We start from the raw sequence: 72,089 nt of genomic DNA, 5'->3' as shown, positions 1-72,089 counted from the left end.
AAAAAAATATATTTTTTTTCCAAAAACTAAATTATATTTTGGGTTATTAGGTGACTCTAAAAAGAGCCCTTGAGTTTATTGGGAGAAATTTCATACTTTACAAATTATGCCGAAGTCGCGACCCCAGCGTGACTTTTCAAAATGGCTACCGGAATGCGCAGATCCATCGTGTGGGGTGCGCGAAGGTTGCGCAACTTCTGTATAATATTTAAAAAAAAAAAAAAATGAATATAGTTTTCCTAACTAAAAATTATTCAATTTTTTTAAAATACATATATATGTATATTTATAGAAAATAAAAAATACATAGGATTGAGGTACCATTAGAGTTACAAATTTTCATTTAAAAAACCTTTGTAATTCACTGAAAAAATCATAGGTTTCAGGCACGTTATAGTTAGAAATTAGTATTTAAAAAATCCATAGAAATTCACTGAAAAAAGCATAGGTTTCAGGCACGTTATAGTTAGAAATTAGCATTAAAAAAAACATAGAAATTCACTGAAAAAAAAATAGGTTTTAGGCACGTTATATGTAGAAATTAGCATTTAAAAAACTATGGAAATTCACTGAAAAAACCATAGGTTTCAGGAACGTTATAGTTAGTTGGACATTTCACTCGTACAAAACCATAGAAATTCCAGCTTTATAGTTAGTTCAGCTAACTATAACTCGCGCCCCTGCAATGCACTGCTGATGCTGTCACATATTACATCATTCATGACATGGTTAGTGACATCACTGATGACATCTCAAATGACATCACTGATGACATCATCTACATGAAAATCTGATGCACCTCCTCACACTTGAATATAACCTTTGATATACCCACTCTAAAAACAGACTACCATTTTCGAAACAATAGAGACATAAATACCAGTTACTAAATACGCACTGACTGATTTCTAGGTCTACACACACATCCACTCATTCACCCATACAGTCACTCATGCATGCAGTCACTCATCAATACAACACTATCATATGCACGTATACACCTATACAGACACTCACACACTGCCACATAGTCAGAGTTACTCACACACCTAGTCAGTCATGCAAAGAATCAATCATACTTCTCTTTACTCACCTATACAGTTATACAGACACCACCTCACTTATTCATACAGATACTAACACATAATTACTCTCTTATAGAATCACTAATACAAATACACACTCATCCATGCAGCCACTCCCACAATTACTGACTCTCATATATAGTTATTTATATACACCATCACTCACATATATTGCCTTTTACATATGTAGTTACTTGCACATGTAGCACTGAGACATCCATTCACTCACCAGCACACCCATACCCACACTCACCGACCCATACAGCTGTTTCCACATGCACTCTTGAACCCATACACCCAGTGAATCAACCACTCACACATCTATGCACAGAGTCACACACCTCTCACCCACCCACACACACACACTCAGGCAGCCATACAAATACTCAGGCAATCAATCAATAATCCATATAGACACTCATACAACTACTCATCAACCCATGCAACAGCTTACACAACAGACAGACTGATACAGACTTTCACAGTTTAGTCACTAACCAATGCATTCAGTTAGACACATTTAATCACTCACTTATACAGTCACGCACCTACTAAATCATCCATTCAGACACTTACACACCCACTCATTCTTCAATACAGCTTGGCATATATATAAAACAAATTTAAATTGTACTGAAACAAACAGTCACTGGATGATGTTATCAGTGATGTCATCAGTGATGTCATTTGAGATGTCATCAGTGATGTCATCAGTGATGTCACTGACCATGTCATTAATTATGTAATATGTGACGTCATCAGCATTGCATTGTGGGGGCGCGAGATATAGTTAGCTGAACTAACTATAACGCCGGAATTTCCATGGTTTTGTACGAGTGAAATGTTCAACTAACTATAATGTTCCTGAAACCTATGGTTTTTTCAGTGAATTTCCATGGTTTTTAAATGCTAATTTCTAACTATAACGTGCCTGAAACCTATGTTTTTTTCAGTGAACTTCTATGTTTTTTTAAATGCTAATTTCTAACTGTAACATGACTGAAACCTATGTTTTTTCAGTGAAAAAAAAAAGATATATATATATATATATATATATATATATATATATATAAATAATGCCATGGATGGTGCTAAAGACTAGGGAGAATAATCTTTGCTAGAACCATTTGTGAAAACTGAGAGACTGGAAAGCTGATCCTTGAATGGCCTCAAAGCTGCAGGAGCGTAGATCAAGAGCATGTGAGTATTATATTTAAATACATTCTGGAGCACAATGAAGAAATATTGGTAGAGGCAAATGAGGAGGCTATTGCAGTAGTTTGGTTTTCTTGAAGCAACAGTGCTAATCAAGATGGAAGATGTTAAGAAGGTGGAGTAGGGTGAAAAACAACTGCCCAGGGCTGTTGAAGTGGACCTCAAAGTCTTTGTTCAGGATGATGGACTTATGGGTTGAAAGTGGAAAACAGAGAATAAAAGAGACGGTTTGCTAGCATCTGAGATAACCCCTGCCGCTCACTCTCAATTCGATGGATCTTTGCCATTGTTTTAGAAAAGAAGAGGATTTAAACAATGCATCAAATAATAATCACAATGACTATTATAATATTCATAGTCAATAACGAGAGTTGGTAAAGATTTAAAGGTTTTCTTAATCAAATCTTTTAGTAGATCATCTTTATTGAAAATCACAAGTTAATATCAGATTAATCTAAATGGTCAATATATGACAGAAATATAAAATAAATATTGGTTAATCAAATCAATCAGTAAATGCATCAAATTATGTTCCATAAAGGAAAGTTGCCATATTCTAAGAATCAGGGGAAAATTGGAGTTATACATAACTTTAAAATGGTTCTAGTCCGAGAGAGAGAGAGTGAGAAAAGCATGAAACTTTACATTTAAATCAACTCAATAAGATCAAATTTATCAAAGCTAAGAACTTTTTGTAAAGAGAGGTTCAGGAAACTTAGTAGAGTCTTAAAGCATGATATAAAGTCTGGATCTGAGCAAAATGGAAAAGAGTGTGGGAAATGTTCTGAGCCTACTCTAGGAACACACACTATTATAGACATCACACTTCATGACGATTTTGCAACATGTTGCTCTCCTCGTCTCCATCAGTTAATTATCATCCAATGCTCTCCTGGGACCAGGATCACTCCTCATCTTCTCATACAAATACAATAGTCCTCAGACAGCAATGTTAAGTTTGCAACTAAATGACTATGCTTTCACATGGAGTCCGCCACCTTCATGCTTGTTTTCTCACATATATACGAATTTCTTAACTTTCTAATATATGTTTTCGAACCAGTAAACTATGTAAAAGTTGAAACATGTATTAATGAAAAAAAGTTTCTGCAAGATCCTTATTAAGTCGAAAAACAAGTGGGTTAGAAAGTCAAATTCACATTTTAACCCCTTGAGTGCCCATGACGAGATGGTCTCGTCATGGGCCGCGGTTGCGCTGTGCCCATGACGAGACTATCTCGTCATGAGCCCCGCCCGCTAATGAAACGCCCGGCACAGGGCGTGGAAAGGGCGGGGCACTCAAGGGGTTAAACCGTGCACTTCAATGAATGAACTCTTCATTAACTCATTAAACTATAAAAAGTAGTTATGTGCAACAATGGTCTTTGAAAAAATAGTAACATTTTGTCAGAATACTTAAAACTATATGAGCAACATATTAATCATTATGAAAACAGGTTCATGTAGTGGTCAAGAATCATACTTTATATTTGATTTCACAGTGGTATATTTGTAAAAAATTAAGTGCAAAGGTACTTCTAGGAAGACCACTGCAGCAAGCACCACACATTGCCCCAGCCAGCGCTGCCAATGACAGTACCAACAAAACACACATAACCATCGCACTTCTACAACTGAGCAATTCAGACAATTTTAGGTCACACAAAGGTATAAAATGGCATGAGAGGCTGGTATTGTTCATTTTCAATGCAAATTGACTCAATAAACATGGATGTTGTGCTCATCTCAAAATTAAACTGACAGCACCACCATGTGGTGGACTGTCACTAGAGCTGGTGCTGACAAGTGCAGATGTTGAGCATGGGAAACCACCGTGAGTAAATAGAACAGTTTACAGTTTTATCTCTTCTGAGCATTATTTTTTATCAAAGCATGCACATTAATTCTGCACATCGAATAAAACCAGCATTATTTTCTTGCAAACTTTAAAATCTCTTTTACAATGCTCCATCTAATGGTTATATTAACCATCACACTTTCATCTCAATGAATCTTCAGAGTTCATTCTCACTCTCAGTTGAGTCTTTTCTCTTTTTTTCAAACTCTGATATTGTTTTGTCTACCTGTATTCATTACAAAGGTGATCATTTATGCTGAATCTCTTTCTATTCATCTGTCTCTTTCTCCTATTGTTCTTCTTTTAATGCAAAATGTAGAAAGTTTGTAAATTACAAAAAATCCAGTATGCACATTCCCTACAACTAATATCGGTACAATATTGCTCCAATAATCCATTTTGAAGCTGTTGTAAACCAATTTCCAATAACAGGATCTCCTTTGCCTAAATTTAAAAAAAACAACACCAGACTTTTCTAATGGTTCTTATTCATGTTTCAGATCAGAAATGTTGTTTGTGAATTCTAACATTTTCTTAATTTCTACAAGTATGTATGAGCAGCAAAGATGAACTTCCAGCATCTTGCAGATGCCGCCTTTTTCTGTGAATAAAATGTCTAAAGGCTAGGCTATTTGGTAAAACCATGGATCTAATAGCCACTAATTCTATATTTACAACTAATAAAGCTCCAGAAGTACTGGTACGGGTCACCATCTTGTCAACAACTGTTGAAAGGTCTTTAATCTTTCCCTCATTCAGTATGACTCCTATCTGTGGTATGATTGCACCAAAAATGTCTCCAACTAGTTGCGGTCCATTACCTACACTACAAGTATGTCTATGTGATATGATGTCTAAGTGATGGTGTCATTGTTATAGCATCTGCACTATATACATGATACATCTTAGGAAGCAATATAGCTAAAAAAGCAAATACCCTCCCAATCAGCTGGAAATAAGCATCCCGTTCAAAAACAAATTAAACTCCAGAAATAACTGTCTCTTCTCCTTGTAAAATATGTCATGTACGTCCCATAATTATAAATGTGTGTTCACAACTACTGAGCCCTATGTATCTACTTCTACTTTGAGTTCTTCTCTTGTTAATGCAAATGTTCCCTCTTTATCTTCTACCTAGCTTAAATTTTGGATAAATTACTTTCTTTTTAAATTCATCTTCTTCCTTCTTCCAAACGTTCTTCGAAACATCTTACTCTTTGTTTTTGCTGTGTGAAATGTTTGTGTTTCTTCCCTCTAATGACATGATATATATATACTGTCTCTAGGGGTCTCTTTTAGCATGTTAGATTATTTTCATAGGCTTTAAAGCTATCTACAGGCATGGATGGTCTAAAGTAATTAATACCACACAAAGAGTCTCAAGGTGAGCATCTACACCACCAACCATGTACTGCTCCCAGATCTATACAGTTTCACACACTATTGTACATCTGGTAACAAGAGTATAAAAACAGACCACCTACTATGGTAATCAAAGACAGGGAAGGAGCACTATGCTGTTATGACAAGAACCCTCACTCACCCAAAAGTGACATGAGTCATCATTGGGTTCCCTCCTCACACAAGGACTGCAAGGTACCTTGTGTGGGCTGCAACTCCCGGGCATCAGAACGGGAGGAGAGGAGGTGTGTTATTGAGAGATGAGCAAAGATGTTCTTGAGTGAGGGGCAGAGTGCAAAAAGAATATAAGGTGTCAGTAAAACTATCTCATGGGCTGAAAAAGACCTTTATTCTGGTGCCCCCATTGGTTAGGATAGAAAAGGTATGAGGACAGAGCTTGATGTGTTTAAAACAGAAAAAGACAGTCATGACATTAGATTAACGCCCTCAGTCTTTGCTGGTCACCTTCACCTTTCAAATCCGGCTCATTATTAGAGAGGTGTTATTTAGATATACTTTAAAATGCCATCTATCAGTCAGTCAAAACCACTTTATTCGGTTAATAAAAACCATAAAAGTTCCATATATATTACAATACATTGCACAGTAAAACATCAAAAATCCAGGTTATCAATATATATGGGCGACCTAAAAAGATAAAGATAATATAAATCCAAAATTCATTAAATCACATAAAATTCCAGACTGCCATTAGAACATACATAGCAATACATCACCACAGTAAAAATAGTTAAGTTTAAAAATACTAGTATAAAAAGAATAATAACATAAAATTGATGGATGTTTATTAGGATGTCATAGTGTACCGTTTTTTCTTAAGTCTCACAGCTGCGACTAAAAAAATCGCATTGTTAAATATTTCCCATGGATCATTCCACAACTGAAGATGAATTAAAGCAGGTTTCACCTGTATAAACCCTTTTCCCTTGAAATTGGAAATTAAAACCTCCTACGGATAGCACTGTAAAAATCGCAGAACATTATAAAGTGCATGGTGTCCTGAGTCGAGAAATTGTCAAAGGTACAAGGACCTGAGTCACACACACTACTCCAGCCTTGCAAGTTACCCAGGAAAAAGTGAATTAGATTAAAACTAAACCTGGTTAAAAGCAGGCGATGGAAGGGCTTCGTGACTATTCTCAGATAAAGTTCAGTCTCGGGGGAGGTTTTCAACAAATAGTAAGCTTTTACTGAAGGTTTCATTAACTCGATTTCCTCCCGCTCAGCCGACATCAGATTCAGAAAATGTGTTTTTACTCAAGCCAGGTCCTTTTTCCTGATTTTATCAGAGAAATCAAATAGTTCTTGGTGCCTGTTGGAAGTGGGGGTCCTTATTCCTTACCGCCGACACCAAATGCTGGAGGCGGGAGTCCCCGACCCCTCACTTCAACGTTAGGCTAAGTAAGGACACCGTCTGAGATAGCCCTGCTCACCCCCTTAGTAGCTTGACACGAGCAGCCAGGCTTATCTCCAAGGCACGAGTATACAGTATGTGCAACCATGCTCACAGCAACCCAACGATGTCACCACAAATAGACTCCACACGAGTTTTTATAAAATGAGTATAATCTTTATATAAGAAATTATACGATACGACCACACGATACAAAATCAACATATAAGAATGGGTAGTATTCTTTCCGGTGGGTTGGTAGGTTTTGATCCCAACCACCAATTCTAACCAACAGTTAAGCTCACTTCTAACCGTTTCCAAAAGGTTTGGCAAGTCGTATTGCTAGAATCACACACGTTGCAAAAGAAATCAAATACTGCAATGTGTAACGATATTCTCTTGTACTGTGCAACAGAGAAACAATGCCATACCTTGCGTCACAGTCATGTACTTTGCAATTGAAGGAATAATGCAATGCGTATAACCACCAGCATGCCCTGTACCAGGAAGAAACAAAGCAATGCATCACACTACAATCCTGTACGGTGCAATGAAGAAATAATGCACTGCGCCACATTATAATCATATACTGTGCACTGAAGAAATAATGCAATGCGCCACGTTACAATCATGTAATCTGCAAGGGAAAAATAACGTGGTGCGTAGCGCACCAAGAATGTAGTTCGTCAGGCAGAAATGAGGTCAGGCGTCATACGACAGTTCGATAGTTCGTTAGCAGCAATAATGCAAAGTGTAATACAACAGTTTTAGGTGCTCTGTTAACAGTGCCCCCGTATGGATCAAATGATGACACAAAAGTACTGCTTCCCACTCTGGCCCCAGTACTGCCCCTCCTTGTGTCAGTGCAGGCCGAGATCTGAGCCGAAACAACAGGCTCGCGCAGCTGACAGAAGCAAGAGGCTGAGAGAGTGTCCCTCCGGGCCCGCAGCCCACCCCAGGTGGTGATCCACGTTACCTGGGGGGGGCGCGATACCCCTGTCCTCTCCGACTTCAGCGACTTGGGCCTTGATCCAGACCTCCGTCACGGGGTGCAGCGAGCTCGGGCTGGTGACTCAGCTCTTCCGGGGCTGCCGGTCCAGGCCAGTGCTGTGTTACTCCAAGGTCCCAATGACTTGGCACTTCCTTCGGCGGTCTCAGTCAACATCGAGATCCACCCTCAGCACAGTGGGAACTTTACTTAAAATTCGGTGCACATCCTACCCAGGCACTCCTCACCAGCGCAAAAGCAAAGGGGATGATGGATGGAGTGTTGAACATTGCAAGCACTTACCCCCAGTCAACTGATCTGGGTTTAATTCATCATCATTCTTTAGCTCACTCCGCCACCCCAGTTCAGACATGGCCATATGCAAAGCAGTCTGACCCTGTGCCTTATGGGAACAGTCCAGCCCGAACTGCCAAGCCATGTCTTCCCTGGACCGGAAACAAGCATCCTCGGACCGGTTTCTGGCTAATCAGCCATCATCAGCCAGGCTAGCTTGAATCCAGTGGCAAAGTAAGCGAGGGACCCACGTCTGGGCATACCCTGCCAACTTAGGGTGAACAAAGCAAAACCAAAGGGGATGATGGACGGAGTGTTGAACATTGCAAGCACTCACCCCCAGTCAACTGATCTGGGTTTAATCCATCATCTTCTTTAGCTCACTCCGCCACCCCAGTTCAGACATGGCCATATGCAAAGCAGTCTGACCCTGTGCCTTATGGGAACAGTCCAGCCCGAACTGCCAAGCCATGTCTTCCCTGGACCGGAAACAAGCATCCTGGGACCGGTTTCTGACTAATCAGCCATCATCAGCCGGGCTAGCTTGAATCCAGTGGCAAAGTTGTACCTCGACACGCACACTGTGTGTCCGAGACTCGCCTCTTCTCTGGTGCTCACGATGACCCGGCGCTCTTCAACAATGTGTCGCTTGCACCTCGACATGCACCCTGCGCATCCAAGTCTCTCTTCTTCTTTTGGTGCACGCGATGTCCAGGTGCTCCTCACCAACACCCTGGCTGCACCACGACACGCACGCTGCACGTCTGAGACTCAGTTCTACTTTTGGTGCACACGATGTCCAGGTGCTTTTCACCAAGGCCCTGGCTGCATCACGATACGCACTCTGCGCATCCGAGTCTCACCTCTTCTCCCGGTGCACATGATGACCAGGCGCTCCTCACCAATGGCCTGGCTGCACCACAACATGCATGCAGTGCATCCGAGACTCACTTCTTCTTTTGGTGCAGACAACGACCAGGCGCTCCTCACCAACGCCCTGGCCTGCACCACGACATGCACCCAGGGCGTCCGAGTGTCACTTCGTCTCCCCATGCACACAACGACCAGGCACTCCTCACCAATGCCTTGGCCTGCACCATGACACACACCCAGCGCGTCCGAGACTCAGCTTACTCCTGTGTGTCCACGATCACAAGGCACAACTTCTGAGGGTCTCAAGCTGCAAAAGCACACGCACACCGTGTTGCTTGGGACTTCTCCGGAAACGTTTATGATCCTGTATTTCCAAACAGGGAGCCAGCTCACCTCGGGTCCTTGGGGTTACAAGACACAGCACAAAGCACAGCCTTCTTCAAGCATGGGGACCCAGCACCTCCAAGCCCAGTCCCAACAGCCTCCCCCTTAGTTAGAACAGCAAACTGCAGACCAGCCCCGGATCACGAAGCAAGGATTGGTCTTTCCACAGCAGTCTCTTCAGTTGCTCCTTCTTTAGCAGAGGTTCCTCTTGACCATAGAATGGGTCCAAGCCTTTTCAGTCTCAATCCATATCTGTTTCATTCCAACGTTCAGGGGTTTCAGCTCTCATAGTAATACCCCTTACTGTCTTTGAAGTTGGTTTGTGTTCAGGGGTCCCTGACCCTTCCCTAAATCAGTCCTGGGTGTCTCCCTCCCAGTGTCACCTCTCTCCCTTTGATACTGGGGGGTCTGGATCCTTAATCACTCAGCAGGAGATGGGTCAGTTGGTTTATAGCACCAGCCCAGGCCTTTTCACCTCCCAGGCATCTCCTCCCCCTACTCTCCAGATGGAGGGCAGCCTGGTGCCATCTCAACCCCTATCTGGGTCAAGACCTCTCCCAGCTCCTCTCACCTTTCAGTTCCAGACAGACAATCCACATTTCAGCAGAGACACACAGAAATGCCTAGAGCACAAAACTTAGCCACTTTCTAAAAGAGTGGTTTCTGAACACACAGTGACAAAGCCACCTTCACAGAAAGATGTGTTATGACACTGTGATACATACTAAACTTCACCTCTCCATTATAAACTGACAGGAAACTAGGCAAATTAACACAACGCCCGGCCTCTCCCATTCTGTCCTATGGGCAGGATGGCCTTTCAGCAGGGAAAAACGAAATGGAGTGTTTTTCACTGTCAGGACATAACAAACCTTAGCATATGTCCTGCCTTTTATCTACACTGCACCCTGCCCAGGGATTACCCGGGACCTACCACAGGGGTGCCCAATGTGTATATAAAAGGGAAAGTCAGGCATTATAAGTGGTTGTACTTATCAGGACAACATGCTAACTTAGCACTCTGCGTGCAGTCCCTACACTGCAGGCCTGAGTTCCCTTTGCATTATTAGCCCTGGCACACACAGTGCACATCACTAGGGACTTTATTAGTAAGGGAAATATACCAATCATGGCCAACCAATCACCATTACATTTTACATAGAGAACACTTGTACTTTGACCCTGATCATCAGTGGTGAAGTACCCAAAGCATCTAAATTGGCATCTCTATATCAGGAAAATGGTCTAGGTGGAAAGCAAAAAGTTTAGGGAACTTTAGCCAAAAAGGCCAAGTCCTACAGCACCCAAGTTTGTTTAAGATCTACTTGACATAGTAAAGCCATGGAATATTGTTAACTCGTTCCAGGGCGACACAGCCCTTATAATCTTATGGTTCAGCCAGCATTAATTCTGGGATAAGCCAACTCGTGAGCCAGCATACCACTGGGGCCAGCCTCAACCAGTCTGCCACATAACCAACACCCAGCTCTTGGTGTATTATAAAAGTTGGGGTGGATTGGGGGACCAACAAGAGGGTATGTAGGAACTTATTTTCGCCTATCTGAACCCCCTCCATTGGCATGTAGCCCCAGATAGCCTAACTATATAGAGCAGTGGCTATACATTTAGACCTATAAATGTTGAGCATGGCATCAATTGGTTTGGCCCCCAGTCACTGGGCAAATCCATGCACAGCAGCCATTGACTTTGCCAACACATTTGTTTTTACTTTCTGTTGGGGTACCCATGAGCCCCTCTCGTCAAAAGTACTCCTAAATAGGTAAAAGAGGTCTCCCTGGTCAGCTCTACGCCTTCACAGTAAAAAGATTTTGATTTTTTTTGTTTCCGGCCCATGGTCATTACATGTGATTTTGCTATATTAACAACTAGGTCCACTGACTTCATATAGGCCCCAAAGGAATTCAAAAGCCTCTGAAGCCCTACAGCAGTACGGGCTAATAAAACTGCATCATCCGCGTATAGGAGCACAGGAATAACCCTGTCTCCTACTCGCGGTATATCCAAACTAGCCGAATCTAAAACTTTATCTAAATTATTTATATATAGAGTAAAAAGTAATGGGGCTAAAATACATCCTTGGCGTACACCTCTACCAGATTTAAAGTGCCTTGTGCATTTCCCTTCTTGATTGACCCTCACCCTTGCAGAGAGATCCCTGTGTAGGTCCACCAAGAAGTGGACTACACTTGGGTCTATGCCTGTGTCTAGCGGGATAAGCCAAAGCTTGGATCTATTTACCAGGTCGAAAGCCGACAAAAGATTCATAAAAACCAGCTGTAGTATCCGTAGTATCCCTGCTTTAGCTATGGTGTATTTACCCGCTAATAAATGTAAATTTAGACACTGGTCCAGAGTACCCCTTCCACTTCTAAAACCATATTGAAGATTAGTTAAAACCTCGTTCTCTTCTAGCCAATCCATTAACATAGTTAAAATCACTTTCCCTAAAACTTTTACTGCAGAGTCTATCAGTGATATTGGCCTATAACAGCGTGGCTCCCCTCTCTGACCTTTTTTAAAGACTGGGGGCCCGATTCACAGAACTAACTTACGATAAAATCCTAAACTTGCTACTTTTGGTATTCACAGAATGCTCTTACTACTTTTGGTATTCACAGAATGCACTTACTACTTTTGGTATTCACAGAATGGATTTACAACTACTAATTTTACGGCCGCACTCGGGCCGGAGATTCTGGCCCAGAGGTGGAGATTTTGGCCCGGAAGTGGGACTTCCGGCCCGTAGGTGGGGATTCCAGCCCGGAGGTGGAGATTTCGGCCAAGGCTAAATCCCCACCACCGGCTGGAATCCCCACCTCCGGTCCTGAATCCCCATCTCCGGGCCAGATCCCAACTCCAGGCTGGAAGTCTCTTCTGCGGGCCGGAATCTCCGGCCCGAGTGTGGACATAAAGTTAGTAGTTGTAAATCCATTCTGTAAATACCAAAAGAAGTAAGTGCATTCTGTGAATACCAAAAGTAGTAAGTTTAGGATTTTGTCTTAAGTTAATTCTGTGAATCGGGCCCTGGAATAATGGTAGACGATGACCAGGATAGCAGAAATCCCTGACAGCTTGCCACATTGTAAACATTTATCAAAAGTTTGGCCCAAAAAGTTGGGTTTTGTTTATATAGGTCAGCTGGGACACCGTCAGGGCCAGGGGCCTTCTACCTAGCCATTTCCATAATTGCCAATTCCACTTCACCTTCAAAAAAGACAATTTTGGGGGAAACCCTACTGATTTCCAAGCTATTTCTAAGCTAACGGGTAAATCCGGGCTCGAGGTGGCCTCATATATGGCTTCAAAGTGGGAAAGCCATTGAGCTTCTGTAATATTACATTCAACAGGGGCATTCTCTATCCCAGAAAAGAAAGGTTTATTTACAATGGCCCAGAATCTAGAGCTATCTTTTAAAACGTTCACTGATGATACAGCATTCCACGCTTCTTCTTTAATTTCCTTTTTGCGAGTGGATAGAGCGAGCTTGTACACCTTTCCTAACCTGGCTAGATGGTCTTTATACCATGGGACCATTTTCAGTGCTGCTATCAAATTTTGATGTGCTTCAGAGCAGTTGCTGTCAAACCATCTCTCTCCTTTAATTTTCCTAGATCTATTAGGTAAGGAGAGGTCTGACGCTACCTGCGCACAAATGCCTTAAAGGTCTGGGATTACTTTAGCTCATTTTAGTCTCCGTCCCTGATCAGATGTTTTCAGACAGATATCACCCCCTAACTTTTCCGATTTCCCATTTAGGCCACAACCCCTGTCCAGAACAAAAATGACTGGGTTATGATCACTGAAATGAGTTCACTTTGTGTTATAAAAAATTACTTGTGGTAAGATGGTAGGGGAGATAAATATAAAATCTATAATGGTATCCCGCCCTCGTGCTTTAAAAGTGGGAATCCTCTCATCAATATCAATAAAACTTGGTTCTGAAAGGTCTAGTGCAGCCAAACATTCCCCATACTGTGTGTGTTCAAAATGGGGAATTGGGGAATTCACCGGCCCTAGAAAACCTTCTACCTGACAGTTCAGCTCACAGACATGAATGTTAAAATCACCCATAATTATAATCAAATAATAAGTGGTTTGCTTCGATCAATATTCCTATAAAAAACATTTTAAACTAAACAAACGTTCATTTAAAAAACTACTCTCTCCTGAGTTATAAAAGTTGACAAACAACAATTTAGTCGAATTATGAGCAGTAATTTCATTGCCAAACAGTTGTGGGACCCCACATTCACCCTCCTCTGAGCCCCTGATAGTTTAATTGAAAATAACATTAAGAGGCTCCCTTTTGCTCTGCCTAACGGGGAAGGTTGTGCCGGGTGCTATATGATTTAAACCTATCCATCCAGAAGTTGTTTTCCATGTTGTCTCCTGTAGACTTACTATATCTTAGTCTTTTAGCAAATTAATCCACCTGGGATCCTCTTTTCTGCTTCTCAGACCCGCAATATTCCAACTAATAATATTGAAGTTGAGAGTTTCACTCTTATCTAATCCCTGCCCCTTAATACATTCAGAGGTATGGCTCTGTGGACAGCAAAACGGCTCCAGTCAATCATTTTCATCTAAATAGGACAATGGGAGAAATCTATTTTTACAAGCTAATTCATTACCTTCATCACTCTTCTAAGGGATCATGGTTGGTGGCTTCAGTGCACTTGCTAAACTCCGATTTGACATAGCAGGGTGAATTTTGTCTCTAGGGTTCAAGCGGGGGGTGGGACGGCCTTGTCTTTCCATTAAGGGTTGAAGCCCCCGAGAAGTTCCACCCAATGGCTGTACCCTATTGGGTGATGGATAAAAGAAGCCCAATGGCAGAGCCCTGATGACCCCCTGACCCTCCTTGGGGCCATCCCTAAATAATGTCCCGGCTATATCTGCAAGGTCAGAATCAACGACAATGCAGTCACCTGCAGTCTGTTTAGGTCTGTGACCCACCCACCCCACTCGTCTAGCCATTATAATAATTGAAGAAACCTTAATCCTGCTATTGGAATATTGATCACACCAATGTTTGGGTTTGAGTAGCAACTCCATAGTAGATTCAGTGCTGTGCTCTTTCAGTGGAGGAACCCCTATAAGTATGGCAACTAGGGGAGTGGCTTCTGGGCGCAAATGAAGCCTAATACTATTTTTCAAATGTTTATCCCCTTGGCTACCAATGCTCCTGTTCTGATCTCGAGCCTTGTGGGTTGGCAAAAGGCTTGGGAGGATCTCAGTATGACAGCGAGTGGTGCCCCCTGCCTGTCTCTCAAGTGTTGCGTATGGATTAATTATAGAGGTGGGCTCAGACCTTTTCCATGGTGGTGTTTGATTAACGGGACCCTCCTCCCTATTATCAACTTTAGGCCGCATTTGTAACCAGGGGATGGAGTTATGATTAGAGTTTTCGCATCCTTTATTTGGGCCCCCTAGCTGGATTTCAAGGCGCTCCAATTTTGCCATAATCCCCTCTACAGAAGTGTTCAATGAGGTAACAATATCCTTAGCAATGTTAGAAAAAATTTGCTCCGGCCGTGAGATGAAAAATTTCGCCATCACTTTCCGAACAGCAGACTGAACACATGAGTCTAAGTCTCCAGCCTGGCTGTAGGTCAACTCGGAAAATAAGTGGCCGGGTTTGCTTGATCTTTTTTTCTCCTTCTTTTTCCCTGGGCAAATCGAGTGGGCCTTCTGTAAGGATGCATCCTCTCTGAGAGTCTTATTGTTTTTCCTCTCCCTCGATGCCCCTTGCCAGTCTATCAATGTGTAAGGTGCCTTCCCCCCCTGTTCCCTGCTGGATTATCAGCACTCTCGGTTCAATGGGGACCGGATTTTTAGGTGGGCTATCTGGTACAATTGTACTCTAGGGAGGGTCAGAACTTAAACCCAGCTCAACCTCCACAATTTGGATTTCTTTATTCAGGGCCCCCTCCGCCGAAGTCAGATAAGACATGATGGAGGCAGAGTTCCTGAGCACCTTCACTCTTGCACTCCCCTGATCCTGGCTGCATGGTTGTTTGCGCTTACCCATTGTTGCTGGTGGTTACGTCGATGTTAAGGGTGTGGCCCAGCCCAGCCTCCTGACGGGCGCAGACGAGCCTGCCCTTGGCCCAGGCTTCGCCCGTGCGCGGCAGGGGCACGCCCGTGCCTGTTCCATGCTGCAGGAGCCCTCTGGAGCTTTTATCAGCACCGCCAGGCGTGTGGTGCGGGCGTCAGTGGCAGCGCAAAGGAGCCTGGGACCTGTAGTCCTGTCCCATTCCACTGCCGAGCACAGAAGAGTGGAGGCGAGTGGAAGCAAATTGCAAGGGCGTCCCGCGCTGCGGGAGCCCTCAGGAGCTGTTATCAGCGCCTCCAGGTGCATGGTGCGGGCGTCAGTGAAAGCGCGAAGGAGCCTGGGACCTGTAGTCCTGTCCCGCTGCCCAGCACAGAAGAGTAGAGGCAAGTAGCGGCAAATTGTCAGTATTTGATGGAGAGCAGAACAGATTCAGACGAGGGCAGATTAGATGCAGGCTGTGTTCCATTTTGAATTTTTATTAAAAACCCTAAGCTTTATGATTTGACTAACTGGCTTTGCCAAGGCTTACTTGCTCTATGCTTTATTTATCTTTATGAGCGATTCTGCATTTATTAATTCTTGATTTAGCTTCATGCTAATCTCACTCTTACCTTTATTTTTTAACTCTTCATGGGTTCCGACGGACATCATTTGCGCCTCATTCTTAGAATAGGGATTCTTTAATTTATGGAATGAGCTGCATGCACATTATGATATGCTCTGCACTAACTTCATTTTTCTATTATCAGCTCTGTAACCTGATTGATAAATGACCAATGAATGAAGAGTCAGAGAATCTTAAACTTAAATTCGAAAATAAAATCCTTTAAAACTACTCACAAACTCTCATTATTGACTAAACTAGCTATTTGTATTTGAATACATGCCTGTGTTTATGAAGGAGGTCTTTTGTTCAAAATACGGTGGCCAAGATTCATCACCTCAAGAATAGATCTTATCGTAGAAAAAGGGTAATGGTAATTAAAGATAACCGTGCCAAATTTTCCAAAGAGAGATAACCATGAGATTTCCGTGCTAGCAGAAGATTGGAATTTCTTGAGTGTAAATCAGTTTAAATGCACTTGGTTTACCATCACATGCAGGGCTGATCCCCTCTGTGCTGCAGCCCAACACGTCAACGGACTTGGGCTGATGTAGTTGGGTAGAACAGGAGCAAATCATCATATAAATAGTAATCACAAATTCTATCTAAACTTTATTCAATAATGAGATTCTATATTCAGAATCATAAGTTTATTCATATTAGTTTCAAATAATCAATCTTTTGCAGACTTGATAAAGAATAATCGTTCACTCAATTAAAATAAAAGGGATTAAGTATGTTCGAGTAAAGGAAGAAAAATCCTATTCTAAGAATGGGATGAAAGGTTTCAGTAGGAACCAATAAAAAGTTCAAATTCAAAAGAGAGTGAGATCAAGCATAAAGCTCAAAATATCCAAAAGTCAATATTGAATCTAACCAGAACTTCCCATAAAGAGAAGTTCATGAAACTCAGTAGCGTCTCAAAGCAATAGGGAATAAGGCAGGGTAAATGTGCATTAGCAGCAGAAACCACAATAAATGGCAAAGGTGGAATGGGGTGGAAAAATGGCAGGGAGGGATGTTACCCTGCTCTAAGTACATGTACTATTATAAAAAGCTGAAATATTAATGTTGCAGTTAGTGATTCAGGGCTCATACTGGGAACAGGTTCACTTCTCTTCTTCTCACACAAACACAATTGGTTCAAAGACAGTAATCTCTAAGCGTGCAACTTTGTTATTTTCGTCTAAACTACACATGAAGCTTTTTCATTGTAAAAATTATTTCCAACAAATAGGACTACATCTCTAACCTTCTAATAAAACAAAATGGAAGTTAGCTAACAATGGACTATGTGGAAATCAAAAAATCTGCAGTAACTAAAGAACATTATTTTCAGGAATTAATCTTTTGGAAATATGTTAAAAGAGGTGAAGTTCAGTTTATGTGCTGCATTATATGTGTGGTTATTCTTTATAACTCTAGAAAAATATTTCAACTTTTCCTTGCTTCAGTAGAAACAGGAGGAAAGGAGACAACTGGAGATTACGATGTCGGTTGGAAAGGCTCCGCATTGCATTCGGTTCATCCAAATCTGTGTCGGAAGCCCAGTTTTCGAACGACCCGGAAACATTTCCGTCTGACCGATAGTGATGGTTGGAAACCTTTCAGGCTGTCCGACTCACTTCCAACTCACGTCCGAACGGCATTCGGAGACTCCGAGTCAGTCAGAGTCTTTACGGACCCCGTTTCCGACTGAGCGATTACGATGTCAGATTCGGACAACCTTTCCAAATGGGTCTGTCTGACACAGATCGACTGTTGGAAACCGACTTTTGGGGCCCGGCGCAGCCCCCCTTCTTCCCGTGGCCTCCGGTTGGGGCCCTAGGGAGTACCATGGGGCCCTAGGGTGTACCATGGGTCCCCTCTTTCCAACCATGTGCAACGTGGCAGGCACCATGGGGTGCCCACCACAGGGTGCAGGGTTTTCCGGAACCACCCCTTTCTTCAATGGGAGACTGTGTTGTCGGTCGGAACACAGGCTCCCATTGAAGTCAATGGGAGTCCGACCGAACGGTGTTTGAAACATCATAATCGGTCTGTCGGACTCCCCAAACTCGAGTCGGACGAAAACCATTCCGAAACTGAGTCGGTCTAAGCACTTTCTGACTGACATCATAATCGGCCCCTCAGTGTTAGTTTTATGTGCAAATGCACAAGGCAATACCATACTGTGCTTTAAATGCACATACCCATCAGTTATATTTACACTGTCATACATTGGCATGCTAAATTGTTAGATAGTGAGGTATGTGCAATGATCTGCAAAGTCATTTTATACAAGTTTGCATTTTCCCTAGACTTCTCTGAACACTACCTGATGCCTACTGTCTTGCATCAATAGGCCATTAAGTATCTCCAGTTCTGAAGCCAGTGGTGTAACAATGGCCTCCGTAGTACGGGGGCCCGCATTCCAGGGGGCACAGGCTACAGGCCCCTAGCATGAGTGTTTCTCACTGGGTCTGGAGTGTGGGGGGCCCCCTTCAAGTACTTTTCAGGGGGGCCTCTTAGAGTTTCATATGCCGCTGTCTAGAGCCCACTAGGTGATCCACTGTGAAAACCGCATTATGTCTTTTAATTTGTCTTTTGCACAGAAACAGCAGTAGTGGGTAGTTTCAGTGCCAAAGAGGATTCCTAGAAAAAGCCTTGGAGGATTACTCTAACACATTAACCATTGTCATTGGGAACCTTACAGATGATGACTAGTGTAACCTACTGTCTCTGGGGTATGTTATTAAACTGCAGCAGCAAGCCCACAGGGCTGGCCATAACCCAGTGAATGGCAGCCCACCTCTAACTGACAGAGGCCTTATTTACACTACAACAGGAGGTGTGGCTGGTTCATAGGACAGGGATCACATTGGAGTAAAACAATGTCTCTGCAAGGGATATACTCTGGGTCTTGTGACCACTTACTAGCTACTTAATACCCCAGTCATACTTCCAAGAGGCTGCACACACTTTTAAGTGTGGAACAGACAAACCTCGATCCTATTCATGCCTTTTAATCATATTTAAATACATTACCTCATCACAGAACAAACATGGCCAAAGACAATATGTTTCACCTTTCCAAAACTTTTAGATTCGCAGATGCTTGTTGCATCAGCAAAACAAAAAGCCAAAATGGTTGCCATAGGGTGAGGATGTATGTGCAAGAAAGTGTCCCCAGATATGCACATGTATACGTCACATGCTGTAGTGGGCATATTGTTTTTTTTAATTCAAGATGCCAAAATGGAGGATGCCCATATTTGAGCTGTAAATTAAAACACAAGACAAAATGTGTGCAAAAGCTTAATATAAAAAAAGGAGCAGCCAGGTAGCAAAGTGCATCTTCCAGGCCATCCAAAAAGGAAAAATATAAAAAATTGGACAGACAACGGAATCATGGAGGACCAGATGAAGGCAGGCGAGTAACCAAACGCCGCTGACTGTTGGGGAGCAAGAACACTGAGCAGAGAGGTGTGGTGGAGCAAAGAAAGTGTGCGGGGAAAGATTAGAAAAAAGCAACAAAAAAAGCCAAACAGACCTGGGAGAAAAGAATGGACTAGCTGGGGAAGTGGAGAGAGCAACACAGAGAGCACAGGTGCATGATGGCATAAGCAGCACATTACAAGAGAGCCTAAAAACACATGAATGCTCCTGAAGGGCTGAAAAAAGAGAAAATAAGCATTGCCCAAGCAAATTGTTTGCTCTTAACTGATGCTTTTGGGTGGCAGCTATTGACTTTACCAACGCTTTAAAATTGAGCCTGCATTGGAAAAAAAACTGCAATTGACCATCTTGAAAGTGAATTTCCGTTACTTTCAAGAAGGCCGCCAAGTTCCTTGATGTAATATGGTGTGATGCAATGTGGTAGTCATCTTGAATGTATTGGAAATAAAGGCTTTATACTTTCAAGATGGCTACCACTTTGTATCACACCATGCTACATTGTGCAATGGGATAGTCAGATTGAAAGGATCACAAGTAGACTTTCAAGATGGTCGGGCATCACTATTGAGCTTGCCTGTGCTGGAGAAATTCCATAGTAAAAAAAAAAATCCCAGTAACCCCTTGCGATATTAGGTATCAAGTAGAATAAATGCTTGCATGCAGGTAGGGCACAATAAACAGATGGCTCATTGTGCCCAAAATGAATTACGTGTCCAAATAGTGTCAGATAGAATTAGACCAATGATTTTAACATACATCAAAATATAAGATTGATAAATCTGAAAACAAATTATGTAAACAGGCATAGAAAATATTCAAATTAAGAAACAACCCCTGTATTTCATAGATGTAATGAAGGGGCTCTAAACAAAAATAATCCAAAACACACAACCTTGCCCATATCAATCAAATTGAAAATCAGTATTGAAAACAGATAGGTCAGTGCATGTAAAGTCCACTCTCTTTTAAATTAGAGAATGTCCACTAACTTACCAATGATTCCCTTGTTGGCCATTTACCTTTATTCTGAGTAATTCCAACGGCATCCAGTATTGGCAAAGCCAATAGCAGTGACTTACACAGAGCAGAAGACAGGCAGCAGGAGAGGATACAAGCCAAGTGAAGGACAGAGAGGTGAAAAAGGTGTGAGAGAAGCAGAAGAAAGAGAGTGTAATATTGAACAGCAACAGTCCAGCAATGTCCAAAATGCATGTTGTGCATTTCACTGCACTATGTGGCAGGCACCACATGGTGCCTGCCACTTGGTGCAGTGAAATGTAGGGGGGTACCATAGGTCCCCCCCGTGCACCCACACCTCCCCCCAACACAAGGGGAGCTGGCAACCGGCCCCCGAAACCAACCCCCACCAGCCTTTCCATGGTGGTTTTGCCACCATGGAAAGGCTGGCTGAAGACAGCATCCTAATTTGGCGTACGGTCCCTGCTAGGCACCGCCACCATTTTATAGATGCAGACCGCTCCGCCAGACAATCGTAACAATTGCCTTTGGCGGTTCCATGGTGGACGGTCTTTGCGTCCCCCACGGTCACAGTCTGGATCCCTCTGCCAACGCAATGTGGTGGAAGGAAAATCGCGGTCCGATGGTGGAAGGCCCGCCACCGCTCGGCTGGCGGTGGCAGTCCTTCCGCCATAGTAATGACCCCCTAATATTGGAAGAAAATGATTCCAATCAAGAGCAAGGAACTGCAATTTACAAGAAAGTCATCCAGTCATGAGCAATGGCCTGACTCTAACCCCACACAATTTAGTAGGTAAGCTGTCTGTTGCGTGGCCACAAAGAGTAGTGCTCTAAATGTAAGCAGAGGAAGGACACAAGTAATTCAGTCAAAACGATGTTATATTGGCTATGCTCCAGAACAGGGACAAGCACAAAAAGGAACCAAAGCTTTCGAAAAGGAGATAGTCAAGAAAGCCAACAAATCACAAGCATTTGACTGACCCAAAGCACACTCTAACTACGGGTATTGTACACAATAGATCTTTTGATAACAGATGGCTAACACTGCCTGCAGGATAGAGATAAAACATATCTCTCAATTCTTCCCCCTTTGAAGCTGCTGGGTCTGACCTATTACATGCTATTTACTGTTTCAAATTGTTTTACAGTTCTTTTATTATACATTTGGTAGTTCCACCTATAAAATTCAGCCTTGCATGCTTGTAGGGTACAATTAGCATTGACAATAAACAGATGGCTCGTTTTGCCCAACCTTCCAAAACATCAGGGTAGATTGGGGTGCCTTTATCTTTAGCAACGAATGCCAAATGAAAAACCTTTGACAGATTGCCGACTAATCAAGAAGTTTCTCTTGCTATGTTTTCCAAGATCTGTCAGTGTCCTTTTTTGGGTCTTGTATGAAGTCAACCAAGAGGTGTTCAATTTGGGGTCTATGTCAGGAGTTGAGCTACTTGTCTCAGTAGAATAGGCATTGGACATTCATCTCAAAGTTTAGTTTGAACTTATTTTGGGAAGAATTTTCTTAAACTGTTTTGTTTGTATACACCTGCTTTTGGGAATCGGTTTCTGCACAAAATAAGGTGGCCTGATTTTTAGAACCAAAAACCTGGGACAGTACTAAGCATAAAAATGGGACTAAATTTGGCACCTACCAAAGACAAAGTATCACAATGACAACACAAGAGACTTAGGAATGCACAGGCGTAAATACAAATATAAGACACTTGCCACATATAATCAAATAAATAAATTATTCAAAGGTTGTGAAACTTGATCAATTTCAAAAACGTAATACTAGCTCAAATTCAGTCTAATCTTTTTGCATTTCTGGACATGTACTCCTACATTTATATATAAACAAAAAGAACTGGATAAGCTTCAATCTGTGTTTCTGTAAGGGCTTGGTGGTGGAGAAGTAAACAGTTCTTTCTAGATCCCCGTGACCTAAGATTCCCCCTGCTCTACGTCACCCACAGCCCCACCAACTAACTGAGCCACTCAGACTGCCCCAACCTATGCCATTTACAACTTTGCAATTTTGAAATGAACCTCAGGAGCAGAATGCAGTGTTTGCAGGAACCTCGGATTTTGCCATTTTGCACAGGCCTGTCGGGTTTTGATCTATGATACCCATCCTACTATTGTTTTTGCCGTATCTCGTTTTTTACTTAGTATGTGGCGCAGAAGACAAATCTTTTTGTAAATATGTGATAGATAAAGTTTTTCTCTTTCAAATTTGACTTTTGATAACCTCTGAATTTAATGTTTTTTTAACACTCTATTTTTATCTTGTTCTTATTCCTTCGTGCTTTGTATGTATTTTATCTGCACTTTTATGGTCCTTGACCGAAATAAAGTTATCAAATGAATGCTTATCAGCTATCTTCTGCAGCATGACTGAGGCAAGGTCACTTTCTTATAGATACATGTATTATTTGCTCACCGTATTCACCTGGAGGCTGTCAGACCTACTCTACACACTGAATAAGTACAATATTGACATGAAAACATTTTTCAATGCTGGACTTCGTTTCCCATCCACCACTGAGTAGAGTGCTGGTGCAATTCTGGTCCTCCATCAGCACACTTCAGGATAAAGAAGGTAGAAGGAGAAGACAAAGGAAGGTGGGAGTGAGGGAAAATGAACAAGCATTTACAAATGTATTTGCCCTCAACAGTTCCTCTCTGCAAAGCCCTAGCTGTCTGGCTTTCGTAGACAGGGTTTGCTGAGCGTGTTCATTGGAGAACATGTTACATACAGTCTCCCGCACCAGTCTCTTACTTCTCTGAGTATGTAACAGTGCTGGACTGGCCCTGGCGGGCATCGGGCGTTTCCCTGGCAGGCTGCAAGGGTGAGGGCCAATTTTGCAGATGTGGGGGCTGGTTTTGTTACTGAGGGACGGTTTTGCAGCAGTTCTGCAAAGTTGGCCTCCAGTAACAAAAGCAGCAGTGCACACATGCGCTCCCACACCTGGGGGCTGGTCCCACAATATTGCCAGGGCTGCTTTGGGTTCCCAGTCTGGCCCTGGTCTATAAGGCTTTATCTGAGATGGGCACATAGAAGAGAGAAACTGGTGAATACATAGCATGCATCAATGGTTTCAGTGAGTAATGAGCATCAGGTTTTGAAAACAGTGATGAGTTATTGCCCCCTAATAGCAAAATGCTTCAATAGGCCGAGCAATAACCTGCATCACAACTCACAGTCAGTATATGCATCACCGTTCCTATTTAGTAAAAGCTTAGTTTGCTTCAAGGTGGCCCTAAGCAGTATATGCATTCCCCAGGCTATACATGGACGCAGGCAGTACATTTGCATTAAAGGATACTCAAAACAATCTAACATAATTGCCCCCCCCTCAGTAAACAACTTTAAAGGCCCCACACAATGACCAGCTTTAGTGGGCAGGCACGGTGATGGGAATAAAAGCCACACTCCTTAACAACCATTAAGGCCACACTGTAATAGACCCAAACAATATTGATCCCACACACTAAAGATCTACTAGCTTCACACAGTAACCAGCCTTATAGGCACATAGTAAAAAGCAATATTGGCCCCTCACAGCGAGCATTGCTGGTTGACATTTATCATTGCTGCACTGCCGCTGAGGAACGTAATTCTCTGTTACCTGGTCTCTGGGAGTCAACGCACTTAAAGGGGCTACAGATGCACATCAGGTGATCAAGGAGCAGTTTTTCTGTGGCAATTTGTGAGTTCTTACACAACAGCTGCCTAGTATCATCTGATGGAAATGAGGCAGCCTGCCAACCACAAGAAGGTAGCCAGATATGATGAGTGAAAAAATGTTGGCAAAGGAATTCTTGCCAGCAGTAGTTGGGGACTCCAAACTAAGGGCGGGCAGAGAATACCGCTCCGCCAGCCAAGTGTGCAGAGTTTTGCCTACTCCGGGTTCCACTGAGAACACGGAGTGTAGGCAAAACTCCAACTCTGCAGCGGAATGGAGTTAGCCAGCCCCCCTGACAAAAAAAGCTTTCCCGCCTCTACCACCCTAATAATAAATGATGAAACACACATCTAAAACGAAAAAAGGTGCTTACCTGTACTGTGGCGTCCCCGGGCTGCCCTCCTCCTCTCCGCTGTGGTCTCTCTCCCGCAAACCCCTACGTCCGAATAATGTCTTGCGAGAACTGTGCATGCCTGTAGTTAACCCGCTGATCCTGGCCACTGAAGAGCCAGAAATCCCTTAAAAGCCTTACAAAAAGAATTGAATGAGAGAAGCTGCCCAGCACATCAGATAATTTTTTATTGTGTCTCAGCCATTAAATGCCACCTTCTCCCACATAGACATTTTTCAACTTTGAGAGTCTTCTCTAAAACAATAACTTGAAAATCATATCCGACCTTGTTTACTCAGAATGTGACTTGGAATCCATTGCACTAGTGAAATTTGTTTTTGCAGAAAAGAGACCAAAATTAGCTTTGCTCTTTGGGTCTAACTCACAATCCCCATGGAACCAAAGTCACTAGTGGTACATATACTTTTTTCCCAGGGCCACTATTTTCCCCAATTTCATTTCTGGTCTAGAGACAGCCTAGGCTCTCTGTCAGCCTCTTGTAATAAAAACAAAACAAAAACATAAGCATAAAAGCATTAATTGTAATACCAATAATATTAATATCTTTAAAGGGCTTTGGCTCACATTACTTCAGCGTTTACTTTGTTGAAAGATAATTCACATTTTAGACCTGCCCTCAGGGCAGACTTTTTTTGGCGTCTGGACTATCAGGCAGTGTGAGTAACAAACTCTTGCCACTTCAATGAGTCTGCCTGACACATCAGCTGCAAAAGTATGCTATGTTCACAAGCATGTCTTGTCACAAGCATGATCTGGAGCAGAGTTCCCTGGAGCACAGAGGCTTCAAGAAGGGTGGTGTGCAGGACGTTGTGAAGTGATGACGTCAGTGTGTTCACATGCAAGCTGATGCACATGAGGTAGACCCATGATATCACACAGAGATAGTGGCAGCTGCCACAAACAACGGATGGTGGGCAGGTGAAGGTAACGCAGCAGAGGGAGCATGCAGGGGGTGTTAGAATATATAAAAATAAAACAAACACCTGAAGCTGACAGCCTCCTACGTCGCGTCATGCTTCGTCTTCTCTTCCTAGCTCCGGCAGCATCTGAGACAGACTCCCATCCAATCCCCACATTGAGCAGTGCGGGGATCGGCCTGAGCAGGCTGAAAAGATGATCTGCTCAGGCCGGGGAGTCTGTGGGGGATTCTCCATCTGGGCTGTTCAATGCAGCCGGGCTGGAGAAACCTAAGTGCGCATGTGTGTTTTGGTCAACCTGAGACAGCCTTCCAGACACATATGCAAACTTAGGGAGTGCTCCTCCTCCTGTGCCGCCCCTCCCTGCACAAGCTGGCTCAGGGCTAACAAATGAAAAATAAAATGATGCTAGAACATCATTTTATTTTTCATTTGCTGGCTCTGTGCCAGGCAAAGGGGCGATGCTCTTCCGCCATTCCGGAGGAGCCTCCCCAGCACAGAGAGAAAAGCAGGAGTGGCACCTTAGACACTCTCCACTGCATTGTGCTTCGTGGCCAGTACTGGTGTTATGCACAGAGATTCTGCTTTGTCCCTTCTCTACTGTAGTGTTATTTATGCAACATTATATGCATAAAAACAAAAAAAACTACAATCCCTCTCTTTCAGTCTCTCATTTCTTTCAGAATTAAAATGCAGCTCTGTTGATTTGCTACCCATACCTGGGTCTCTTCTGCCTCATCTCACAGCTCAAGGAGGAATACCTCAAAGGCCAGTGCTCCAACTGTTGCACTGGAAAAGTCCATCTCACTGCCATGAGTGCCATTGCTCAACTGCACAGATACGCCCAACCTATTTCAGTGCGGGATTACAAGCATTGTGATGTGAAGACCCTATGTCATGGCCGAGAGCAGCATCACATATACCCATGCATCCCTGCCCATTTCACTCCTACTCATAGCTTGCTCCTGCTAACTGCCGTGGTACCATTCATACTTTGCAAATCAGTACTTTTGCTAATTAAAGAAAATATATTGAAGAGCTTGGAACAGATGGCCTGGCTGGTGCCTGGGGCGGGATTTGGATCCTGTGGCAATAGGTGGAAATTTTGTACTGAAATTCTTGGCATTATTAGCAGCTGAAAGTATTTCATATAGAATATGTTCCTATTGTTCAGCTATTTCTGCGTGTCATATACTAGTAGCGCCCACCCTAGTGGTAAACCTCCATTTGTTTCTAAATTATTACTTAGTATAGATTCCCTTCTCCCCCCTCACCCTAGATAGTCTGTCCTATGGGATAGCCCAGTGTTTCTAAACGTCCTCCAAACATGGCCTGATAATAGATATTTCTGGAAAAAACTATTATCTGCCAAAGTAGCCATTCTTCTTTGTTTAGCCTATTGTACCAGAGTGTCAGATGTTCAAACATTAGATCTTGCAAGTAGGTACTTCACTCCAGAACGAGTTCCCTTTCTTATTTTAATAGGTCAAAATCTGCATCCAGACAAGCTTCCTTTCATGCTTTTCCAGAAGACAAATCACTGTGTGGTCCAATGTTTAAAACCGATGAAACTGCCACTTTAGATATCAGTTCATCTTCGACAGGTCAAGTACTCATTTCGGTTGTTCGTCCTTATGGTCCAGTCTCCTGTCCCATGTTGGCTTGTTGGATCAGAAGGATTTTATCTGAAGCAGATATTGATACTTCTATTTTTGGTGCTCATTCAGTTAGTGATGCAGTAGACTCCAAATCCCTTAATGTTGGTGCATATCTGGAAGACATTATCCAAATGTCAGATTTGTAATAAGATACCATATTTGAAGAATTCTGTTACAAACCAGTAAGTAATCCTTTTTTTATAATTATTGAACAGCTCTAAACTTACATATTTTGAAGCGTAAGGTCCTGTCGTAGAATCAACAATGTTATAGTATACATGACAAGAATATTCAATTCTATTATTGACATGAAGGAAAGGATTATCTCACCCAAAATAATAGATTACTGCAATTTGCAAAATTGTAATTTTCTTTTATAGAAATGTATATAAATGTTGATAACCACCCTGCATTGTTCTTTAAACAAATTGTAAATTGATAACTTGGTACTATGTTTTCCTTCAGTTTCATACCAGAAGTAAGAATAATACACAAAGTTATTTCTTCCAGATGATAAAGAGACCCCACAGCAATAAGATACATTACCTATTAGCATTGTTTACATGGACATTTAACCCCTTCGATGCGTGTGACGGAGCGGTTCCGTCATGCGCGTCGGTCGCGCTATGCGCATGACGGAACCGCTCCGTCATGGCCCCGTCCGCGCACGGAACCTTCAGCACGGCGCGGTAATCCGCGCCGCGCTGAAGGGGTTAACTGTTTATTGGCCATTGTTAATTAGCATCATGTGACTTGTTTACTCATGGGCATTGTAGTTTACAATGTGTTTTATGGCATTGTTATGTGGCTACTGTATAATAAGCAGCTAAAAAGGCTTTGAATCATCCTCATTTCTGTGTTTTTAGAGTTGGAAAATCTTGCTCAGATTTGCTATAAAACATTTGATTACTAGGGAGATAACTGACAGACTCTGCTGGTGTTGGAAGTGCATATTTCACCCTTCATGTCAAAATGTTTTACTCAAATGGATGAGGAAGATTTTTCAGTGCTTAAAGAAAATGTGCCCTCATTTTAGCTTTTTTGAGCACCGGCCATAATGTCTATGATAAAAAGAAATCTCTCATTTTGTTCATTTCTAAAGAAAATGCTTTAAGGTTTTCAGCTTTGATTCCATTAAGATAGCTTCAGGTGTGCCAAACTTTCATCATAAATACAGAATGTTATGCTCTTGTTCTTCATTTAGAAAACTACGGGAAACTGCAGTAGAACATTGGGGAATCAACTGACAGGCTGCTGCTATCACTGAAAGTATGCTTTACTCAGAATACCCAACATTATTCTCACATCGCTGAGGAAGATAGTGTCAAGTGTCAACACCTATGCTTCCTTGTCTTACTGTCTGGGAGCAATACATAAACACCAACTACTAGCTACACCTAGTCATATGAACCAGGATACAGGCTGCCGGCATAAAATGGTTGGGGCCTGAAAATGGCAACTTCATAAAAGTGGCATTTTCCTAATTGTGACTTAAAATCCAACTTTACCATTAAAGAGTGTTTTTAATTACAATTCTTTAGACACCAAACTGGACATTACTACTTTCTCCCAATTGAAAGTGATCTATTAAATGTCATAAGTTAACACATAGTTATTCTGTGGGTGAGGCAGGCCTTGCAGTAGTGAAAAACAAAGAGTTTGTCACTATAAGTACATGTATGTGTTAAAAGTACATGCCCAACTTTTTGAAAATATACTGCACCCTGCCCTATGGGTTCTGATGGGGCAACCCTAGGAGTGACTTATATATATTACAAAGGAAGGTACAGAGCTGGCAAAATGTTTATTTTGCCTGATCAAAATGGCTGTGTAACACTGCACATACATGTTGCAATGGCAGGCCTAGTACATGTTTAATAGGGCTACCGAGGCGGGTGGCACAATCAGCGCTGCAGGCGCACCAGCAGCATTTAATTTGCAGGCCCTGGGTACATGTTGTGCCACTTTACTGGGGACTTACAAGTAAATAAAATGTGCCAATTGCGTGTAAACCAATTTCACCATGTTTAAAGGAGAGAGCACATGCACTTTAGCACTGGTTAGCAGTGGTAAAGTGTACAGAGTCCTAAGACCAATAAAAATGAGATTGGCAAAAATAGAAATGGAGTAGTAGGTAAAAATGTTTGGGGGAAGACCACCCTAAGACTGACAGGTTACCAATCAATGGGTACAGTGGCCCACACCAGTGAAATGCCTGTATTTGTATGCTGTAATGTGTATTAAATTATATATGTGTATTAAAGAACTTTCTTTTCACCTAAGTCAAGTACTGGGTTCCAAATTAAAATTATTGTGCTGCTGAGTGAGTGATGAGTTCTGAGCAGAAGCCCCCCCACACTATGGGCCAGATGTTCCAACGTTATGAATACCGATTTCCTAATTTCGATTCTCTCTGAATCGTAATTAGGTAATCGGTATTCCTAATGTATGAAACTCTTTTGAGTTTCATTAGCGATTCCTAGTCGGTCACAAATAGACCTACTCCATGCATTTTAATGAGTTAAGTCTCAATTTGAGACTCATCAGGAATCGCAGCCATCACAGGAATAGTGACCTGCTGAGGTTAGCAGACCACGTCTGTGATTGCTTTTTAATAATTCTATCTTTTTTTTTAATGCAGCTTGTTTTCCTGAAAGGAAAAAGGGGTGCATTTGAAAAGAAAAAATTTAACTTTGCAGTTTATTTTGAAGAGTAGGTTGTAGTCTGTGGGACCACTGATGGTTCTTAAAAAATATTTATTTTCGATTCTCAAAGGGAAAAGTGTCACTTTGGGACCACTCATTCATACATACCATTCAGATTCAGTATTTTGAAGGGACACCCTAAATACTCCCCTTCCAAATATTGAATCGCAAACACAAATTGTGATTCGGTAACGTGTTACCAACTTGCAATCTGTGATTTGTACATAAGGAAAAGCATTTTTAAAGTCGAAAACGGCCCGATCAGCTTTTCCAACTGCAAAAATTCTTCATACATCTGGCCCTGTATCACTGGGATGCCTGTGCCTGCTTACTATTGCTTGTTGAAAGTCAAGTACCAAAAGCTTGTACTTGGCCCAGTGTTAAAAGCCATAGGAGGCCCAGTACTCCCGCCTTGCCCGTGGCCGCCAAATGCGTTCTGACACCAACTGATTAACCTGTTTTAGTAGAGAGGGATGTTTGTGTACAACTGTCATGTTTATCATGCAGATAGTAAAAAACAAGTTGTAGTCAGTGAGTACATGGCAACATGTAAAACTTTGGCCATAAGCTATAGTATGTACATTTGTGCCTGTGGACCTCAGCATTCTGAAATCTCTTAAGTTCGTACATTGATGAAGAACGGCCAGTTGTAGATCTTTAAGCAAAGTGATTATTTATTGCAGGTAGCAATCCTAACTCCCACTGCTCTTAAAGTATTGCCAATGTGCCCTAAACACATTTTGAATATGCATGTCCTAAACATTATTTATATTATCGCTTCTCTTGTATACCTGGGTGGGAATCTAGGCAGTGAGACAAAATCACGTGCACAAACATTCCCGAAGGCATTTTAAAATAGGCATTGGGTGGGAATACCTGCACCTTGCCATAATGACCTTATAAAGGCACCAGAACTCTCAATACAACCAAGATGGGATTCACGGTCATTGGCAACAGACAAGCCTACGTTCAGACAAGGCTAACTAGCATGAACCTGGAATGGCTAACATCTTAGGAGCATAACAACAAGTCCTGGAGTTAAAATTATCGCCGCTTTAGCGTCCATTTTCGGACAAACAGCGGCGATAATTTTAACACCCTATTAGCAAGGACGCGCTAACGCGTGAATCCATGCTTCTTCGCCCATTTCATTTGCGCCTCGCCGCGCATCGCTAATGAGATGCGAGGTAGGCGTGTCCGTCTGAAATACTGCGAAAATCATCGCTAACACAGCTTCTCCGTATTTACAAGGGTATCGCTAACCTGACTAGCGACTTAAAAATTAGCGCCAACCAGGTTTTTCGCCGGTTTCTTACACCTGCTTTTTTTTTCTACTATGCTATATCTATCATGGGAGGTGGATTATTATCCTGAGTCCACATCTCCCTATTTACAATATTTTTCCCTAACGCTGTTCCCTATCGCTGGAATTCCAGTGATATTGTCGCTTATCACCGCTATTGGACGGATTTCTATCGCCTCGGCGATGCGCCTTGTTAATTGCGCACTGACCGGGCGATAGAATCCGGCGATAGACGGCGTTTGGATTTGTCACGCTAAAAGCGGTGAGTGATAAATATCGCTGCCGCTTGTTGATATGCCCCTTAGTTCTCTGATAGTGGTAAATTCCCCGGCTTCATTATTAACAGAAATCTCTAACGTTAATTTCCACATCAACAAAAGCACCCACACAGGCTGATACCAAATTCTTAGTCCTATGGAATATAAAGCCCTACATATAGGATACAGATGTCAAAACCACATTACAAGCCCTGGTTCTCACACACTTTAACAGGCACAACACATTTCTCACTCATATGTGGCAGAAAAACCGCCAACAGCGCAAGGCCCATGCAGCATCAGAAGATAGGATATCGGGAAGTTTAAAGCAGGCAAGTGCAAAATAAGGGACAATGAAAGTGGTAGAGTGCAAAACATTTTCCACATCAGTTTCAAAACTATAAAAATGTTATGAAGATTCGCGAGGCTAAAAACAAAATGTAAGCGAGAAAAAATGCAAAAGTAGCTTCTGTCATGAGAAAAGCCACACAAAGCACACACTTTTAGTCAGCTAGTTCTTCTGCAAAGCAGGTTAACAGGAGAATTCTAACGCAAAAATAAGTTGTAGAACTAAAATTCTCCGGCTAAATCATTTTCTCACTGGAATCTTATCAGACAAGCAAAGCTGTGTGATCTCAGCAAAGTTTGGTTAGTTGCGCACACTGCACAATTCTGCCAACAATGTTTAAATTGCTCAGAGCCCTAGAGATATGAATTCCCAAACTAGGGAGCCGAGTTCAATGAGTGTCGGAACTCCTCCGACCTCAGGTTGGAGAGTCTCCGAAACTCATCGTCGCTTTCAATTCCGACCAGCTGATTATGATACAGCCGGTCGGAATTGAAACTGGACGGTTATTCCGGCTGGCTTCCAAAGGGCTCAAGGAGCCTGCCAACCAGTCGGAACTGGCTCGTAGTCCAAATGGACGCCGTCCGGATTGTGATGCATGGTTTCTGACAGGGTTTTCCATGCCGGCATTTACGACATGGAAACCCTGTTGGAAAGCATGTTTGGGGGTGTACCCCAGCTCAACCCCCCTGCTCCCAGCCCTTCCCCAGCCCTAAATCCTAAAACACTACCCCAGCGCAACTCCCCTGACCTCCAAGCCTTCCACTACCCTAAACCCTAAAGCACTACCCCTGCACAACCCCCTGACCACCAGCCCTTCCCTTACACTAAACCCTCAAGCACTACCCCTGTGCTCCCCCCAGGAGCCCAGCCTCCCTACCCTAATCCCTAAAACACTACCCCTACACTCCTCTCCATCACCAGCCCTTCTTTAACCCAAACACCTAAAATAGTAGCCCCTACCCCATGCTTAAGCCTCCTTTACCTCTCTCCTCATGCAGGCAGCTCTTCTGAGGGGCAGTGCAAGTCGATGTGAGATAGCGGAAGAGTCTCTCTACTTCCTCTAACGGCGTGGATTGCCTACCAATGCGGCTGTTTCCACGCATAAGCCCTGACTACTACACATATGCCTTTACTATGCATACATTTACAATGAAATTCTTTGTAAAGGCATGCTTGGTAGAAGCATATGCGTTGTTAGACCTGGCACCTTGGCGTGAGTCTCCCTTCCACTTTTTGTCGCTGTGCCTCATGTGTTTTTATGGTGTTGGCCGCTCAGAGCACTGTGCCACTGCCAACCAGTGCCACAGTGCAAGTGCTCCCTATTTAAAATGTATATGTTGGTTGGATTCCATGATTGGTTTATTTGGTTTACTGTCAGACCCCAGTAAAGTGCACCAGGAGTGCCCAGGGCTTGTAAATACAAATGCTGCTGGTGGGCTTGCAGCACTGGTTGTGCCACCCACAGAAGCGGCCTGGTAAAATGTATCTAGGGTCTGCCATTGCAGAACCTGCATGCAGTCTGGTACTGTCATGCTGACTGGGTAAGTGCACACACTTCCCAGTCCCTAAACCTTCCCTTAACTTCATATTAGTCACCCCTATGGGAGGCCCAAGGGCAGGGTGCATTGTAAGTATAAGGTAGGACAAGCCCTGATGTGTGTGGCATGTCTTAATAGTGAACTACAGCCATTTTCGTTTTTCACTATTGAAGGCTACCTGCTCTCCATAGGCCAGAATGGGCTGCTGGAATTACTACACGCTGTAATCCCAGTGGCCTCAGAGAGCATGGTGGAAAGTCAAGTTTAGTATGCCTGAACTCAGAATAATAAAATACTTCTTTTAGTAAAGTTTATTTTAATATCCTGTGTTTGTAAATACTACTTTTAGAAAGTTAGTATTTACTGACCTGGCCATTTCAGTCCGCCTCTGCTTTGTGTGTGTGTGTTCTGCCTAGTTACAGTGAGGAGCATGGCTGGGGAATTCCAGGAGACAGGCTGGCTGCCAGGTGGTGGGTAGAGAGATTGCACCAGGACGGGTGGGAGGAGTACACCTTGACTCTGAATAGACCTGTGCTCTGCCACCACAATGCCGGCTCCGCCCCCTTTGGAGCGGCTGATGTCTCTGCCCTGCTGCTGAAAGGAAAGAGCAGAGTCACCACAACAAAGTGCTCCAAAACCGGACTGAGCCAGGCCCAGGCCCCCTGGCGACAAAGAACAAAAGAATTGCTGTATAAAAGAAGGAGCCCTGCTCCCAAGAAATTAGATCAGATCCTGCTGAAACAAGAAGAACCTCTGCCAGAAGAAAAGGAACTGGGAAAGCTGTAGGAGGAGTAACTGTCCCTGACCTGGGGGATTGGCCTGCGGTGGTTTCCTTGCTGCTGAAGGAGAGGAGTAAAGACTACAAAGACTTTTATTTCAACTTGTGCTTAAAGATCTCCAAGGGCTTGAACTGAGCTTGCCCCCTGAACGAAGTCCCAGGACCAGTGGACTTCATCCCCAGCTCCCCAAAGTCTTTTGGAAGTGCCTGCTGCTGTTGTTGGGCCTTCTGAGGGACTGCGTGTCGCAATGAGCTGGAAGCGCGATGCACGGGAGAGAAGCGTGCCGCCGTCGGAGCTGTTGCCGTTGCATCTCGCAGAGAGTGTCGCCGCTGCAGCATCGCATCGAGCGGAAGCGTCTCGCATCATCCGGAAGTGTCTCGCAACGCCGACGAAGCGTGTTGCCATCGCAGCCATCGTAGTTGTCGCATTGCACCGCATCCAGAAAAGCGCCTCGCATCCACGGAGAAGCGTGCCGCCGTCGGAGCCGCTGTTGCCGCACCTCGCAGAAGGGGTGTCGCCGCTGCAGCATCGCATCGAGCTCAAGCGTCTCGCAACGTCGGAGAAGAGTGCCGCTGCCAAGGCCGCTGTCGTCGCATCTCGTCAAGGGTGACGCCGCTGTAGCTGACGCATCGAGTCGAGCCTTCTCGCAACATCAGAGAAGCGTAACGCATCTGGAAGATCCCGTCTTTATTTCTTTTGCACCAAGAACTTCAACGCATCTGCATCGCTGCAACACTTTCGTTGCCCTGCGTGTCGCATCTAAGGTACATTGACTTAAAGTGTCGCATTTAAGAACTTAAGAGAAACTAAGCAATCTTCTACCAACTAAGCAACCGTATTGTGTATTTTTAATCGTTTAATGGTCTTGTGATAATCCTATATAAAGAATGCTTATTTTTAATATAAATACCTGTGTGGTGTCCATTTGTAGTGTTGTCACTTGGTTACTGTATGTCTTCACAAATGCTTAACCTATAACGCTCTGAGATAAGCCTTGTCTGCTCGCGCCAAGCTACCTAGAGGGTGAGCAGGGGTTATTTTAGGAGTGTAACCCCTTACCCTGACTAGAGGAAAGGTCCCCTGCTTGTCACAAGTACCTACCTGTGCCAACCAGAGAACCCGGATTCTAACATGCGTAGTAAAAAAATGCATGGTAAAGACATGCATTGTAACGCATGCCTTTCAATGGCACGCATGGAAACAGCCACGTTGTAATGGCTGTTTCCCCTGCAGGCCTACTAGTAGCATTTAATTTACAGGCCTATTTAATTTACATGCCCTGGGGACATGTATTACCATTTAACTAGGGACGTATAAGTATGTTAAATAAGCCAATTGGGTGTAAGCTAGTTTTATCATGTTTAAAGGAGGGAGCACAAGCACTCTAACAATGGTTAGCATTGGAAAGTGTGCAGGGTCCTAAGTCCAACAAAAATGAATTCAGTAAAACAACAGGCGTGAAGGCAAAAAGTATGGGAGAAAACCATGTCAAGGATGTCAGGTCTAACAATATAATATATACTGTTTCTGAGCCATGCCAATCATGCCACAGTCCTGGGGTCGGGTCTTCAGAAACAACCTTGACATACAATAGATTTTGAAACAGGGATCAGGCCCTTTAGAAAAGTACTAGGCAGAGTTTTTATTAGGTGAGCATATTTTAGCGGAGGTCCCAAATATCGACCTTTATCTTCTTCCTAAAGCTGTCTGTCTTTACTGTGTTTCGGCGAGGAGTAGTCTTTTCCCAAGGAACTGATAATAATTCCGCAGGAGTGAATAGTTGGTGATGAAACTGATATGCTATTTTTGTGAAAGGAAACTTTACTGTAAAACAGTTTGCCTTGTTAATTTGAAACTGGTGGAGTTTTGTAAAAAAATTTCTCTTAACAACTTAAAATGAAAGCAAAATATTATTTGAAATAAAAATATCCATGAAAATACTTTGTGAACACGGGTAGCTGCGCTAATATTCAATAGAATTACAGAAAGTTTGCAATTGAAAAACGTTAAAACAAGGTTAACCTCCTACTCCAGAGGTGAGTCTTCTATGTGCTTGGGAATGCCTGAGTAAGATAAGCATTACCTCTTCATTCCATAGATCTCCAGAACTCTTACTTGCATGTTCCTATGGCGCAAGAGCATCAACAGTTTCTGGGGTTTGCGATAGGACACAATCACTTTCAGTTCGCAATGTTGCCATTCGCCCTGATGTCTGCCCCAAGGGAATTTACAAAGGTTCTGGCCTCTTTGATAGCATTGGCACAGCAGCAGGGTATCTACCCTCATCCTTACCTGGACGATTGGCTGTTTCACGCTCCTACAAAGCTGTTATGTCTCAAACATACGTGGGTGGTTCTTGCCATTTTGCAGGGGTACGGTTTTCTTGTAAATCTGGAAAAGTCCAACCTTGTGCCAGAGCAGGACAGTCTGTTTCTTGGGGTACGGTTTCGTACCGATTTGAGTGTGGCCATGTTACCAGACATAAAAGAGTAGGAAAGATCATAGCCCTCATCCTGGGTTTGTTGTCCCAGCCCGTCCAGGAGGTGTCACGCTGGGTTCAGAGGGATTGGCTGCAATGGTGTTTCTGGTTCCCTGGGCTAGCTATCATTTGCACAAACTGATGGCTCGCATTCTGACTTATTGGTCCCCCATTTGTCATCCCCTGTCCTTTCAGATTCCAATCCCTCCGCAGGTGAGGAGGGACCTGGGTTGGTGGCTAGACAAGGCATGTGTCCTGAAGGATGTCCCTCGTTCCATTCCCACGCCAAGGATTGTCATGACAGATACCAGTCTGTCGGGTTGGCAGATATGGATGGGGGTGCATCAGATCAGGGGCTCTTGGTCACCGCATCAGAGCAGGAGGTCTTAGAATTGGAGAGAATTAGAAGCTCTCAGGTTGTCTCTGAAGGCTTTCTCTCGGTTTCTGCAAGGGGCAGTTGTTCTGGTAAGGACAGACAATTTTACTGCAATTACTTATGTGACCAGGCAGGGGGGCACCAGGTCTTTTGCCCTTGCCCGAGTTGCGAACAAGTTGTTTCATTGGGCAGAGTCTCATCTGTTGGCCGCGTCTGCAATTCACATTCAGGGGTCCCTAATACTCTGGCAGATGCCCGCAGCAGGGAAATTCCATTGTCAGTGCATTTTTATCTCCGTGCTTATATAAATGTTCTTCCTTCTCCTAGTAGGCACATCCCTTTTTTGGGATCTTTCTTTGGTTTTGGACGCCTTGATAGCTCTTCCTTTTTATATCAGTTAGTTGTCCCTTAAGAAGTTCTCTTTGTTGGCTGTTTCTTCCGCTAGGAGTTTGAGTGAGCTGGGCACTTTGTCTTTCAAGAATCCTTTCTGGCAAATTTTTGATGACAGAATCATTGTAAGGCCTCTCATCTCTATTCATCCGAAAATGGATTCCCAATTTCATAAGAATCAGGAGTTGATTCCGCCTTCCTTTTTCGAGTCTCCTACTTTTGAGAAGGAAATGCAGCAGCATTGCCTGGATGTCAGGAGGGCTTTTCTGATTTATTTGGATAGGGTGGCTTCTCTTCGGATTTCCTATCCCCTGTTTGTTAACTTTGATCCTGTGAATAAGGTACTGAAGCCTTCCACTTCCTCTTTGATTCGTGGGTTCAGATTTCTATTTCTCTTGCCTACAAGGCGTCAGGTCAAGTTTCTCCTTTAGGGGTGCAAGGTAGATCTACAAGGGTATATGTCTATCTCCTGGGCTGAGATTCAAGGGGCTTCCATTGCTGAGATTTGCAGGGCAGCCACCATGGCATCTCCATTAACTTTTGCCTCTGATTACAGAATTGTTCAGGACATAGTACTGTCTGAAATGTTTGGTTCTAAAGTGTTGATCACTATAACCTCTAAATAGTGGTTCATTGCTTTTTCTTTCGCGGTTAATAAACCTGTGTTTGTGCATAACCTTTTGATCATCCTGTTTGGATTTGTACATCTCAAATCTGTAATGAAGGGGAGCGAGGGAGGCATGATGAGGTAATGATTCAATTAATTAATGGTAATTGCTGAGTCCTCTTCCCTCCCTGCCCAGTAGTTCAGGCCAATCAATATTGGTTTTGCTGTGATATTTACTGGAGAAATGGGGAGGGCAATTTTTTATATTGTGATTAAAATCACGGGGTCTGGTGAGGTGGGAATGCCTCAAATCTGTGATGAATGGAAGCGAGGGAAGAGGACTCAGAGTAATGCAAATACCGCTAAGTAATTAAAGCATTTCATATGCTGCAGCCTTTTAATATGACCTGCTGGCAGTTCTGCCATGTGGCTGATGATCCCTGGTACACCTGACTTTCAGATGCATTGCCTTTACATGGAATTAACTGTGTCTCAGCTCTATCTAGTCAAAAAGGGGCAAACAGCACTTATATCAGCATGGGAAGCCCATGCACAAAAACAAATTTACAAGCAGGTAAAGACACATAGTGTTATACACATAAAGAAACATACGCACAGCACACTTCCATACAGACACACACATACAAAAATACAAGGATGCCCACACTGATAACAACATACATTGCCATTAACACCAAGATAAAATAAACATGCAAAAGAGAACACACATGTTCATGCAGGCAAGCTCAGATATGTACAGCAACCACATACAGAGACAGAACCTCACACAAAGGCTCCTCCTCACTCTACACATAAATGCAAAACCACACACGCTCTCTGCCAACCAGAAGCACACATAAGCACACATACGTGTGAAAGATGCCCCTTGGGTCAAGACCGCCCAACCAAGGTGGCAGACACACAGCATAAATCTGGATTTATGTATGCTGAGGCCCGTTTAGAAATTGTGTCCTGGGGCATTTCATGCAAATTATGTTTTTGCTTTAAACCGAATATATGTTTTGGACAAATACCATGATAAATATACTAGGCCAACCTACTGCCACATGACGCGCCAATAGACACATAAACCATGAAATATGGTCATCATCATTAGCTAATGGAACTGTGTGGTTTACATTTAGGTATGTGATGATTCTGCTATTAATGACCCTGAAAAGCACGTGAAAATGTACAAATTTCATAAAATTCAATTTTTTAAAGAAATTACAGGAAAGACAATCAGGATGAAACTGTATTTTGAGAGAAGATAATATGCAAATTAAAACTGAATTGGTTAAATGCAGCAAATAATGTTTTTGCTGAATTTTCTCATAGTGAAGCCAATAAAATCCACTTAAGAAGGTCTCAATTTACGTTGCAAGAAAATTTCTACGAATTACCATTTGGTAGATATTGTTTTCCGCAAACAATCTACAGATTCTTTTCAGTGGTTTTTCTAAAAATGTGCACTGCTAACTGAGGTAAATGAGAAATAGTTTCTGCAAACGAAGGTGAGTGTCGCTCAGCAGTTTGGCAGAGGTTTATTTGAAAACGTTCATGCACAGCTACTATACACAGGTCACCGCTATATACCTCCTGGTCAAATGTATGCTTGATGAACTTGATGTATAAACAAACCACCCTAAAATAACGGACTATTCAACCATCTTGATCTCTGTATTGAATACAAATTTTGTCCAGGATCCAAAATCCTTGGATTTATGTCTAAAAGATCAAAATAGCTCAGAAGTATTTTTCATACATTTTCTCTGAAATTACTGCATGTTTTGTTTCCTTTAAGATATTAAAGAATGACTGCCAAACTTGGGGAATTTATGTTCAAGGGCTTAAGTATTGCATGATTCAAAATGAAGCCCATGAAAAATTTAATTTATAACACATTATTCTGTAGGGCCATGTTGGCAAAGTGAGCAAAAGAGCGATGGATTAAACCCAGATCTGTGACTGGGGGTGAGTGGTTGAAACGTTTCAGCACTCTGTCCATCATCTTGTTGTGTTTGCTATGTTCACCCTAAGGGGCCAAGGGAATGCCCAGACATGGGTCCCTTGCTTGCTGTGCCACTGGATTCAAGCTAGCCTGGCTGATGAGGTGTGAAACCTCAAAACCGGGGCCAGGTTGCTTGTTTCTGGTCCAGGGAGGACCTGGCCTGACAGTTCGGGCTAGACTGTTCCAGTGGAGGATCACCAAGGGAGTGCTGCGGGCAGAGGGACAGGGCGGGGAAGGGGCAGGCTGGGGGGTAGTAAACTCTGGCATACGGCGGTACGGAGTTAAGTAAATAAAGAAATGAATAAAACAATTCACATTGCGCGCGCTGCATAGCCGAGTTGGCGTTGCAGCGCGCGCAATGTAAATTGTTTTATTTATTTATTTACTTAACTCCATACCGCCGTATGCCGGAGTTTACTATGCCCCATGCTGCCCCTCGCCCGCCCTGCTCGACAGCACTCCCTCAGCGAGCTGCCACTGGACTGTTATCATGAGGAACAGGATCAACACTGATATGCATATGGCTGGGTCCAAACTGGGGTGGTATAGTGAGCAAAAGAATGATGGATTAAACCCAGATCAGTGACTGGGGGTGAGTGGCTGAAAAGTTTCAGCACTCCGTCCATCATCTTGCTGGGTTTGTGCACCACCTATACTACCCCACTTCATTGTTAATTCCTTAACTATATAAATAACCATTGACAGCGTCACAAGGAGGTGTACTGCAATGTACTGTAGAGGCAGGTTGCCTCTCTGATGGGAGGCATGCGAGGGAAACTGGTCGTGGGCAAGCTAAAGCCACTCATGACCACTGCCTCTCTCACCTCCACTCACCCTGACCGCTTCTGACTAAAGAGCTATGACTAGGTTTTCTCTGGCCACCCAGCACTGACGAGGCTCAGGCATGCATTGTGTTCAGTGTGCACATATAATAATGGACGATTGTTTTTATTTCATAGATATATCATGGCATGACCAATCAATTTTATCTTGCATCCTGATTATATTAACATGTCATTGGTGGCGTCTGAAATGACAATTTCCACTTAAGTACTGGATGTATTTTGTTTCAAAATGTAATACAAAAGAGAAATATGGGAAATACATTTTTTGTTGGCAACAAACGAAAAGGATGATAACACACTGATCATAACATCGCTTTCTGCGCTTATCTTTGAGAACTGTCTTCTCAAGGCTTAGTCTGTGAGTGTGTCTTTCTTACCCTTTCATGTAGAGCTAACTCTTCAATGGTGTCAAAAAGGCTTCGTCGACTTTGAATACGTTTCACACTGTGTCCTGAGAATTGTATTTTTTTCCTGTGGAAACATGGACTATTCGTTCACAACACTCGATTCTCACCTTGGAGGAAACTTTGTCCTCAGAGCTGTGACGTCATCAATCGAAAGCCGTGGTTTGGTGGACACTCGGGGGCAGTGGCGGTGCTCCATAGATTTTTTAAACAGAGACATAGTTTAAAATAATTCCCTGAGATAAAACAGCTCGCTTGGAGCTGAAAGTCAAGGCGGAGATGCTCTTCAGGTCCCCCAGAGAGCCTATTGCTCTCAGGAAACGGGGCTTAACAGGGAAATAAGTTCAATTTGTCTAACAAATCACGCTTTGATTTACTGCCTGCATCACATGGCGGTTCCCAGCAGGCTGACACAATCTTCCCCGCTGTCAGCCCCGTTCACCTTTAAGCAGGGCTGTTATGCTGTTTGGACAGTGCAGGTAATTGGAAATGATTTTGCCTGGCCGCGTGTTTTAGGTAGAATGCGGGAGTGACCCGCGGTGTCTCTAAACAGCACAGATAATGTCTCAGCGGGCCGAGATTATCAGGGATAGTTTAGCAACTGGTTCTGTCGTGGCACGTGCGATGAATGGCTGAGCGCCGCCGAGAAGTGTTTCAAGCACTTAGATATTCAGCTGAGATCCTGCTGTACTGGGAGCAATCCAGATGCTCCGTCCCGCTTCAGCGCTACCAATTAAAGATGGCAGCGAACCCTCCCCCTAACTTCCCCCAAACTACCAATCACCATCAGGGGCAGTCTGGGAACTTGGCAACTTCAAAAAGTCCCTCAAGCACATAGGGCTCATCTGAATGCGCACAGGCTGGGTTTCTGTTGTGGCACCAAGAAAGGTGTGTTCTGGCGGAGGTTCAATGTGCGTGGGTCAGGCACGTTAGTTTACAGTATGATGTACTTAGTCTTACGGGATGTGCATATTTATAACTGCGTCCCTATCTGCAGTTTCATCCAACTCATTTCGTTTTCAATCAACAATTTTATAGGAAAGCATTAATGAGATTGGGCAGTGGGAGAAAATGTTTTAATCTAGACTACCAGTTCTTAACCTGTGGTGCCCCTGGGGTCAGCAATACCTGCACAGGCAGTCTGTGCCTATTTAGAAAATTAAATGACATTAGATGAATAATAAGAAAAACTGAAATAAAAAAGTAAAATACAAAACTGAAAATGTAATAGGACTCGTACCCCCCAGGATGGCACCCGGCCCAGCCCTCCTCCAAACCCACGAAACAATGCTTAACAACCAGCTGTGGGTTAAAAAGGCCATGTTTATTACAAATCTTCACACAAACATGACAATATATAAATCAAACAATTTGATATGATCTGTATTTATCAAATTCAAAACGTTAATCACCATTTTAATTTAAAGTTCTCCCTAGCTTCATGCTCCATCCGCAAGTCGGGGAGAACTCAATTTACTTACACGAAGAACGTTGTCTATTGCTCCAGCACTAAGGGGCCTTCTGGCTCGCGTCCCCCAACCAACTGAGAACCACGCAAGGCGCAACCCACCTGCGTCCTTGAAGGGTGAGCCCCTGTCCTCTGGTCTCGATCCGCCACCTGAGGGGCCCACCCCTCCACCACCAGGCTGCTCATCGGGCGTTCGTAGGGAGTAACCAGGGGCGGAAGCCCCATGCCCTATTTTAAAACTGGCGCCCTTGCCCCCAGCCGGTGTCCCGTTCTCTCTGGGGTGAGCTTACCATCTCTCCGCCTCAGTGCTGGCCTAAAGAGTATGCAGGAGGACTCCCCTTAACAATGTAAAGGCAATTTCTGTGGCCTCTTTACCGCCACAAGGGGGACCAGGGCAGACCGCCCTTCGCCCTCCCCACCCCACCATATGACCACTAAGTTCCCCTCAACTCCAGGCCAAGAGCATGCCTGATTCAAATGGCTGGATTCGTCTTGTTACCTCTGCAATGCAAGACAACCCACTCAGGGGACGGGAGTCCCACACGACGTCTGACACCCGCTGCCACTGTGTGGGCTCTGAGGATCAGCCATGTCGAAAACGACATCTGTCTGAACAGAACAATGGGAATTGAACCTGTAACATGGAGAGCAAGCATCCTGGACCTTAACCCATTAGGCCACAGTTACTCTCTTCGACCACCCTACCTAACCCTTGCCAGTGAATTATCTAACCTGCTGTGCATGTCACGGGTCCTAGTCTGACTCTTGAGGCCCACTACCTTAAATCGACCGCTGTGGGGAAATAACCCCGTAAGAAATATGCACCCACTCTGCCCGCGTTTGTCACGGTACCCAACAGCCATGTATACCCCTTTGTACGGCCACCCACCGCCTCAGAACCGCTCTTAACTTGCTCCGGTTACAGACTTCCGTCAGTAGGGAGCCTGCCTCCCTAGGCTAACCCAGTGTCCAGGCATTTCCCAGCCTCCCAACCCCCTGAGTCACGATGCCAGTACCATTCAGCTTCTTCTGGGAGAGCCCCCACCGGCGCCCTACCCCCCTGCCGTGATGCAAGAAATCAGGTAAGGATGTCAGATAACTGCTCTCAAAGTAAGGGACCCCTCGCCCGCCTCTTGCTAACGCCTTAGCGACGCACAATTCACGAACTGCCAACGAGATTAAAGAGATAGAAGGAGCCCCCTGCATTCCGAGGCCGGCGCAGGAAAGAAAGAGAGGGCGAGGACCAGGGCCAGCTGCCCTAAATAGGCCTTCGCCCCCTCCCCCTGAGGTGCCGGCTCCGGCCGGAAGTGACGTCGCGCTGACCCGGAAGCAGTTGAGGCTGCCGTCCTGTTTACTTCTTCGATGAGGGCATGCCCGGGCGCCCGGGGGGCCGAGTCCTAAGTGCGCGCTTCGTTATATTTCGCGCTTGTCAAAGCAAGCTGTAAATCTGAAGGAATTTGAAATTGGAAACTAAAAGTTAAGGGGCAAGTTACAATATCATTCGGAAACTCATCCGACCCAATCAGTTTCTGAATCTTTTCTAACCGAATCAGGTCCTGCGAGCCTGAACGACCGACTACGTTGCTACCAACTGGTTGCAGTAGGTAGCATTACAATGCCACCGATTACAATGCTACCAACTGGTCTTTCGGTCATACTCGCATTCACTTCAATGGGAGCCTGTTTTACGACCGAATACACAGGTTCCCGTTGAAGAAAGGGGTGGTTGGGGAAAATCGTTCACCCTGTGGCGGGCACCCCAAGGTGCCTGCCACACTGTGTATGGTTGGAAAGGGGGGACCCATGGGTACCCCCGAGGGCCTGATTCGGAGGCCCCCAAGGTGAAGGGGGGCCTGCTACTGGCCCCCAAAGTCAGCTTTCGACAGCTACTCTGTGTTGGAACAACCGATTCGGAAAGGCTGTCCGAATCTTTTATCCTAATTGCTCATTCAGAAACGCATTCCGTAGACCTGTACGAGTCGGCTCCGAACAGCTCGATTACTCAGAATACCGTTGGGAACCAAGTCGGACAGTCTGAACGGTTTCCGTACATCATGATCGGTCATTCGGAAATGTTTCCGAAAGAGTCAGAAACAAGGCTTTCGAATTGGATTCGAACTAATCAAATGCCGTTCGGAGCCTTTCCGAACGACATCGTAATCGACCCTTAAGATGGTATCCCTAGTTTAATTTATGGGAGCAGCGCAAGTACAGAAAGCAGAATATAGCATGACAATGGGTGACCTTACCTGAGGCACCAACAAAAATAAAGCATGCATTAAAAGCAAAAAGAAATAAGCGTTCTGTTTTTTTTGACATTTGTAAATGAAATTAATTTAAAATATTTACACATTTCTGTATTTGCTTGAGATATACTTATTTCTGTATTTTTGTGCATTGTTTTGAGGTTTAAACAATAGAAACTGCTTAGACCAGGGTCCACAACTTCCAGTAAAGTATCAGTGGCTGACTCTGGCTTCCATACATGATTCATTGGGAGTCCACAGTAGTCAAAAGGTTAAGAACAGCTGAACTAGACCGCAGACAACTTCTTTCATTTTCCTGTGCTATCTTTACATAGTACAGGGGTGCCTGTAACAGTGGCAGCTCCTCCCCTAAGGTGGAGGAGTATCGCCCCACTTGCAAAAAGGAAAAATAAAATAATAATAACGCAATGTTATTATCATTTTATTTTTCTGTACTGCGCCAGCTTGGTTTTTAGTACTCGGTGGGTCAGGGTGGGGCGGGGCTGGGCAGTGTCACATGGAGGAGTAGTTGTTGCACCATAAGTTTGGCCGGCCATCTTGGGGTAGCCAAACAGTCATGTGCACCTTAGCATTTCTCCACCCAGCTGTGTTGTACATCCAGGTGGAGAACTGTCCCAGGCTTCCAGTCCCTGACTGGGCAGTGAACCAGCCGCTCAGACCAATCAACGCTGCTTTCATGCTGGTGATAGTAGCATCGTGATTGGCTAGGGGAGTCTTGGAGAATGTGTTCTTTCTGCTTCCGTGAGTCATGGGCAGAATGATGGAGGAGAGGCAGCAGCCGGGAGATAAGGGATTTTCTTTTCTACCCTCACCCTGCTCCCCGCCTTACCCGTACTATTCAGTAGCAGCCCCAAATGCTTGTAGTCTTTATAGACAGTCCTTATTTCCTCACTTCAGGAATTGCCTTTCAGAAGAAATTCAAAAACCAAAAGTAAGCCAAGGATGTCAGAAAAAGCCTGTGATATAAAGCACAAACTATGTGGAACAGTATATTATTTGGTTGCACTGCAGAAGGAGAGCTTGGAAGCTTTTCAATTTTGACACAATGCAAAAACTACAGAATTGCCTGTGGCAGGTCCTTCAGGATGGTGACAGAGCCGTAGTGTTTTGCACCCTGTTTCCAGTGGCATGCAGACTCCCCCAGATTTCTGTTCACTTTTATGTCCACCTTGCTATATATAGGGCTTAATAGTGGTATGCTAACGTTTCAGTCTAAACACATGCACTTTGAAGACTTGAGCACTGGATTGTCCCTAGGGATAAGTGGCTTCTGGATCATGTTTCTTCATTGTCTTTAAAGCATGGGGAGAGGATGTAGAATAATGGGTGGAATAGTCAACCTTGAAGCTGGGGAGCCAGGTTCAAGTCTTGACAGGGACGCTCAACATCCTGGGATTCTGGGCAAATCACTTAATCTCCTCATGCCTAACAAAAAATGAATATGTCCATCTGTAACACAACTGGTGCTCATGTAAAGCGAGTTTGCGCTATATAAAACTCAACAAAAAAAGCATCTTATGAAACCATCACTGTGTTTGCTCACAATACATCCCAGAAAGGCACCGCCATGGGAACACCAAAGGACTGCCCGCCACACAACAAGAAAACTCATAAGCTGGCAGGCACCTGGCAGTCAAGTTTGGTGGTGAGAGAGTGAGACGGTGGTGTGCTGCCCTTCTCCCCCACCACCAAGCTCGTAATCAGGCCCTTACCCTGCTGATGCCACAACTACGGAGATCTGGCACTAGCCATCTTCCCTCACTCACGTGAGTGAGGGCATGACGCAAAGAGCTCTGTGTAGGAGCACTGGAATGCTATGTGACATCAGTGCTTCCTTGTCAGTTATAATTACAGATTAACAGTTATAATAAATATTGTTCTTGTTAATTAAATGTGTTAGCATGGTAACAGTCGCAGAAGGATGTGAACTTAAAATTATTTCAGCTGGTCATATCCAAAGCAACGGAAATTAAAAAATAATGTAACCTCTCATGTTCAGGCTACTAAATTTCATTAGAGACGTCTTGGGGAGGAGTGTCTACTGAAGGGATCTGTGGACACCCTGAAGATTAATTACTCTAAGTAGTGGAGTGTGAAATTTGGGTAATTTGCTTTTGAGTAAATACGCAAAATGTTGGCAAAATGATGTGAAATTATGTGTATTAAGAAAAATGAAAACATTTAATTTTGTACTATAAATTATCATGAATTGCTCCATTACAATTTTTGGTGGTAAAACACATTTTAAACAAGCATTTACAATGCAATGGTCTCGGCATTGTTAAAGTTAGAGCTATTGGCATTGCTCATGACATTATTTTTGTTTATGTTTTTGTTTTTAAAACATATAAAGAAACGGCATTGTTATTTACAATGTCAATAGCTTAATCACTCTCAAATGCGAGACCTATTGCATTTGCACCCACACACACAGCCACACACACAAAGCCACCCACACACACAGAGCCACCCACACAGAGCCACTCACATAGAGCAACCCACAGACAAATAGAGCCACCCACAGAGCCACCTACACACACACACACACACAATTATTAAAAGGTGTTTATGATGGCGTGACAATCGTCTGCTCTAAATACACAAACACAACCGGTATAGCCATTCGCCGCAAAGCACGGATACACATTAGGCTTTTTATTATCTTTAATAAAGTTTTATTTTCTTACAGCCTCACAAGCACGCACAAGAAACAAACACAAACTTCAACAAACACACATTTCTGCATATGAGTGCACCTTAGTTGGCATAAGGAACCGTGCTCAACGCTTAAACGCATTTCTATATCCAAAATAATCCTAACACAATAGTTAACACAACCACAACGCATGCGTGCATTTCGCAGCACACATAACGGCATAACACTGACACCACACACACACCGGTAAATGTGAACCGGTGGTTGCAGGTGGCACTCACCGGCACTCATTTTTTAGGAGAAAACCTTATTTTTCCTCAGCGTACCTTTATCCAAAGAAGAGAGAGAGAATTATACACAAGCATTTGCAATGCAATAGGTCTTGCATTTACGCGAGTTTGAGCTATTGACATTGCAAATGACAATGCCTTTTTAATTTTTGTTTTTAAAACATAAATAAAAGGCTTTGTCATTTACAATGCCAATAGCTTAAACTTGTGTAAATGCTTGTTTGTAGTAGCAACTGGTGACACTGGATATCCTCAGGAAAATAGACTGAACAGGTGTCTCACTTTACTTTTGTGTGTAAGTACATAGCCCACATACAATTTTCACATAGAAGTCCGGCCAGCATAATTCAACTAAGAAAATGACATTTATTTCACGAGGAAAAAAAATATACAATGCTGCCTACTTCTAACTGCTATCGAACAGCATCGCATGTTACAAGGGACACTTGACAGCAATGGGCATATTCAATCAACTTCCTTACTCCTTTACTGCATTGTTTCTCTCTTTTTTTTGCCCTTCTTCAGTTGCCTCCATCCTTGCTTCTTCCCTTTCCAGCTCTCTCTCCTTCTGTCTTCCGTCCCATCTCTCTCCCTACTGCTTTTTTCTGTCCCTTCTCTCTGGACGCCCTTCTCTCTTCTGCCTCCAGTCGTTAACTAGTGAGGCGGTGGCCACCATCCCCTCCCTGCGGCTGCCACTCAAGCTGCCAGTCTTGCTTGATCGCCTTCAGGTGTTGTATTGGTTGTGGAAGGGGCGGGTGCTGATGCAAGGGACTCCCAGTGGGCTCTTGGGGGGGGGGGCAATCTGGTATCTGCCCTCTCGGACTGAGCTGAGGAAATAAGCCATCTGTCAGAGAAGCAGAGGCCCCTGACTGCTGCCTCTGCCTACAAGCAGGGAGGTGGGTACTTCCTAGAAAACTCTCTAAAAGCAACCGTGGGCGAAGGAAAACCTGGACTGGATTCTGTGCCGGTTGTGACTTGGGGATGAGGTAACGGACTGGATTTTGTTCCACCGTAACCTCTTTGTAAGAGTTCACTGGCGAAAAATGCTACGTCACCCGGAATGAACTGTTGGTAAAAGTATTTTTAATTACACTAACCTTGCCTTAGGGGGTTACAATGGACCAAGCCTAGTCACATGTTTTTTGCCCAAGACACAAGGAAATCAAACGATTTGCTTGACAGGCGCTGCGATCTCTTGCCTCTATGAAAACTATACCCGCGCCCCCAGTGCCCTGTCATAATATCCGCAACCCCCCGTGCTCGCGAGTCCCCCTGTCTTCACTCGCTGTGCTGCTGCCAAGCTGTTGAAGTAGTCAACTGTATACTTGCCGGTCAGAGAGGGCCTGGGCAAAGCCGGCTTGGCACCGCACCGCCCACTCGCTCGGAAGTTACTTAGCAGTGCGAAAGCCGGCGGTGGCCAGGCCAAAAGAGTGTAGGGGCAGGGCAGGGTCCAGGGGGTGGGATGGAGCATGGGGGGACACTCTGGGGGATCAGAGGGCGAGAGATGAGCACCGGCCATGGAGGCACGGACTGCTAGGGGGCGGCACAGAGCACACCGACATGGCTACGGGAGAAGACCGACTCTCGGGACTCTAGACGCGACGACGAGAAAAAAAAAGAAAAATGACGCAGCGGCATTTTCGGATTCGGAGGCGTTATTTTGTTAATGTTGTTTGCCTCATATTTGTCGTGGACCACAACTCAAAATATGGTAAATTACTACATTCAATATCACGGAAGGCGGCACTCGCGTCGCCTTTCGTACTGCTTGTTAAAACATGACGGCCTTTCCCTCCTTGCAAAAATCACGACTGAATTATTAGCACCGCCCAACCACCAAACCCTCCCCTCGCCCCTTCCTTACAAGACAATAAACCGCCTTTAACACCAGCCAGCGTGCGGCAGCGGCAATTGTGAGGCCTGCAACTCGTGCGGAGTCTCACAGTATCCCACACTTTCAGAGACAATACAGCTGCCGCACATGCGAGGAGCCTCGTTTTAAAAACCTCACATGTCTGGGCAATCATCTGTGTAACTAACATGACACCAGCTCCTTTGATTCCCGCGCGCAACTCGTGATGCGTGGACGCTCGCGGCTCGTGTTTCAAGACACAGGGTCACCGTCAGCTGATTCGTCAGTTCGCCTTCGCTATTTCTCGCTGCTGCTTCTGAGGTTATTCACAGCAGCGTGCGGGGCCGCCGGCAACAGAATCAGCACAATTTGGGGACGCTTTTTTTTCTGTGTTGGAAATAGAAATATTCTGCTGCCTACCCGTGATAATGTCTATTTCTGTCGCTGTTACGGTGACTCTTGAAAAGAACGCTTTAAATTAACAGCAGACATCTCACGCGATGAAGTGCAATTAGTAAAAGCGATAGCGTGTGTGCGCGGGAGCAACGCCGGGGCACCACCGCCTTTCTCCGAGGCACAGCAGAAAATGCCTCGGAGGAAGGGAGTGTCCTTTTCGGATTGGGGGGCGTGTTTTGCTGTTGTCTCCTCCCTGAGACTTCTCGCAAAAAACACGCCCCCCGATCCGAAAAGGACGGGGCTTCAACGGAGTGACGGGACCTCTTCTCCAATGGCTGGCCAGCATTTACTAGGCCAGCCAATGGAGAACAGGGAAGAAGAGGGGCGGGTTCAAGCCCCTCTTCTCAAAGTCACTCAAACTCATTAAATCTCGGAGCGAGACTGCGCAAGCGCAGCCTTTTTGCAGCCGAGACCTAAAAACGCAGCATGAACAGCTGCAGGTCACAATCTGTTGTTCCAATGCATTTGCCAATTTCATTTCCAAAAACTTTATTTCAGTCATTACAGACCATAAAAAGTAGACAATACAAGTAGTGAAAAAGACAATTTAAAACATTTTTTGGGGAATTATATCAATTAACTGTCTATACCACCAATGGAAAAGGAGTAATACAATAATACATTGTTATTAATTTAAAACAGTAAGAACAACTAAAAACATTAAAAATATATATATATATTTTTTTAAAGATAATAGTAAAATACGAATCAATGCTCAGTGGAGGAGATTACTAACTACAATGATAAGCTTAAGAATCCCCTTCAACTCTGCCACATTGAATACAAAAACGGGACACTGCAAACACAATAGGTGGGTGTGTGTCAGTTCGTAAAATTCTGAATGCCTCTAAACATTGATTACACCCTAGATTTCTGCAAAGTGGTATGAGCCAACGCTGTCTGGCCTTAGTATAGCCTGGGCAAAAAAAGAAAACATGGATAACTGTCTCATCTAAACAGGTACAAGCGGGGCATCCAAGAGGAGGCACCTTCTGCCATTTATTAGTGAAAGCATGCAGTGGCAAGGTTCCTGTTCTAAACTGAATATATAGCTTCCTTGCCACGTTGTGTTGAAGGTCATATAAGAATGGCTCTATAAAATAGTCAGTTTTAAAATTCTGAAAATCAACCGTTAAGTGACCAAGAATGGGATTCCCCTGGATGTCAGCAAGCTTAGCAGATCGGTAGGCTCTTACCAATCCTAGATGTGAGATTGTCAAACACGCCACCTCGGGAATACTCCATAAATCATGGATACCAATCCTAAGTGATGCGTTTTTTATGTATGAAAACCATGGTAGATTAGCTACCCCCGGGGGACCCATTATCCCCTTTAGCTCTGACTGGTAATCTGCTAACTCCAGGGTCACCCACAGTCTACGCCAAAAAGTTAGTGGCCTCAACCCAACCTCATCTGCCATAGGTCTAATGCCCAAATCTAGATGTAGTGGTATAAGCGGTGAACTCAATGGTAGGCCCAACAACTGTCTCATAAATCTCTTCTCTATCCTTGACAAACCAGCAGTGGGACGATGACCCCAAAGTTCAGGGAATGAAGCTTGTTTTTAATTCCAGCAATGTTCCAAGAAAGGACCTTCAACCTTTGGGCAGAGTTTGGGTTGCTGCGCTGGATATAACTAATAATGAGATTATGGTTTACTGGAGCCAACAAGGCAAAGATGTCCGTTCCAGGTTTACTCCCTGGGGCTTCAAACCTGCCAAGAGTGAAAGTTAAGGAGTCAGAAGGATAAGGGCTGGTGGGTTAAGTACCAGCCCACGGCTCCCAAGATGGACTATATCTCCCCGCTGAATTTCTAATTGGGAGACCACTTTCTCCTCCCAACTTCCACCATTGTTGGTCTGGCTCTTCTGCCTGCTAGAACAGTCCCCATGTTCCCCATCCATCTTCCTGGAACCATGACCAAGAGCGTGGGGAACAGTCGACCTGAATCAGTCAACCTCCTCAAGTACCCCGAATCTATTACCAACTGGGATGTTGTATAAAAAGGTCTAGGGGGAGGGTGTACAATTGGATGCACTTGGGGCCAGTTTACTGGGGTCCTGTTGTTTGGGGTCCGAGATTGACAGTGGGAGTAAAAAAAAGTCCAAAGGAAGGGCTTTGATCCCGGTATTTAGAGCAAAAGGACCAGCCCACTGGGCTACTAAAGTATGTACAGTCGAGGTGTTGTTAAAGTTGATGACTATACAATCCCCTTGCATGGATTTAGGGTTCTTGCCCACCCAACCCACTCTACGGACCATTATTATTTCTCCTGCCCAGTTGTAGGAAAACTGCTTGTCCCTAACCAACCAAAAAAGACACTTATTCCTAAGATCAAACTGGGTTTCCTTCTGTCCTTTTTTTAGATCGGCTACACCAGTCAGTATGACAACATAAGGAAGTGAAGCAGGGGGCAGGTTAATGGTTGGTGTATTGGTGATCCCTGTCCACTGTCTTCTACTTCTACAGAGTCCACCCTATCCCATCTCGCCCCACACTCTAAATGGGCATGTCTGCTTCTAGTTAGAGACTCCTTATTCTAAACAAGATCAAGAGACTCATTTGTATTAGAGGATCTCTCTGGTCCAGTTCCAGCCCTCCTCTCTTGGGCCGATGGAATACCTAAATCTTCTGGGTGCCCCATTCGGGACTCAACTGGATCTGGATTGGAGTTCCCATCCCACTCGCAGCTCCTCCAACAACCCTTAGCCCATTAGTGTGTGCCGCATCTACAGGACCTAGATTGCCCGGAAAGGGGTGCCTTACGTTGTCCGTCTGGGAACTACAATCAACCCTTGGCCCTATAGCGGAGGCGGTACTTGCAATGCAGGTTGCAGGCTACTGGGATCACTTAAGTGGCCAGAACCCAGAAGGTTTAATAGGTGAGCCAGCTCCTCCTTAACAATTACTCTCAATTGTGCCTCTAAGTCCACTAACATCTTCCTTACCCAGATAGGACAATCTAGGGCCGTTTCGTGATTAATGGGGTTTTCAATAGCTCTCCTAGAGGCAGGAGGTTCCTCTTTCCTAGGAGTAAGCTCAGATGTTCTCTTTCTCTTGGCACCAGCCCATAGACATGTTTTGTGACCCCCATTTTTAGGTGCTCTAGTAGTTGTACCGCCCTTATCATTTCCAACTTTTGCTGACTTCACCACCCCATCACCTGCTTTATCACCTCTATTTCTGGATGACCTAATAGAGATTCCACCATCACCAGATGCTAAGTTCAATGGAAGTGCTTGAGGTGAGGGTGAGGGTGGAAGGGACTCTATTGGTCCTATCATAGTTTCCATTAATCTAGGTGCAGATCCAGATGTTATAACTTGGGGGGGAAGTGACTCAGGCACCGTCCAAGAAATATCAGGAGTTAAGGACAGGCGACACTCCGTCAACTCAATTTCAGTCGTTACCACACCTATAGCCCTCTGGAGCATCCTGTCTATTGAGGTTTGGGGTAAAGGTGGAGGAATGGGGACTTTAGGATGTTTCTTAGGAAGACAAGCATGTTTTCCCATGATCAAATCACTGAAGACTAGAGCAGTTACTCCCCCTCTAAACAAAACTTGATTAAAAGATAAAAACAGGAGGAGGGCGCAAACAAATCAGCTAAATCATATCCCAAGGCCACGCCATGGTGATTAAAAGTGAGAATCAATAAAGCAGTAATCACCCAAAAATGAAAAAAGAATGACTCCACTAATGCCCCATAGAGAATATAACATAAAAACCTTTCATTTGGGAAGCGGCAGAAAAAAGAAAAAAAGAAAAAAAAACCCTCTTGCTGTAGTTAAAATGATGCCACCAATTGCTGCAAACAAATAAGTATCAAATGGTCACCACCAAACAGCAGAATAACGAACTGGAATAAGTCATCAACAGAGTCTAACGGTCCGTGTCGAGAGTCTTACCAGGTGGAGTCAGCTAGATTTTAAACGCCAAGGGGGATGGCCCTGCCCTGCCTCTTCCGGGCAAGGACGGGCCCGCCCATGGCCCGGGCTTTGCCCAGGCACAGCTCGATCACACGTCCCGCGCCGCTGTGAGGGAGGCTGCTCTTTGTAGAGCAATGGTAGCTCCTCCCCCTCACTTGTTGCAGCTGTAGCAATGGGGGTGGAGATGGTGTTGGTTCCTGTTGCACCCTGGGACTTGTGGTCCCACCAGGGTGGATGGTAGCCCCAAGGGCTGCTGTGGGGTGTGCTTTTGCCTGGAAGTCATTCGTGGTCCTGGGCTTATGCTCCCGCCAGGGTGTTTGAGCCAGAAAAACGAGAAGCAGTGAGCAGCGAATCCCCCTTTCCTTTAAGCGCATTTGCATTTTATATCAAATGACACATTGACAGCAAAGTTTTACTGTGAATGGCGTGTAATGATCAAAGTGGCATAATGGTATAATTTTGGGATTGTTGTCACACAAAACTCCTGAAATTACGCATATGTTGCTGTTGTAAATTTCACCTGCATAACTCTTCAGGATATTTCAGGCATCATATGGAACTGAAGGGATCACATTGCTCCATGGCTGCTAGACATTACATTGCAAGTCCTTAACTTTCATTTTACAAATGAGTGTATTCTGAGAGTTGGAGTCTGGCAATGAGCAATATAGAAATCCTGCTCTGTAGTTTCAAAAAAACATAAGATGTTTTAGTCTCCTTGATGATTTTAATTTCATCCATTTCAGAATGTTATGTTTTATTATCTCATGTATTCCTGGTGAGTGGATATACTTATACCAGCACTGACACTGCTTTCAAGAGCTGACAAAGATCAGAGGGTAGGGATAAAAGTAAAACCACAAGGTGACAAGCAGAGAGAAGACCTTTGCATCCTTGCCAGACAACACCAGCTTTGTTCTCTAACTCTCTATCTAAAAGCTCTGCCAAGTCCGGAGAATTAACATGACCAAGACTAAGAGAAGTAAGAGAAAAGGGGGTTTCCTGGGAAACTCATTAATTCCCATAAAGTCTGAGACTTCTAGAGAGCAGAAATAGATGGGTCATGTAGGGAATACAAAAAAGAGTGTCACTGAGTGATGTGAAGCATCTGCACAATCATTCTCATTTCGAGGGCTGATACTGGACTCTATGCTCACTTTGCACAGGAAATGAAGAGAACAATATATATTAATGTTGAGAAAATGTTTAGGGAGGAGGGATATCAGCACATAGAGTTTTTTAAGCTACCAATATGGCTGTGCTTATGTGCTTGTTGCTGTTTATTGTTGTGGCCTGAAGGTCAGTAGTTCCAGTCTTGGTAAGAGCAACTCAGGATTTCTCTAATGGTGTAAGTGAAGTATGCATTTATGCATTCTTTAATACTTGCATGGCATGAGTACAGGCAGGAAGCAATGGCTTGCTGAAAAGGGAAGATCCCAATGAGCAATACAATCATTTAAGGGAGGTGGGTTGCAGAAAAAGAGTTTTTGGAGGCAATGTTATTTCTCCTTTTTCTGACATGTAGGGGGAGTCAGAGTAGTTTGATGTCATTGAGGATGCTCTTCCACATCCTGGGTGCATTAAAGGAGACAGTCTTTTTATCGTTTTGCATCTTTTGATCTCAAGTTTGGCAGCGTCCTAGCTCCTGTAATGTCCACTAGAAGGGGTTAATGTCATAGCCAAATAGTTGAAGACCTTATTCTGACAGAGATGTAGCTGGTCATGAAGATGAGACTGGCCTGGAGGGGAAGCATGTATATTTCTTTAATGTTGAGTTTTTATGGTAGAATTTCTTCAGACCCTTTATGAAACTCTCCACATATTGGGTGGCTTTCAGGACTGCTAGGGTTCAGCAGGCTAATACTTCCATCCAAGTGGGAAAGGACCAGAGTTCACAATGCTGTTCTGAATCCATGTTATGGAAGAAAGGGTTTCAATATCTTTTGAAGTGAAATGTGATACAATGCTGTGTCATTCCTTCTGGTGATGAGCTCTTTCTATGTGAGGTCTGATATATTCTTTAATAGTAGCATGTTTTTATGTGTAAAGAAATGACAAACCTGAGGTGGTGACTCCTCCGTTAACGTTGAGGAGCGTCGTCCCACTGACTTCAATAGGAAAAATGAAATGATAATAACTTATTGGTATTATCATTTTATTTTTCCTATTGAAGTGAGTGCCTCTCGGGGCAGGGTGGGGCTGCCCAGAGCAGGGAGAGGAGTGATTTGGTCTCCTTAAGGGCGCATGACTGCTTAGCCAGTCAACTCAGGCCTGCCAAACAGTCCTGCGTACTTTGCATCTTCCCCAACCGGCTTGATTCACACAGCCTGGTGAGGAACATGCAAAGCCTCCCCGTCCCCGTCTGAGTGTCGTGGTTTGGCGCTAAGACCAATCACAACGCTACATTGCAGCGTTGTGATTGGCTATGCGGGGCCTGAGACTCCGTGTGCTTCCTGCTCCTTCCTGCAGTCGGCAGAGACAGAAAGAAGAGGATGGAGAAGAAGCAGCGGCCGGCCTGCCAAGGTACCTTTTCTTTTCTTCCATCCCGCACCCACCCTGCCCCACCACTTCCGATCGGTAGCTGCCGCTACTGCAAACCTGTGGGGTAACATGGGCTATGCAAGAATGAGAATACTTTGAATTTGTTGTTTTTGTGTCATTCACAAATTATGATAATGAACCAGTTGGAATTCCTTATCATTAGCACACTGATCAACGTTCTTACTCTTACGCGCAATATAAGCCTCCGGGCCCTAAAAAAGACTTCATCCACTAGCTAGCCAATATACCGAACCTATACACATCAATATGATGATTTCATTCTCTTGTGCAACCTCAATTTTCATACAGATGACATAACTGACATTCACATGACCACTATCATAGATGACTTTAGAGTTCTTGGCCTTTTGCAGAAAATAGATAGTTTGGCCCATGCTGCTGACCACATCCTGGACCAAATTTCTACAAACATAAACAGCATTGCGGTGGAACCCACTTTACCTATGATCTGGACAGACCACCATCTTATCAAGTTCTCCAACTCCAACTATCTGAGGCCCTCCCCCGTGACAACCAATCTCAAGATTAGATTGTAGATACTTGTCACTAAAGAGAGATTAGGGAACACCATATCCACTCTACCAAAAACAGTGACTGGAACATCAGTGAGTAACAAAGCCATCAGAAAGGCCCTAAATGTTGCTCTCGCGCCACTCTTACTTGTGCGGGCTCAATACGATTGCCAACATCCACGGGAGCGATGAACAGGATCTCCAATCTCCCCTAGAGTATAAACATCCTCAGGAAGATTAACTAGCTGGAAGATGAATAATACTCTCAGGAAGATCCGGGACCAGGAAGAAGGGCGTCAGGAAGAAGGGCGTCAGGGAGACCCACCAAGGAGGTAAAACTATCTCACAGCGTCGGTGCAGGGAAGGAAAAGGCAGAGCTGCAGGAGAGATAAAATAATAAACTGGAGAGAAGACAAAAGACACGTTTACACTGCTTGATTATATCTACACAGAATGTACTACACTACATATGCTATAAAGAGTGTGTACCTCCCCCACCTCCGCAAGAGCAGAAAAGAACAGGACGATGCCTCCGTCTATTTGACAGGCGCAGACTTGATTTCCCATGTACTGTGGGTGATTTCAATAAAGTTCTAACATTCCATATGGCAAAAAGGTGCTTGTAGCTTTAAGGGAGGCGAACAACACTCACAAGTCTTCCAATCCTTCTTGGACGTGGTTAAAACAACAAAAAGGAACTGTGATAAATCCTCACAGTCAATAGAGTCTCGCTGTGATAGAATAAGCCACAGGGGGATGTCTGTGAGCTGTAAAGCAAAAATTGAGGCTGCACCTAGTCCCGGAAGGATTTAAGTTCAACTGTCACAATCAAAAAAAAAGGAACACGCGAACCGCGTGTGTAACATACCCGTGGTAACCGCGGGTGACGACTCCGTGGGACAAGGGGCGTTCCGCTTTGCAGGGTTCTCGCAGTGATGAAACAACCAGGCACGGGAGATGGTGAAACGACCAGGCACGGGAGATGGTGAAGAGCCGTGCCTTCGCTGACAGCCGTGAGCGCGCTTCACCTGTGCAGTACGAAAGGGGAGGGGCACCAGCCCTGCTCGGTGCTGAACGTTGTCGGCGTCCTACGAGCAAAGCAAGAACTCCCTTAAGGAAAATACTGAGGCGAAGAATCCAAAAGGTAGGTAGGGGCGGGTATGATGCGTGTAGCAGTCCAAGTCCAAGGCAACAAAGGGTAGAGCGGAAGTCCAAGGCAACAAGGATCCAGCGAGGATTACTAACACGAAAGCTTCGTCAGCCAAGCGTTGATAACAAGGCGGGGCTTCCATTTAAACCATCTCTGATCCCATGTGATCTTGACAACCAACGATGTCTCTCAGAAAGGTAAGGGGCGGTACACACTGCTAACTCCCTTACTGATGCATTGTGGGACTGGTAGTGAGTGAGGAGGGCTTTAATATTGTACAGGTCGAGGAGCGTGTAACAGTTCTCCCCCCTAAAGGCCTACTCACAGGTCGAGGCTTGTCTGGGTGTAAGGCATGAAATCTTCGTACTAGACGGGGTGCATGTACCTGATCTGCTGGTTCCCAAGATCTATCCTCAGGACCGTATCCCACCCAATCAATCAGATACTGTAGCCTACCACGGTATCTTCGGGAATCTATTATTTTTTTGACTTCGTATTCTAGTTGCCCTTCTACAGGAATTGGGGGGGGAGGAACTTCAGGACGAGGGGGTGGTATGTATTTTTTAAGTAGGGAAACATGAAAGACAGGGTGGATCTGATACTCGGGAGGCAACTCAAGCTTAAGAGCTACTGGATTGATGATTCTGGAGACAGGAAAAGGCCCTATGTATCTAGGTTGAAGTTTTCGAGGCCCAGCTACTCTGAGATTTGTTGTAGCTAACCACACTTTCTCACCAACTTCATACGTAGGTGCGGGCCGTCTATGTTTATCTGCGTGTGCTTTCATATGAGTCTTGGCTTCTTGCAGTCTTTGTTTCGCCACTTCCCATATCGCAGATAAGTGTGCATGGTGTTCCGATACCTTAGGTATGTTGGTGAGCGTGTGAGGGAGGCGTACCGGTAGGCACAAGGATGGTACCCATTTAAAAAATAAAATGGGGATATCTGTGTAGCGGAATGGCAGGAGTTGTTGTAGGCGAACTCGGCTAAAGGAAGGGCTTGTACCCAAATCACTCGTTACCATCCCTAATAAACACCTTAAATATTGTTCTAAGGTTTGATTTGTTCGTTCTGTCTGCCCGTCCGTTTGGGGGTGGTATGCTGACGACAGACGGTGGTCAATGTGTAGAACTGTGCACAACCCTTGCCAAAATTTCGATATAAACTGGGGACCTCTATCTGACACAATGATAGATGGTAATCCATGTAGACGTACAATCTGTTGGATAAATATGTCTATCAATTCTTTAGATGTGGGTAATTTTGACAGAGGTATAAAATGGGCCATTTTAGACAACATGTCTACTACTACTAGGATGGAATGATACCCTCTTGTGACAGGTAGGTCCGTGATAAAATCCATACTAATGGACGACCACGGAGTATGAGGAATGGGTAGCGGTTGTAGTAGGCCTGCTGGAGCACAATGTTGCGCCTTTTGTCTGGCACACGTGGGACAAGCTTTAACATATTCTGAGATATCCTGCGTCATCCCTTTCCACCAAAACCACCTTTGACAGGTATGTGCAGTCTTGTCTGTCCCAGGATGACCAGCCAAAGGGGAAGAATGACACCAGTCCATGACTAGACTACGCAGTTTGGTAGAAGGAATATACAAACGACCTTGGTGATAATATATGCCATCTATTATCGTATTTGCAGAATCCTGTAACCATTCCTCAGGGTTAAGGGAGGCACATTCCGTGACCAGGGTGGTAAGAAATTCGTTCCCGTGTTCTGAGTTTGTTATAGCCACTATCTTGTTCTCGGGAATGATAGGTGGGGGTAGTTCTTCAGTGTATTTGTTTTCTTTCCCTAACCTGGACAAAGCGTCGGCCTTGCCATGTTTGGAACCTGGTTGGAAGTGTATCACAAAATCGTATTCACTGAAAAAGGAGACCCACCGCATTTGCCTAGGAGTAAGGGCTTTTGCAGATTTGAAAAATTGTAAATTGCGGTGATCAGAGAATATGGTTATGGTGTGAGGTGACCCCAATAAATAATGTCTCCATTCCTGGAATGCGAGTTTGATGGCTAACAACTCTCTTTCACCGATGGTGTAGTTTTGTTCAGCAGCCGAGAGAGTTTTGGAAAAATATGCCACTGGATGCATTGTTCCCTGTAGAGGATGTCTTTGTGATAATATCCCCCCTACTGCGTATTGAGACGCGTCGGCTTCTAAATAGAAGGGTTGAGAGTTATCAGGATGACGAAGAACAGGGGCGGTGATGAATTTCTTTTTCAAGGTTTGAAAAGCATGTTCTGCCGTATCATCCCACTTAAACACCACTCCCTTTTTTAGGAGTCTAGTGATGGGTGTAATGAGATCGGAAAATCTCTCAATAAAGCGTCTGTAGTAATTGGCGAATCCCAGAAATGATTGAATTTCTTTTACTGATGAGGGACTGGACCAATTGCTTATGGCCGACACTTTGGCTGCATCCATGTGTATCCCTTCGGGAGAAATAACAAACCCCAAAAAATCCACTTTAGTGGCATGAAACAAACATTTATCCAATTTTGCAAAGAGATGATTGTCTTGTAGTCTTTGCAAAACTAGTTTTACATGTTGTACATGGTCTTCTTCCGTTTGAGAGAACACCAGGATGTCGTCAATATAGACGATTACAAAGATGTCTAGATATTCCCGGAGGACTTCATTAATGAAAAACTGAAAAGCTGCTGGCGCATTACATAAGCCAAAAGGCATTACGCAATATTCGAATAGGCCAAATTTTGTACGAAAGGCCGTCTTCCACTCATCTCCTTCTCTGACACGGATTAAATGATAAGCGCCCCGCAGATCTAATTTGGTAAAGATCTTGGCTTTTTGTACTTGATCCAGAAGGGTGGAGATGAGCGGAAGAGGGTATTTATTTTTCACAGTAACTTTATTGAGAGCTCTATAATCTAGGCAAGCTCTCAATCCTCCTTCTCGTTTGGGAATAAAAAAATGGGGAGAAGATACTGGTGACGTTGAATGACGGATGAAACCTTTTTTAGCATGTCCTGTAAATACTCAAACAGATAAGCATTTTCGGGCTCAGTCAGGGCATATATTCTGCTGACAGGTAACACTGCTCCCGGCTGTAAATCTATCCTACAGTCATAGGATCTATGGGGTGGTAAGGCAATCGCTTTTACCTTGTCAAACACATCTTTATAGTCTCTGTATTGTACTGGTAGCTCAGGGGTATGAGTGATTTCAGTAACACAGCATACGGACTCGTGCCAGGTGGGTGATTCTTGATAGCAATGTAATAAGCAGTAGGGAGACCGGAGAGTCACTTTTCTTGAGACCCAATCAATCAAAGGATTATGCACCTGCAACCAGGGTACTCCCAAGATGGCTCCAAAATTGGGCGTGTCTATTAAATCAAATTGAATAGACTCAGAGTGCCCATTCTCACACACCATGGTCAGGTGGGGGGTTTGAAAGGTGAGTAACCCTGATGACAACTCGGTTCCATCAACTGCTCTAATCTTTTCAGGGTGGTTCTTGGACATAAACTCTATACCTAGTGATTTGGCTAAAGTGATATCCATAAAGTTACCGGTCGCTCCGGAATCCAGAAGTATTGGCATGGTCTTACGGTATTGGGAAGACAACACCAAGACTACCATCAATCTAAAATGTCTGGGGATCAAGGGAATCTTTTTTGACACTACGGGCGAGATCTGATTCAAGGAAAGACTCGAAGGAGTGATCTCTCGATCCTTCAAGTCTATTAGTTTTCCGAGGCCGTGGCAGAACTGTTCTGCAGGGGAGCTGTTTTTGCCGGGAACTTCGGTTTTACTGGACACTCTCGAGCATAATGCCCCCCTTTGCCACAATACAGACACAAATTCAGTTTTCTTCTTTTCTCTTTTTTCATACTGGTCAATGGGCCTCTGACGCCCCCAATCTGCATAGGTTTCCCTAATTCTTTTTGATCTTTTTTCTCATTTCTACTTATAACAAAGCGAGTATACTCGCCTTTGGTCTTTTCACCTCTTCTTTCATTTAATCTATGCTTTAATTTGACCACCAGATCTATGAACAAGGCGCAGTCCTCAGGAGGATCCACGATTTGTGAGAGAACGTCTTTCAGTTCATCCCTCAGGCTTCTATAGAACAAAGAAGTTCTTTTTTCTTCAGGCCACTGGGTTTCCGTCACCAATCGATTAAACGTAGTGATGTACGTTACAAGGTCTTTTGACCCCTGTTTTAGGTTCATTAACTCATTATCACTGGCTTGCATGTATGAATGTCTTGCAAACAGATTACGCATTTTATCCTTGAAACTTGTTAGATCATATAAGATAGGGTCATCGTTCTCCACTAGAGATACAGCCCATAGTGCAGCATTACCAGTGAGGTAAGAGATGATAAAAGCCACTTTAGATGCGTCGTCTGGAAATAAAGAGGCTCGACAGAGGAACTGGAGGTGGCACTGATTTATAAACACCCCGTATTTGCTACTGTCGCCATTAAAACGTTCTGGCACGGCTAATGGTGTAGGAGACGGGGTGACTATGGTTACATTCACTGGGGAAGCTCTACTAGTCTGACTAACAGGCTCAGGGAGACCCTGAGCATGTGAGGGAACCTGAAAGAGGGCAGGACGTATATAACTCTTTTTTGATGTACCTGCTATGTCCTCTACACTGGCCCTAACACTGTGTTGTCTTTTAAGGTGGTCTAGTTCAGTGACTAATCTTTGGTTCTCCGTTCTCACCAGACTTAGTTCTGCTTGAAGGTTTATCACCGCAGAAGCCAATTCGTTCATAGTTGTGTCAGGGGTAACACCGGCCGATCTTGCGTCCATGTGTAACGGATCCATCTTCGCTCAGGGGATGTTTGTATTCGTGGGCTTGGCTTTCTGTTGCTCTCGCGCCACTCTTACTTGTGCGGGCCCAATACGATTGCCAACATCCACGGGAGCGATGAACAGGATCTCCAATCTCCCCTAGAGTATAAACATCCTCAGGAAGATTAACTAGCTGGAAGATGAATAATACTCTCAGGAAGATCCGGGACCAGGAAGAAGGGCGTCAGGAAGAAGGGCGTCAGGGAGACCCACCAAGGAGGTAAAACTATCTCACAGCGTCGGTGCAGGGAAGGAAAAGGCAGAGCTGCAGGAGAGATAAAATAATAAACTGGAGAGAAGACAAAAGACACGTTTACACTGCTTGATTATATCTACACAGAATGTACTACACTACATATGCTATAAAGAGTGTGTACCTCCCCCACCTCCGCAAGAGCAGAAAAGAACAGGACGATGCCTCCGTCTATTTGACAGGCGCAGACTTGATTTCCCATGTACTGTGGGTGATTTCAATAAAGTTCTAACATTCCATATGGCAAAAAGGTGCTTGTAGCTTTAAGGGAGGCGAACAACACTCACAAGTCTTCCAATCCTTCTTGGACGTGGTTAAAACAACAAAAAGGAACTGTGATAAATCCTCACAGTCAATAGAGTCTCGCTGTGATAGAATAAGCCACAGGGGGATGTCTGTGAGCTGTAAAGCAAAAATTGAGGCTGCACCTAGTCCCGGAAGGATTTAAGTTCAACTGTCACAATCAAAAAAAAAGGAACACGCGAACCGCGTGTGTAACATACCCGTGGTAACCGCGGGTGACGACTCCGTGGGACAAGGGGCGTTCCGCTTTGCAGGGTTCTCGCAGTGATGAAACAACCAGGCACGGGAGATGGTGAAACGACCAGGCACGGGAGATGGTGAAGAGCCGTGCCTTCGCTGACAGCCGTAAGCGCGCTTCACCTGTGCAGTACGAGAGGGGAGGGGCACCAGCCCTGCTCGGTGCTGAACGTTGTCGGCGTCCTACGAGCAAAGCAAGAACTCCCTTAAGGAAAATACTGAGGCGAAGAATCCAAAAGGTAGGTAGGGGCGGGTATGATGCGTGTAGCAGTCCAAGTCCAAGGCAACAAAGGGTAGAGCGGAAGTCCAAGGCAACAAGGATCCAGCGAGGATTACTAACACGAAAGCTTCGTAAGCCAAGCGTTGATAACAAGGCGGGGCTTCCATTTAAACCATCTCTGATCCCATGTGATCTTGACAACCAACGGTGTCTCTCAGAAAGGTAAGGGGCGGTACACACTGCTAACTCCCTTACTGATGCATTGTGGGACTGGTAGTGAGTGAGGAGGGCTTTAATATTGTACAGGTCGAGGAGCGTGTAAAACTAAACTTATTTGCCCCTCTCAAGAAAACAGTATGACTCATAAAGCTCCCTCAGTCGAATGCTTTAGTTACAACTAAGGGAATACAATCCCCTCGGCAAGTATTTAAAACACATTTAGTGGCATTCTAAAGTGGAGAAAGACAAAGCCAACAATATTTGCTACGCTTGGCTCATCGTATTGAATCCATCCTTAAATTTGTCCATGAAATTTTTAAGATCATCAAGGAATTCTCACAATTGGAAATTTATATCTACCTCAGTCTCTCTGTTTCACATTGGCTTTCTTCCAGGAAAAGATAAAAACCTCCTATACCAACTTTGCTTCTCAACACATTCTGAAGTCCCTGGAGTTCATCAATGTTGTGTCTTTATGAGAGAAGGGATTCTCCCTAGCAAGCTTTATCCCATTAGACACAACACAGCTGTTAGCAAAATCATGCAAACTGTCAAATCAGATTTGACAGATGTCCATTGCCACCAGCTTATTTTTTCCATCAATGCAGATGTTTTTTGCAGCTGCCGATTCCATTAAATTGATCAACTACTGACCTATCTCGCTCTTACGGTACTCAGTATAGTTATTTGAACAATTGATCATTGCACAACTGACCTCCTACCTTTAAAGTAGTACTTGACTATTTCTCTCCCAGTCAGGGCTCAGAGCACTGAGTCAGACTTATTGGCTGCAGCATATGACATTAAATGCATACGTGACAAAGGCAGACCAGCTTACCTGATCCATCTCAAACTCTCAAGAGTGTTTGATAAAGTATTTTAAACAATCCTACTCAAACAATGTTTGGTATTAGTGTTCACTCAAAGGCCGTGCAATGGTTTCAGGCTTTGCTATCCAACAGAACTCAATCTGTCAAAATGTCAAAACTTTCGCAACCTGCCGCGAAACGGAAGTATTTTTCTTGGTCGCGCTTTAAAAATGCATTCTCTCAGGCGCGATTGCGACTTACCGGGTCCCTGCGTTCGCCGACGAGTTTTCCTATCCGTTCGCGTGCGCCACAAGATGTTGGATTGTTATTAGCCAGTCGCACTAGCCCGTGAGAGTTTGCGATCGCGAACACGTCATTGCGATCGCGAACAGGAAATAAGCATCGCGAGCAAGATGGCCGCGCCCATTAGCGACCGCATGGGCAAGTTTGAGATATATTTCCCCGCGAGCACGCAAAAACACATCGCGAATGGGCGGGAAAAGCAATCTCTGCATCTTCGCGAAAGTTTCGCATGCTCGCGGAGATTTTGTGCAATTTCACGATAACTTGCGAAAGTCAATTTTGCAAATTCCTCCCACCCTTAATCAGGGCACCTTTCTAGGCCCGACCCTTTTTAATATTTACATTGTCCGCATTAGCTGCCATCACCAGAACCTTTTGCTATAATATCAAGTGCGAATGATACCATTCAAAATCAAACACAATCATCAGGAAACATGCATGTTGAATGTGTTTAAAGCTCACTGTGCCATTGGCCTTGAGCTATACATCACTGATGAGACCTAAGTTGCTTGAAACCAGTCTGGAGATGCTTGTGATACCTTCTAAAGGTGGCCTCGCCTGACAGTTCTGTATGGACAGTTGCCATGTAGAACAGGGTCAGTACTGATTTACATAAGACAGACCTCTGTCTAGATTGGCATGTTGGCAAAAATTAATGGACTGGACTGTAGCCCAGGGTGATTGTTAGTGGCTGAGATTAATTGAAGCATTCCATCCATCACCTTGCTGTTGCTGGTTACGCCACAAGTGTGGGGAGTATGCCAAGAGGTGGGCCCCGTGATCACTATTCCGTAGGAATCAAAGTATACCTCACTGATGAGCCCTAAGCAGGTCAAAACGGGTCTGGGATTGCCTGTGGTCTTTTTTGCAAGGGGCCTTGCCTGGCAGTTTAGCACAGGCTGTTCCTATGACGAGCAAGATCTGTACTGATTTGCATAAGGCAGATCTTTGTCTTGAGTGGCAAGGTGGGTGAGAACCGATGGACTGGACCAGTGGCTGAGATTAATTCAAGCATTCCATCTATCACCCTGTTTATGTTGCAGTCTATGTTCTAAGTGTGATGGGTATGCCCAGACATGGGCTGTAAGAAATTGGGTTACTGGTTGTGGGGGGTGAAACCCTTCTCATGCAGCAGCCACAGTTCTTCTCTGGGTGAAGTCACAAATGCAGGTTAAATCAACCTCCGCTAAATCCTCGGGTACCTTGGCACAGAGCAGTCAGTCTTAACCCAGGCAATGTGTAAAGTGTTTGTACAACACTTCGAATAGTAACACAGTGAAAATACACCATAAAAGGAGCCCAAACAGAGAAAGCTTTAATAAATAAAAGAAGTCCAAAACAACATAAATCCAACATGTAGAACCGGACAATCAAAAAGATTTCAGTACAAATTGCACCAAAAAGCCTAGAATGCCAACTGTGGATATCTGGTCACGCCTAGCTGGGACAAAGTCACATGTTCAGGCTGACCATGATGGAGCACAGGATGGCTACTGAGACCCAGTTAGGTCCACTGAACAAAGTACCTTCAATCCTGGTTTGCGGAGCGTTGCATGGATCTGCGTCCAAGATGCATCTAGCAGCCGAAGTGATGCGTCGGTTCTGAGATGCAGCGAGGCTGCTGTGCGTGGTCCTATTGCATAACCGTCGAAGATACAATCGACAAGCGCTTGTGATGCGAAGTCCAGCTTCAATTCCAAAAAGCTGAGGGGCTGCGGTGTGAAGTCTGGCGTCGTTGTCAAGGGTGCCATAGATAATAAATGTGAGGTCCTGCATCAAGGATGCATCCTGCAGTAGTGGTACCAAATTCGATGTGAGTTGCGGCGGCGATACAGGTCTTTGTGACAGGTTAAATCTGCGCAGCAGCAGATATGCGTCAGTTCTGCTCGGGGTTGGTCCACGCAGCAGAGGAGATACGTCAGTACTGCTGGATCCACAAAGACTGACAAGGCGTCTTATACTCACTTCCGAGGGTCCTGGACTGGGATGTCACCACTTGACAGTGTAAACTCACAGATAGCAGAGTCCAGATGCAGATGAAAGGTTGTGGGAAGCCTGTTATGTCCCTGAGGCTTTAGATCAGTAGGCCTGCCAACTAGCCCTTAAAGTCATTCTGGGTTCAAGAGATGTAGGTCCAGTCCTTCTCAGCCAGGCAGGAGAGCATCATGCAGCAGGGTGGCACAGCAAAGGATCAACACAGCAAGGAAGTAGCTCAGCAGAGTGCAGCCCAGAAGAGTGGTACTTCTTAAGCAGCACAGCAGTCCTTCCAACTGGCAGAGCATCAACAGGTTCAGAAGTGTACTGAAGTGGTGATTTCTAAGGTCCAGGATATATACCTGGATGTGCCTTTGAAGTTGGAAGAAGATTCTAAAGCTTTCCCTATGAAGTCCCCAGACATACTGTCTTTCCTGTCCTGGCTCCAAACCAACTGCAGCTCTTTGTGTGGAGGTAGAACACAGCCTATTCAAGTGTAAGTGGGGCTGTACCCAGATCCTCCATCCCATCCTGCCAGTGATGGCCCATTCAGGCACACCTAATTTCCCTATTTTGTGTGGCTGTCTAGGAGGAATGCACAAAGCCCAACTGTAGCCTACAAGGCACTAAATAGCTAAGGTGAGAAAATGGCAACTTTTTAAAAGTGCAAAAGAAACAAATGATGGACGGAATGCTGGACAATGCAAACATTCACCCCCAGTCACAAGGATCTGAGTTTAATCAAGCATTTTTTTACTCACCGCCCCAGTTTGGACCCGGCTATATGCAAATCAGTCTTGACCCTGTTCCTTGTTGGAACAGTCAAGCCGGAACTGCCAAGCCAGGTCCTCCCTGGACCACAAACAAACATCCTGGGACTGGTTTCAGGGAATCACCCTTCATCAGCCAGGCTAGCTTTAATCCAGTGGTGCAGTGAGCCCGGGACCCACGTCTGGGCATACCCTTTCCACTTAGGGCGACATATGCAAAAGAAACAATTGATGGACGGAATGCTGGACAATGCAAACATAAACGTGACATTTTCACAATTATAATTTAAAATCCGACTTCACCTTAAATTAGCATTTTAAATTTCAAATCCAGGGACTCCAAACATGAACTAGTCACCTATTCCTATTTGGAAATTGCAATGATAAAATGTAATGAGGTAATTCCAATGTTATCCTATAGGAGAGGTAGGCCTTGCTGCAGTGTAAATCAAATGTAAGAGTTTTTCAATAACAGGACATGTAAAACTAAAAAGTACATATCCAGCTTTTTAAATACATTGCACCCTGCCCTCTGAGCAGTCCAGGGCTTACTCTAGGAGTGACTTCTAAGCATTAAAAAGGAAGGTTTGGGCCTGGCATAATTTGGCCAGGTCATAATAGCAGTTTAAGACTGCACACACAGGCTGCAATGGCATGCCTGTGGCATTCTTAAAGGGCTACTAAAATGGGTGGCAATATCGATGCTGCAGGCCATCTAGTAGAATTTGCCTTGGGTACATGTAGTTTCCTAGGGACTTATAAGTAAATTAAATGTGCCAGTTGCGTATAAGTCAATTCTACCATGTTTTAATGAGAGAGCACAAGCAATTTAGCACTGGTTAGCAGTGGTAAGTGTACAGAGTCCTAAGACCAGCAAAAATTAATTCAGCAAAAATAGGAGTGAAGGCAAAACGTTTGGTGGTGGCCCTGCATAGACGGCCGGTCCAACATGGGTCCAGTGCTCACTGTGTCATAGGACACTAACAAAACCTCACTGATGAGACCTTAGTATGTTGAAACTGGTCTGGTTTCTTGTGGTCCTTTCTGGAGGGGACGTTGCCTGGTAGTTCAGGACATACTGTTCCCCTGAGTAGCAGGGTCGGTACTGATTTGCATAATCTGGGTCTTTGTCTAAAATTGCATGGTTGATGAAATGAAATGGAATGTGGCCCAGAATGTCTAAACCAGATTGGGGTTACTTGTTGTTCCTTCTGAAATGTGTCTTGCCTGGGAGCTCAGGAAGGATTTGTTCCCTGAGGAGCTGAGTCACTATTGATTTGTATGAGGTTGGGTAGGTGAATGGAGGGCAAAAAATGATGGACTGGATTGCAGCTAGAGCTGTTGTCTGTGGAGGAGAATAATTCAAGCATTCCATATATCACACTTTTTTTGTTGCAGTTTATGTCCTAAGTGCGACAGGTATGCCCAGACATTGCTCACAGGACACAAACAGAACCTCAATGATGAGACCAAAAGGACATTGAAACTGGTCTGGTTTCTTGTGGTCCCTTCTGGCAGGAGCCTTGCCTGGGAGTTCAGGACAGACTGTTCCCCTGAAGAGCAAGGACAGTACTTATTCGAGTAAGCTAGGCCTTTGACCAAAGTTGCATGGTCGACAAAAATATGGACTGGATAAATGCAGCCCAGAGCAACTGCCAGTGACTGAGATTAATCCAAGCATTCCACCCATCATCATTGGTTGTTGCAGTCTGTGTCCCCAGGTGTGCCCAAACGTGGGACTCACACTCACTCTGCCATAGAACTCAAGCTATAGCTTACTGATGAGTCCTCAGTAGGTCAAAACCGGTCTCAGGTTGCTTGTGGTTCCTTCTGAAAAGGGTCTTGCCTGGGTGTTTGAGACAAACTGTTTCCACAAGGAGTGGAATCTGTACAAGTTGCATAAGATGGGCCTTTTTGTAGGGTGTAATGAGGAGGGAAAACAATGGACTGGAATGGGGCCAGGAGCGAATAGTGATGGCTGAGATTACTTCATGCATTCCATCCATCACCTTCTTATTGCAGTTTGTGTCACTGGTTCCATGCCCAGTGTGCTATAGGACTCAAACAATACCTCACTGATGAGACCTAAGTTCATTGAAAGCATTCAGGGGTTGCTTGTGGTCCCTTCTGAGGTGGGCTTTGCTTTGCAGTTCAGTATTGACTGCTACCATGAGGAGCAGGGTCAGTACAGATTTGCATAAGGTGGGAGAGTGGGATGGTGGGCAAAAAACTATTAACTAATATGCAGAGCAGGGCGATTGCCAGTGGCTGAGATTAATTTAAACATTCCATTCATGACCTTGTTGTTACAGTTTATTCCCTAATTGTGAAACTATGCCCAGACATGAGTCCCATGCTTCCTGTGCCATAGGACTCAAGCTATACTTCATTGATGAGACCAAAGTAGGTAAAAATCAGTCTACGGTTGTTTGTGGTCCCTTCTGTTGAGTGCCTTTCCTGACTGTTTGGGTGAACTGTTCCAATGAGGAGCAGGGTCAGTACTGATTTGCATAAGAATGTTCTTTACTCTGTAGTGGAATTGTGAGTGAAAAATGCTGGATTCGAATGCAGCCCAGATCTATAACTAGTAGCAGAGATTAATTCAAGAATTCTGTCCATCACCTTGCTGTTATTGCAGTTTAGGCCCCAGTGCAAAAATAGCCAGCAGCACAGCAAATGATCAAAAGACAATTGTCATTTCAAACTGACCAGTGCTCTACATAGAAAAGAGACAGTTTGAGCCTAATACTAAAATATATGTGATTTAAGACAGTTAATATTTATTTTCTTTCAGTAGACGTCTATGGAACCTAATCATGTGGCAGAATGCTTATTTTTATCTAAAACGTACCTAATAGGCAGGTTACAGAATCGTCTCCTGCAAGAAGCCTAGGACGCTCCTAAGGAGAAGTTTTTATTGGTGAATACAAGACTGTATTCATTATTCTCCCAAAGTCCTGCTTCCCATTGCCAGCACTGTAATTCTGTGGGACTCTCCTTTTCTTTTCTTGTAGCACATGACTAGAATACCATCACACTCAGTGCTTAATTTGTAAATGAATAAATGCCAGGCCAGAAGTTCTGCTCAGAAGCCCATGGCTGGTGCAATTCTGTGGCTGGTGCCAAATCCCAAAGCTGCATAATATTAAATACACCTCATGCCTCTTGAATCTTCTACCAGACACTCACTGCCCCCATTATCTCACTCTTGCAGGTTCCTGCTTTGTCCTTATGTGATGTTTTGTGTGCTTTTCTCTTCATCTGTCTTTCCGTTTTGGGTGTTTCTATCCCCCTTGCTCTTGGTAAATGTCTAATGCAGAAAAATAAGTATACATATCCAAACATAAGTGCTGGTGGCCCCGACCGGCAACCACCAGCTCAAAGTAAGCACAGATCCTACTGCATCTTCTCCTTACTACCAACGTTTCATCTTTTTAAAAACAACTGTAAACCTAGTTATTTGGATCCCCTTGGAATCTTGATAAACCGCTCAGTTCCAGTGCTCGGTTTTAGGCAGTGCTTAATTTGAGCCAGTGGTTTCTGGTACTCAGCACCAGCACTTAATTTGCAATCCCGCACTTCGGACAGGCTGCCACATGGTGGTGCTGCTCATCTAATTTTATAGATGAGCAGAACAATGGTTGTTTATGAATACAATATACATTAGGAATTACTAATACC

This window comes from Triturus cristatus, chromosome 11, assembly GCF_964204655.1.
Source record: "Triturus cristatus chromosome 11, aTriCri1.1, whole genome shotgun sequence".
NCBI classification, from domain to species: Eukaryota; Metazoa; Chordata; class Amphibia; order Caudata; family Salamandridae; genus Triturus; species Triturus cristatus.
The sequence above is the reverse complement of the archived record's forward strand: the minus strand, read 5'-3'. Positions refer to the sequence as shown.